Source organism: Coturnix japonica, chromosome 4 (assembly GCF_001577835.2).
Source record: "Coturnix japonica isolate 7356 chromosome 4, Coturnix japonica 2.1, whole genome shotgun sequence".
In the NCBI taxonomy this organism is placed as follows: domain Eukaryota; kingdom Metazoa; phylum Chordata; class Aves; order Galliformes; family Phasianidae; genus Coturnix; species Coturnix japonica.
Window position 1 is genome coordinate 17,914,199 of NC_029519.1, and position 72,089 is coordinate 17,986,287.

General features: G+C 41.0%; 2 long non-coding RNA genes across 5 annotated transcripts; both read left to right on the forward strand.

The window, feature by feature from the left end:
• The first annotated feature begins 1,176 nt into the window (after positions 1 to 1,176).
• LOC107313078 lies at positions 1,177 to 23,190 on the forward strand. Of its 4 annotated transcripts, none has more exons than XR_004307139.1 (8): positions 1,177 to 2,413; positions 4,155 to 4,226; positions 7,490 to 7,560; positions 10,022 to 10,086; positions 12,029 to 12,135; positions 13,074 to 13,217; positions 16,895 to 17,267; positions 17,969 to 23,190. It is a non-coding gene; the product is annotated as an uncharacterized LOC107313078 (long non-coding RNA). The 4 variants fall into 4 exon arrangements; XR_004307140.1 differs by having other exon boundaries at positions 12,033 to 12,135; XR_004307141.1 differs by lacking the exon at positions 7,490 to 7,560.
• A 20,321-nt stretch (positions 23,191 to 43,511) lies between these two features.
• On the forward strand, positions 43,512 to 44,818 carry LOC107312985. The gene is made up of 3 exons (XR_004307168.1): positions 43,512 to 43,949; positions 44,200 to 44,388; positions 44,480 to 44,818. It is a non-coding gene; the product is annotated as an uncharacterized LOC107312985 (long non-coding RNA).
• The last annotated feature ends 27,271 nt before the right edge of the window (positions 44,819 to 72,089 follow it).

A 72,089-nucleotide genomic window follows, 5' to 3' on the forward strand; every position in this document is an offset into this window, starting at 1 on the left:
TCCTGGAGGGAATGCTTTGCTTTTCATTTGGCTGAATTTCTGGGTGGTAGAGAGGAGAAAGAGAGTGCTTCAGGATGCACTGATGTTTGCCTTGTGTGAAGCTGCCATTTGGTGACCTTATGCCTCCTGAGCTAGGTGTTCTTACCACAGGAATAGTCTCTTCCTCCCCCCTTATTATAGACAAGTAGAGGTTTAGGTAATTGAGGGAAATGTAACATTTGCCCACTCTTTATTTGTAGATCTAAGAGGGACCTTGGTTTTTGAAAATGCTTTTTAAGTAATGGCATATGAAGAGTGAGAGAAAATGCACAAGCAAGAATGCAGTTTTGTATCAACTCTGATGATTTTGTCTTCCAAAATCAGATGTGCCAGTTCCTAGATTATTTCACTGTCTTGTAGGATGTAATACAAGAAAAACATGTACTCAGTGTAGAGGAAGGACCTGCTCCATGCACTTCCCAGGCACTGAGGTGAGGCTTACCAGCCTGTAGTTCCCCAACTCTTTCTTTTTCCCTTTCTTAAAAATGGGAATGGTCTTTTCCTTTTTCCAGTCACTGGGGGCTTCAAATGACAGCCATGACTTTCCAGATATGATGGAGAGCAGCTTGGCAACCACATCAGCCAGTTCCTTCAGGACCCTGGGATGCATGTCATCCAGCCCCATAGACTTGTACACATTCAGCCTCATGAGGTGGTCTCAGACTTGCTCATCTCTTGCAGGAGTTGCTCTGCTCCCCAACTCCCACCCAAGGGTTTAGGGTTTGTATGGGAAATTAGTAATCACAGCCTGAACCTCTGATTAATCAGCTGAGGCAAGTGTCGGTCAGCTGTGGGAGCACAGGTGGGAGTAATTTAGCTATGCTCCCGGAAGGGGTGGAACTTGACTCCACCTCTTCTAGACCTTATTTAAGGGCTGACCAGAACTAAGGCAGCATCTCTTGGAGATTGCTCCTTGGTGGAGATTGCCTCAGCGTTTCTCAGCAAAGGCATCCCTATCAGTGAGTCTTTCCTTATAAATAACCTTTTGAATATCTGTTACCATCTTTGTATTGTTCCACCTTACAGGGTTCACAGTATCACAGTCTCACGTGGGTTGGAAGGGACCTTAGAGATCATTGAGTCCAACCCTTGGGATTCGAGCCTCCTGTGTAGCAGAGCGGCACTTCTACCACTTGCACCACAAGGGGATTCAAACCCGGGCCTCCGGTGTTACAACGCGGCATTTCTACCACTGCGCCACCGGGGCACACCTGGTGTTGTAAGAGAAGTGGGAAGCCTAAGAGACCTTGAAGACTGAAGCAAAGAACTTGAGGACCTCAGCCTTCTCCATGTCTGTTGTAGCCAGTTCTCCCTTTCGTTTACTGGAGGGTGTGCACTAAAGATTTGCTGTTCCATGAAGGCTGCTTTTCAGCACTGGGGTGTAGCAGGAGTCCTGGAATCTGAGATGCTTATTTTGTTCCAAACACCTCAAGTTTCTGGAAAAGAACTTCAAGGAAACATCAACCCTGAACACTGAAGAACATTTGAAATAGCAGGGGATCTGTCATTGATTTAGTTTCACTTCTAGCACCACTTCTTCAATCAGAAACATCAGATAACTGTATGCAGTAATTACCACCTTCCTCTGTGTAATAGCTGGGGTTCTAGCAAACTGCACAAGCTGCTTTAAATACAGTCATGTTTCCCTGAACTTCACTATGGTTATTGGCAATTTGGATTAAAATCACAGTTCCCTCTGAACCAGGTGGGTCCTCCCAGTGTGCTAATGCTTCATCAAAAAAAAAAAAAACCAAAAACAAAAAAAACCAAAACAAAACAGAAAAAATAGAAAAGTAGGAAGAGATTAAATGACACCCAAGAAAGGTGTGAAGGTGCATCGTGCACCCTGTAAAACTGACTTAGGGAAAAGACAAGCCACCTTAATAGTGTAAAGAGAAGTCAAGTCACTAAAAGGGGTTGCAAGTTGGGTGGTATAAATGCCTATAATCAGGCTTTAAAAGTGTGTTTAACACAACTCTCCTGACAGAAAGGAAACTATGGACATGTTTCCAAATAGGTTGTGGTTTGCTTAAGTCTTCCCATGAATATGTGTCTAGGAAGTGTGTTAGATGTCTCCATACCACTGTAATTAACTCTTTTCTTCTCTTGCCATGCTACTTTGGTCAGATCTTCTGGGGGTAATGTATCTTGGTAAAGCTGGGATTCCCAGTTTGGACACACGTGAGCAACAAGTAAGCTGTGGTGCTGTAGACTGATATCCCCCTGCCAAGCAGTGAGAAATGGCCTTATCTGGTCAAGGCTTATCTCCCAAGGGCATTTTTAATTGGTCTAATTATCTGTGATCTTTCCCAGCTGAGGATGGTAACCTGTGACATGTTCCAGTACTCCAGTATTCATCTCAATTCAAATTCAGGTAATTGCACTTTCCCTTTTTTGCAATCTCACTTGGTAGAAGTGTATTCCTCTTCAGGAGCATATTAGCTACTTCAAATCTTAAATTGATGCCTCATGTACTAAGGCAGCTGCAGAATTTCATCTTGTTGGAAAAAGAATGATTTCTGTGCATAAAATCCACCATAACAATTCCAATCCGCAAAGGGAATGAGTGTTACTCATTCCAACAGCAGCATTTGTGCACAGCATCTATTATCCAGAAACCTCATGAAGTTCAACAAGAAGAGCAAAGTTCCTGCAGAGGAACAACCCTCTGTGTAGCAGTACAGGCTGGATGCCAACCAGCTGGAAAGCAGCTTGCCAGAAAAGGACCTGTGGTCCTGATGGACTGTAAGCTGAGCAGGAGCCAGTAATGAGCCCTGGGAGCAAAGAAGGCTAAAAGTGTCCTAGGCTGTATTAGGAGGAGTGTTGCTAACATGTCAAAAGGGAAGATCCTTCTCTTCTACTCAGTGCTGGTGAGGCCACAGCTTGTCTGCCATGTCTACTTCTGGCTCCACAGAATGAAAGAGGCATGGACATATTGGAAAGAGTTCAGTGATGGTGGCAACAGAGATGCCAATGTGACTGGAGTATCTCTTCTATGTGGAGAGGCAGAGAGAGATGGGGCTATTCAGCCTGCAGAAGAGAAGGCTTTTCATCAATGTGTACAAAATACCTGAAGAGTGCAAAGAAAATAGTCAGGCTGTTTTTAGTGACTCTTTTTTTTTTTCTAGTGAGCATGATGGAACACTAACACAGGCTGTCCAAGGAAGCCGGAGATCTCCCTGGAGATCTCCCAAAGCCGCTTGGACATGGGCCTGGGCAGCTGCTGTGGGTGGCCCTGCTGCAGCCAGAGCTGGGCCTGACTGACCCTGAACACTGTGCCAGCCTCAGTAGCTCTGTGATTCAGGATAAATTCCGCTTTTTAATAATTTCCTGATGTACTTTGAAACAAAACCATGTGAAGAATGTGTGTGAACCTATCTAGAAGTACAGTCTGACACGGAATCTTTTTGTTTTCTCAGGTGAGATTTGCCACATATACTGTTCAGTCTTGACTCAGAGGTTTTCAATAGCATCAGACCAACAAGAATACAAGCCAAACACCTAAACCTTTGATAGAAGAATGAGTCTTGTGGCCTGTCTGCTATATTCATATTCACCTCCTCTTCTTGAGCCTTTCTGATTGTTCTCGGTGGCTGTGATGCTATAATGGGATGGAGAGTATTGTAATAATTGCAGGATGGTAAATTCTTTGGCTACAGAGAATGAGAATGAGCAGCAAGTACAGCAGCTTCAGTAATGAAGGAAAAGAGCTGCTTACCTTTGGAAAGCCTCAGATAGGCAGGGATCTCTGACAAGAGATATCATTGTCTCCATGTCAACCCTTAAATGAGGTCTGGGAAGGGCTGGATCCTGGCTTCACCCCTTCACTGCTTGCACCTGAGCTCCCCTGGGTTGGCCCTGCCTTCCTACCAGGTGCTCAACCACTGTCTCAGGCCGTAACTTAGTATTTCTACTACAGTGGCTTATTTGGTCAGTGTTTATTAATACTGTACAGGTCTGCTGGGTTTGTTGGATCTGTGCTGGCCTTTCATAGCCCCTCTTGGCTGTGCATGGGTCCTTGTCCATATGAACACCAACTCTGATCTCAAGAGCAGAAGTTCTGTGGGATGTTCCATATAGACCCAATGCATCTTGTAGTCTCTGTCATTTTGCAGGGAAAAACAAGGAGGCAGCTGAACCACAGACCCTGCTTTGAAGACCACCAGAGCTGTTCCAGCCCTCTTTGGGTAAGGCTTGAAGGGAGTCTGGGACTTTACTACCTGTTTGTATACCAGTGAAGTAAGGAAAATACCTTTCTTCTCAACTTGGATGTAGTGAAGGCAAATGCTTTCTGGTTATGTCATTCTTTCCTAAAGTAAAATACTTTCAGAACTCCACTGGACAGATGGAGCTCTGCACACATGGTTTTCCATGAATATTGCATTAATCCATATTCTGTGTTATAAATTACAATCAATCCATTCTTGTGCTAACCAAGCTGCAGCTGCTCCCAGCTGAAAAGCCTTTTGAACTCTGCCAGACAAAATATTCCAAGTCTCATTCCAAGGTGCATGTCATTGTGGTTCTCAGGCTCTCATATGTGCTTAATTTAGAATATTTATCAAAGTGTGCATTCTGCTGATGGTCAAGTGGGTGCCAGTGCTTACAGTGATGTTGTCTGCAGACTAACAAAAAGCTGAAGTTCTTTCAATAAGTGGTAATACACTGATTTCAGCTTCAGTACAGCTAATCTGTAATCTAATTTGCAGTAAATCTTTCAAAAACCAGTGAATTAAAGGAAAAGTGTCGGCTGCGAAGTTTAAGGGTGGATCTGGACTTCCTCTGGGTTTGTGGTCTCCAGATCTAGGACGTCTTTTTTTTCTGTTCTGAAGACAAGAACTATTTGTAAGTGTGGGCACAAGAACTGAGATGCAAGTTTTCTTTTGGTTCTCATGTAGTCTGGTTGTGCCTTGGCTTGTTAGAAGAAAAGAATGGCCTTGCCCTTTAGGTGTAGATTTCACAGAACAGAGGGAGTTTAAAACAGTTATTTCAGTTAGATGTCTACCTTTTATTTTTTACTTTCTTTTTCTATCTTAAAATTGGTATAATGGGTTATGTTCAAATTCTGTGAACTAATAAAAAATGAACTTACTGATGACATAATGTGAGTATTCACTTCAGTGAATGTGAAGTGTTATGTGATTCATACTGAATCCACTTTCATGTTGACTGGGACAGAAAGATGTGAATTGTTTGCTCTGTGAGCTAAAGACCTTTACGTTTAGGGCTAAGGGCTGAGTACCCTGATCACCCTACCTTTTCCAGTTTCAGGCCAATTCCTGGGATTGTCTGAGCTCCAAATAATTCTGTAAAGTTATTAATACGTTATAGTTGGTTGCTAGTGAAGTTCAGATTGTACCAGATTTGAAAACTATTAAGCTTCAGTTATGTCTTGCCAGTAGCTCTTATTTCTCAGAAAATGGGACTGTAAAATAGTTTTCTTCTTTGTGTGTATTTTAAAAGGAGTAAATTGGGGATTTATAGGGATCCAAACCCAAATATTTTCTCTCCCTTTCCTCCTTGTCTTAAAATCGCCGTGTAGGCAGAATTTTTGGGATACATGCATGAATACGTAAAATTCATCCAAAAATTTGCAAATTGGAAATTTCCTGACCAAATCCTTATGTGGTGTTTTTTTCAGGGAGGTATCATTGCCCATTATTAGACTATGAAATACGGGGGGGGGGGAGGAGGAGAGGGGGGAGGCGAATGCAGAGCAGTTCCCATGGCTGCACCTTGTTGGTCATCCTCCTCTTCCTTGAGTGGAGGGAAACTGGGAGATGAGGGGGGAGGACTGTGGTGACAGAGGAGACCTAGTCCTTATCAAAAACAAAAAGTGGCAAGGTTATTGCTGCCCTGTTTCACTCCTTAAATTCCTGCAGCTGTTCTCAAGAAGGACACAGTCTGTTTGATCTGAAATGCTGAGGCAACAAGCATTTTATATTCACACATCAATTAGGCCATTGTTTTTATTAGTCACAAGAGATAATTGCATCCAGAAATTTCCAAATAAAATGTTACTTTGGGCAAAACAACGTCACACTGACATTTCAATTATATGAGTTATTTTCTAGCATAGATCAGCAATAAACTTTCCTGAAGAGTGAATTAAATAGGAAACAAGAAAGCAGAGATGGGGCAGGTGCCAAATGTCAGTGTGTCTAGCGCCAGCATTTCTGTTCGTGTCCTCACTCCTTTTGTCTTTATGCCTGTTGCAGTCAGCCAGTGAAATCCAGTGATGTCCATAGGCAGCAGACATGCACAGAGGAGAGGGCTCTTTATGGAGGTGTACGCTACCTATAGCTGGGGTTTGGAAAGGGGGAGTCTCTGCTTTCTGCCTTTGTCTACCAGGCAAAGCTGATGATGTCTCCTTGGAATGGAAACTTGGATATCCTGGCTTTCAAAGGATTTTTGTAAGCAATTGGGAGAACACACAAATGGTTGGTGAAGCACCACTCCGGTGGTAGGCTCTGGGCAACAGGTGCCCATGCCCCTGCAAACCCAAAACCATGCCACCAGAGGGAGTGGGCCGGAGCTGCCTCACACAGATGTAGCAAATGCTGTTTTTCCATTGTAGACTTTTTTTTTTTTTTTTTTAGCCAATGTGCCAAACAAGTGAAAACCCTAGCATAAATTTCCCTTATCCTACCATAAAAATGCTTTTATTGGTAATAGCTTATTTCATGCACTGAGCTGTTATATTTTATTCTGGGAAAACAAACAACCCACTAAGAGAATTTTGTGAGAGAGTCATTTTGGAAAAAAATAGGCTTCCAAGCACTTCCTAATGCGCAGTCAGGCTGAAATAAAGGTCCCCACTTGCCCATTCCCCATGAAGTTCTTGTTGGGGTTTTCACATCTTGGTAAGCGGAGTTCTGTCTCTACTCTTTGGTGAAGATCAGGAACAAACTCTTCTAATGGGTTTCATCATCATCATAGTCATCATAGTCTTGTGCGGGTTGGAAGGGACCTTAGAGATCATCGAGTCCAACCCCCGGGATTCGAGCCTCTGTGTAGCACGTTTTATATTTTATATGTTGTTGAACACGTTTGTTCAATAGCAGGCAAGAGAGCCAGGGCTGTATTAAGTACAGGCAAACTCTGATTAACTTCTATCTCCATTTCCACTTTCCTTTTGGTTCCTCTCAAATTAGCCTCTGATTATCTCAGTGTGAGATTAATCCAGTGTGATGAAGATCAAGTAGTAATGATTCTTTCTGATAGTATGTTTTCTCTATGATTGTTGTAGACAATAAAGAAAGAATGCCAGGCTTCTTATTGGAAACAGATTTTTCGGGTTCCTAAATAAATGCCATACTCATGCCCGAGAGGGAAAGAACAAATTAACTGCTCTAAGGAAAATTAATGTTTTTTAAATCAAGATGTATCTATATGCTTTTAATCCAAAATATTATATTAGAGGCCCAAAACTTAATGTCTGTGCTTGCAGCTGAAGGCTGGAGATGGCCACTCAGTACTGCCAACCTGGTTGGGATACTGCTGCATCCCTGCAGTGCCCAGGTAAGGCGTTCCCTTGTGGCACTTGATCCTGCAGGTGATTTTGGGCATTTGGCTGGGTTTCATCCTGTATGGCTATAAATTCCTGCCTGAAGCAGAAGCTAGTGTTGCACATGCCTTAGGCACACTAACTTAGAGAGGCGCTTGGGATGCTTGTGCGTAGTAGACTCTCCTCCTGGATCACACTGTGCACTAACCACTTCATCCCAGCTGCGTGTTTGCAGCCCTATGTAGACAGGGGCTGGTGAAGTTTATGTTAACGGTTGTTGATTGCTGCATGATCAGCAACGTATCTTCTTCTTGTAACCACACCAGTATATTGCTGGAAGTCTTTGGACAGATCTGTTACTAGCATTAGTAACTGTGCTTAGTAACTCTGGAGCTTTGGGCTAAGCAAGAGCTTTGTGTGTGTTATGTACTGTGCAGCTGCCCTCTGTGACTGCAGGGAACTGTGAGGAGATGGATCTGCAGAAATTGACATTTCCTTACAAGCAGCAAATGCTCACATATCACAGTTTAAAAGAGAAAGCAAGCCATCCCTAGATCCCTTGCTAGATTTTTTTCAGCTACGGTCTTGATGGTATAAATAACACACCAAGAAATGTATAGAAGAGGGACCTTGAACACTGGGTCTGTACCATGGAATTACTCCTATAATTAACACTTATCATCACTTGAGCATTATTGTCTGGTGTTTTTCCCCCTAGGCCCATTAATTTCTTTAAAATAATGAGCACATTTGTGTCTTGTTCAATGTTCTTGGCTCTATGAGCAACTATGTTGTGGCTAACTGAAGTACAGTCACTGCTGCTCTGATATTACAGCATCAGTGATTAGAAAGGATTTGTTCCCGAGCACCTTCGTAACTTGAAGAATGAATACACCTGATGTCTTTTATTCTAAACAAGAAAAAGTCATTCTAGCTTAACATCTCATCAGAAAAATAAGCAACTTAAACAGACCAAGATTTATCAAGGGCAGGGAAAATGGGAAAAAAATCCCACATTTTTTTGGGTTTTTTTTTTTTTTTTTTGGTATACAATGCTATCAAGCCTCTGAGCTTTAGATAAGACAAGAAACAGCCATTATAACAAATGTGCTATTAGTTCTGCACTAATGTAACTAATTAGTCTGTCAGTTCAATGTGAAAAAAAGGAATAAGCACTGCAGTGTGCAGCTTTGTATTAGTCAGTCTTTTTCTGCTCTTGAGCAAACTTGTTCTGTGTGCCAGAGGCAAAAGCATTAGTTGAATACAGAACCTGTTTATAAACCTAGCACAGCTTGCAGCTTGACGGGTGCCACTGCTGTTCATTCTCACCTTTCTGCTGTCCACAATTAACCTTGCATAGCTTGAAATTCTGCATGAAATGAAAGATGGGCTCTGGTTTCAGCTGGGCTGCTCTGTCCTGAATTAAAGCTGCTGAACTTTTGCTGTACATCAGGGTCCTTACCTGGCCATCCAGGCAACTGGGAATCAAGCTAAATGGTTCTGCTCATTAAATGACATCGTGAAGGGAGATAGGAAGCTTTTGGGGGCTTTCAGTAGGTTATTAAGTGATGCTTTTCCTTACAACTAATTGTGGTGAAGCAGTGGGGCAAGGCTGTGGCTGGGGCATCAGTGGAGAATTCTGGGGGGAGGAGAGCAGCATTCTTGCCGTGGTCTTCGAGCTTCTAGACAGCCTCAGCTGCCTGGGAAACCACAGCTGAATTCCTCATGTCAATGTCTTCATTTTGGTTATTGTTTGAAGGAATCTCCTTACATCCAGTTTCCAATCAAAACATCATGTACTCACTAAAATCTGAGCTTCAGTATGAACATGTTACACTACAGGGACTGAAGTCTACCAATCATGTAACATAGATGGATGCCTTTGAAAAACAAATCTTTAATCAAAGTTACACTCCATTTGTTTTTCAAATTTCCATTTTCCCTTCAAGTGGCTGTTTCATTGCTATAAGAGGCATTAAGAGCTATTCGTGTTTTTCTTCTTGTAGCTGTTTTAAAACGGAGCTTCCTTTGTTATTAATATCCTGGCAGTGGATATTCTCACTTATCTGCTCTACACTCACAGGCTTGATCCAAGATTACCTGGTTTAGTTTCTTCATAAAGAAATATATATATCATTATTTTAACTATTCAAATGTTTTCATTGGAAAGTGCCATTTCTTTTTCATTCTGTTGTTGTAATTATATATTAATTTAAGGCAGATAAATTCTTCTTCCTTCATGTCTTTTTGTCAGCCTGAAGTTAATTCAATATTAACACATAAAAATAACATGGAGGTTAAATGAAATAATAGATGCAGCTATGTTGTAACTCTTTTATATCCAGCTGCTGATAGAAAGCATAATAAGGGTGCAAAATGCAGGCAGGCCAATTTCAGCCTGAGGAGGTATGAGAAACAACTACTTGTTATAAGAAGATGCACTATGCATACATCATGCCATTGATTTCTACACAGGTGCTGCCTTTGGTTAAAAGAGCTGAAAGAGAGGACTTTCTCTGAACATTTAACTAAGGTTTCAGGTAGGAAAATCACTGCTGCAAATTACCTCTAAGGTGCATGGTTTTGTTTTGTTTTTGTTTGTGCAGTAGCTTTTCTGTGTGAGTGTTTCTTTCTTGCACTAAGGTATGATCATCTCAGGTAGGAGAACCTCCAGAATGATCAGGTAACTGGAAGCTTGGTAAGAAAAATGCTTTCATTGCAGCACGGACTTCTTCCAAAGCAAAAAAAACCCAAAAACAAAACACTTGTGGAAAAGCTGGACTTCTCCAACACTGAAACTCCTGAACGTGTCAGTGATAGTTTGTGCTGAAGTGATAATTGAAACATACTCAAAGCATGCTATCAAAATGTTTTGACTAAAAAGAAATAGTAATAATCTATAGCCAGTTCTGATAAAAAGACTGTTTCAAGGCAGGACTTCATGGACACACAAACTTTAGACTTCAGAAAACGGCAAGAATTTAATATTCTCATTTTTCCCCAATAAAGACTTTTAAAGGAATTTACCATTGCTACCTATCAGCATGTTAATCTAGTCAACACGGCAGGACGAGGGCTATCTGCAGAAAGAATTCCACCTCAACTATTTCTCTGGATTTGCCAATCCCTTCTCAATATTATGTTTTTGCAGGCAGCTCTGCCTGCTTCTAATCTCCTTCAGCATTCTCGACTCCAGTAACCTCTGTGCTGTAACTTGGTCTCAGTGTCTTAGGCCTGCAGATACAGATGTGTTCAGTTCATTATCATCTTCATGCTCTTTTCAGCAACCCAAATACCAGTCATCCCAGGTGACTTTATACACTGCTAGGCAAGTTTCTTATGCAAGATGGTGCCAAATTCCCATGACTAATCACTCTAGAAGTATGGTGGGTTTTTTTGTCTTTCCCCTCCCTTTTTTTTATATAACATTTTCCCTCTAGTGTTCTGCCAATGCAAAGAAGAACTCATTTGAAGTTTAGCATGGTGTTTCTTACAAGTTGTTTAAGAAACAGAACTTGTTTTAAAAAAAAGGATTTGTAGTTTTTAATCCAATCCCCTGGGAGTCAAAACCTGCTGATTGTATGGCCACATGCAAGAGTATATCATTGTGTCCTCTCAGACAGACATTAGTGGCATCCTGTGAAGTAATACAGAGGTTTGATGTCTTAAAGAGCATAAGAAAGTAAGTAGGTGTTCATATATTAGGATAGCACAGATCTTGTTTGTTTGTTTGTTTGTTTTCTTTTTGTAAGTAAAGTGTTCATGTATGTTTAAGCACTTCGAAGTCGTCACCCAGATGACTATTACCTCATGCATGATGTGCATTTTCTGGTCTGTATCATTTGTTCTTCTTGGTGTAAGAAAGCCAGCTATGCTAGATGAATGCTATGTGTACACAAAGACTGTACCTCCATGTCTTGTAGCTTTGTGCCTGCTTTCTTGTCTATCATTTATCATCATTAGTGTGTGTCTGCTAACAAGGAACTATTCAGCTGGATCACAGGAGGTGCTGCCCAATGTTTTGCTACCAGATTCATGAGGAGGAAAAAGATGGAACAGAGATGAATAATCTTAAGGACTGAGGAATAAACAGAGACTTCTAATTGTAATTCCTGGCTGTCATCATCCTAATTAGCAGTGGGTCTATTTGATGCCTCAGTTCAGAGACTGTGAATAGTGCTGCTTTGTGTCTGTCGTGGTGATTAATATATTTCTTGGTAATAACCTGGTATAATGTACAAAGCTGTATGGTAAATCTGTAGAGTGCACTGCCCTAGAACAATTCAGTGATACTTAACCCGGTTGCATGAATGGTAGCGTCTTCTGTTTGGACCACTGAAAAGTTAGACATGTAAGAGGTGTCTAATGAACCAGAATATTCAAGGGACTAGATAGAAACAATAGCCTTATGAATATACATTGAATTCAATAACAATTGTTTTGCTTTTTTCTCTGCTCATTTTGAATTGCTCCTCATGGAAGCCAGCTTTAGCTACACAAGGAATGGAGAGACAATGGAATTGTGGCTAAGTGAAGCGTATTCTTCCTGCAGTTTCTCTGATGCTTTCCTGGAACTGGTAAGAGAAAAGGTATATATCCCACAGAATGCAAGGTGTGCTTGTGCTCATGTTGCATGCACAGTGGTTATGAAGGGCAGTTCTTAAAGCCACTCAGTAAACTTATATTAATTTCAGTGGTCTAAGGTACCAGCCCTTAGCTGAAGCCCATGCCTCTGAGGAATGTGCTAGATATATTTTAATTTCACTTTTAAGTAATTCCAAAACTCCCAGCATTCATTTCTTATATTACAACATCCTTTCTCAGAAGTAATTTTGCATGCCGTATAACCTGACTGGAGTTGCAAAAGCAAACGAAAGAAAGCACTATCCACTGTCTTTCTTCCTAAGAACGTATCTCTTCGATTGACCTAGCCTTGAGGAATAGTTCAAATCTAGATTACAGTGTTGGTGGAACAGTGCAATCTTAATTTATGTGACAGGTCATTCTAAGATACTATGCAATATCTTATTTTTTTTTTACTTATTCATTAAGTGGTTGGAAGTTAAGTTAAATAAATAATCAGATAGTATTACAAGGTCAGATAGCTAATTCTCTCTCAGACAATACAAGGTACTTGGCACTGATGAACTGCACCTCATCAGACTTTTGTGGGATAAGCTTCATTTTGAGAAATTTATTGCTCTGAAATGTCTGGCAAGTGATGCTGAATATTAGTTGCAGTAAGAACTATTGAAAAATGATAATTGAGAAGGGATCGCCAACAAATTCTTCTCTTTTGGCGTGGCCTATAAGTTACAGAAATGTAAGGTTCTAATGGGACTTTCACACCCAGACACTGACTGTAATTCCAAGCTTTATTAATGAAAGTCAGCATTTTCAGAGAAGCGAGGTTAGAGCCATGGAACTCATGGTGTTTAAGATTTGTATCCTGCACAACAAACAGCTGTTAATACTCAACTCCTATATGTTTCAGTGTATGGTTGGTATCTATATCCTCTGTTTCCAGAAACCAGAAAATTTGGGTACTGCTTTTAGTGTTGGACCTGCTGGAGGCTGGAAATGATGGTGCTGGTGGAAGAGCACATTTGGGGAGCAGAGTTAAGCTTGTTGTGACTGTTTCCCTACGAACCATAGGCATGCTGACTGTGAGGTATGCATCTCTGGTGGAAGTAGAAGAAAAGCCATTTTTGTTTCCTTGTTTGGAGGGAGGGATGCTGTGTGCAACTGTGGGTAGTGTCACTGATACACACTCCAGTGTGCAGTCTGTATTTGGGTGCATTAAAGCAGAAATAAGTTCCTGAATTTAGGTGCTGCTAACTCCAAGACCCTGTTTTATCAGTTACTGTTCAGCAAAGCTGAGTTAGTAGACTTGACTCACATTATTTAAGACAAGTAATATTTGGTCTCTCTTTTCAAATTATTTGGAACACACACTCCCTTCCTCCACTTTAAGCTCCAAAGCTGCAAAATAATTGCTCCTTAACTGGGCTTTGGTCTTTGCTGAATTCAGTTACTCTGACTTATTCTTGCTGTCCCTTTTCAGAGGGATGGTGCAAAGTGTGATTTGTCTATACATCCTATGCAGAAGGAAAGGAGCTTATATGGTTTTGCTTCTCATCTCTTTACTCCTATTAAATCAATTAGCTAAGATCGAGAATTCAGCTATAAGGCATGCTGAAAATCTTGTTCTCTAGTAAATTCATCACTTTCTGTGTCACTTGATATTATTTTGTCCTCCCTTATCAACTAGTTTTTTTTACATAGTGGGAATGCTGTAGTATAAGAGACCTATTTTGTGTGTACTACAGCACAAATCAGTTTAAGATGGAGGGAATAAAAAAAAAAAAAAAAGTTCAGAAGACTTTCCATGTTAAATATCAAAGTTTTCATTTGTAGAAGTCTAATAAGAAAACAATTTATTCTGTGAATTTGGTGAATGACTTTATAGCTTCCAGGCAGCACTCTCAACTTTCATTGTGCATGTTTCTGACTTTCTCTTTGTGTACTCAGAGTTTTTTATGCAAAAATCACTTCAAAAGACTCGGGTTCAGAACAATAATAATAATTTAACAAATCTTAGCATGCAATAAAACAGCATATTTATTTGAAATACCTCAGTGTCAACACATTTTACAAGGAGTACTTGCGCAAAGTATTCCCTGCACAAGAAGTAGAGGCAATATTTAGAGGTGGAAATCCTGGTGTTTTTTAAGGCAGGATATGAAAGCAGGAGATTATTAAAAACTTTACCAGAAATCTCATTTCAAGGGTTGTGTTTTCCCTGTGAGCTGCACTTAAGGACAAAACAGTGTATAGCCCTTCTTTCTCTTGCTGCTCTTTCACTGTGACTTTGACTCGTTATGGATATCAGTGTTCTTCCCTCATTCATTTAGATTCTATTTATGGAACAAAATGGACAAACTGGATCTTCTGCTGTCTGCTGGTGGCCACTGGAAGATTTAAACTCATGGAGGGAAAGTTTGGATCAGATGTCAGGGAGAAGTTCTTTACAGAGGGAGTGGTGAGGTACTGGAACAGGCTGCCCAGAGAGGCTGTGAATGCCCCATCCCTGGAGCTGTTCCAGACCAGGTTGGATGGGGTTCTGGGCAACCTGGTCTGATACCAGATCCGGAGGCTGATGGCCCTGCCAGTGACAGGGAGGTTCTAGCTTGAAACAGTCCTTGGGGTCCCTTCCAACCCAAGCTATTCTATGATTCTAAGATATATGCAAGCTGATGATACCATTGCTGTTGTACTGATGAGTACAGCTACCCACAGATTTTTATAGCTTGGATGAGAACAGTTTAAAAACTGTTTTGGCAGATCTCTAGGTGCCATTATGAACTTTCCTAACTCCTTTTCCTGCTTCCAGACCATTTAGTTTGAAGTCTCTCATGGGATATTTTCTCATTAGCATGTAAAGAATCAGGAGCAATTGGAAATCAGAATAATATTGAAAAAAAAAAAAAAAGTAAGCAAAAAAGAAAAAGAAAGAAAATGAACGATCGTTTCCTAGAAGTTTTGACGCACTTAAGAGAAAAAAATAATCCAAAAAAACAACCCTATAGGGAGACTTTATACAGGACAAGGTATGAGCCATGCTGTTATTTCCCCAATATTTCCAAAATCTGTGATTTTTTGTTCAGAGAATTTCATTTTTATTAAGATTTATCATATCCCCTATCATGTGTCAGCCTCTGGTAAGATTGAATGCTACAACGGGTTGTTAAAAACCATATTGAAAGCAATGGGAGGCGGAATATTTAAGCACTGGGAGAAGCATTTGGCAGAAGCCACCTGGCTGGTCAACACCAGAGGATCTGTCAATCGAGATGGTCCTACACAATCCAGCTCCCTACATACTGTAGAGGGAGATAAGGTCCATGTAGTACATGTAAAAAGAATGTTAGGGAAAGTGGTTTGGGTCCTTCCAGTTTCTGGAAAGAGCAAACCTCTCCATGGAACTGTTTTTGCCCAGGGACCTGGGTGCACTTGGTGGGTGATGGAGAAAAATGAGGATATTCAATGTGTACCACAGGGAATTTGATGCTGGGGGAGTGCAGTCAGTGATTCCGTGTGTGTATATATATATATATATATATATATATATATATATGTACATAGGTATGTGTGTATATATAACATGTTAATTATTGTTTCTCAGATATATGCATATGTAACACGTGTTACTTATTGTGTGTTCCTATGCAGATATATGTTCTGCATGATGAGGTGCTGTGGAATAAGGGGTGGAATGTTGTGGTTTTGTGATTTCTGTTGTCAGTATTCCACATCAGAACATCATGCAGAGCAGTGGCAGTTAAAGAGTTCATGTTCTCTTTCCATGTTACTGCCATTTGGGGCATTTTTGGGTACCTGGAGAGGAGGGGTGGCATCCCTGGAGGACTTGGGGGGTGAAGAGGAAGGGGGGTGGGACTCCATAATGGACCCCAGCCACTGCATCTGGCTGTCTCAGCTCACTGTGGAGAAAAGCACATGCTTCCATCACACTGTCGTGGTTTGACTTGTATTTTGAGTACTCTCGTCTCTCTCATTTTGTTTGATTTGGTTACATTTAGTAAATTACCGTTCCTTCTCAGATCATTGGCATTGTGTTTTCTTTCTGTTAAAACTATCATCTGCTCGCTCTCTGCCCTTCCCCATGTCCCAGAGTGCGTGGCCTGGGCCGGCTGGGTTACATAGCGAACCTCTTCCTATTTTTTTTTTCTTTGCTCCCTTGTCACAGACTTACATTTAGGGATAACCTCGTGACACAGTGTCATCTAAGTGCAACTAAAGTAACACAACTAATGGAATATCAGCTCATGGGAATAAATAAAATGCTGTTCGACAGGTGTAGAAATGCTTTAAGTATAAACTCTGTGTATAGTTCAGATATTGTTAATGTTCTGTCTCAGTCACACAAAAGTGTGGAAAGTGAGAGTTAGGTCTGCCTCTCTATACTTAATATGGCCTGGTACCTTTCCAACAAATATTTTATTATGGGAACTCTCCCAGCGATTTTGGAATGTGAGCAACATTTTGGTCCTCCTTATGGATTTGAAAGTGTTTTTTTTTTTTCCTTTGCACAGAGACAAATGTACAGAGAAGTGGAAGAAAGAAAAAGTTCAGTCCCATTTTTTAAGCTGCTGAAGGCAAATACAGACATTTCTGTGCAGACCCTCCCCTCCCACCTCATATTAATACGCAGCTAAAATGCCTTGTTAGAAACTGTACTTTGGTTAGAGCTCTGGCAGAAGATTTTTATTTTATTTCTCTTGCAACTGTTTTGTTACAGAGAACGTTTCTTCTATCTCTTCTGCACAGGTGGCTGGGCAAACCTGCAGTAAGAGCTCTGCTTGGCCTGACTTAAATAAAAAAGCTGGGAGGATGAACTCAAGTCTTCTGCACTGTACCCCAATACTGAGCTACTGTGAAATGATGCCATGCAAAACTTTGTTTCCTTCTCCTATGGGAGAAAAGTATCATTCCAAGCCTTGAGAGCTGGCATAGAATAAAACAGCTGGTGGATGCTTTGCTGGTGATGGAAACAGATGAGGATTTCAGTTCTTGGTTCCTTACTGCAGTATTTGACCTTCCTGCACATCTCCCTAAACTAGCATTGTAGATGCCTGTTTCACATATGGGAGTATGAATGGAAGGAAATCTGTTGAAGAGCTGGGATTTGATTCCTCTCCATGTAAGCACCTCATCCAATGCAATACTCCCAGGACCTCTGTTCTGATGGCTATGTATTTTCTGTATACAGCCAAAATGGTTACTGATTCATCTGACATTTCCTTAGGTTGCCATTTATCTCTGCAAGTTTTGTGCACAGTTTCTCCATTGATCTGGATAGGAATAAGAATAAAAACCCAACTCAATTGTCTGAATTCAGAGTCAATTGTAAAAGACTTGCAGGCTTTTCTTTTTTTTCTTTCTTTCTTTTTTTTTTTTTTCTCTTTTTTGCTGTTTTTCTTTCTTTGTTACTTTTGTAATCCAGCTATTAGTTGCATTCTGAAAACAAAGCCTTTTGTTTCTAATTTTCTTTTTCTTCTTAGCTTGAAACAAAACGGCTTTATAGTTACCATCAATAGCTCCTAAAACTGATGGAAAATTAGTAAGGTTATAAAACCTACAGAGTGTGTGTGTGGTTTGCTGTTACAGCTGCACTTTTAAGGAAAAGAAATATACGCACTTGTCCTCCTTATAAAAGCATCTATAAATTAGCACTCTTTGAAACATTCCTGATGTGTAGCATGATTTTTATGTATTACAGCCAAAACATGGCTCCTCCATTTGTAACATTTCAGTCCACTTAAGCTGTCATGCTAAGATCCATGGGGTCTCCATTATGGTCCTTTCCTTGGCAATTTCTGACTATGTCTCTTTCTTTCACAGGGCTGAGGTATGGGATGGCTGTGAGGTGTGGAGGCCTGGGATTTCCTGTGTGTGGCAAGTGGCCATATGAAGCTATCTTCCAGAGGAGTTGCTGCAAGACATCATCCTGGCTCTCATCCATCCATGCCGCCACAAAGGTTGTTCCTGAGAAGACCCACAAGGCCGTGTCTCCACGTGGCAACAGTGAGTGTGACTGTGGCTGGAGTACCACATCCTGCCCACCTCCCCATGGGTTGCATTAGGCAGCAGTGGTGTCATGTCCTGCTGCGTGCACTGGGAGGGCTTGTGCCTGCATTGTGAGGGCCTGCCAACATCTGTGCTCCTGTCTGCTTCAAGTATTGGTACAGCAATTTTGTCTGTTGTCCTACAGCTTTGAGGAGTTTAAGGGTGTGCTTCAGGAACATGGGGCATAGTGCTTTCTTGCAGGGATTAAAGTGAAGAGGAGAACCTTAAAGCAAATGAGAAGGATTGGAATTAGCTCTGATTCCAGAGAGTCATTCTTAAACTCTCTCTTTTCATAATCCAAGTCAAAATACTACCAATTCTACTAAATCTTCAATTTTCTTGCCTTTTATGTATCAACACCAGGACAAAGCAATTACAGCCCCTGGAGACACACAGGAGTGAAGTGAGTGAGGCAGAGATATTAGCATTGCTGTTGTCCTTTCTGGCCTTGTCCTCTGCCTTTATTAATCTGCATGCGTAAATTAAACTGAAATTAAACTCTTCATTTATCATCATGTTGTGGTGACAGCATGCAAGACCATAATGCTTTACAAACATGTAGCACTACATTAACATCAAAAACAGATTCTTCCCCTGAGAGGGGGGAAGATTTCAAAGAATGCAGAAAGATATCACAGGGCTGTAATCCCTCTTGAGGCACAGAAAACAACCGATTGTTGAAATCCTCAGAGCGGGAGGTGGGCCCAGGGATCTGCACAACACATGTAGGCTGTATAGCTTTTCCACTATTGAGAATGAAGATGAGAAATTGTGAAGGAAACAAGCTTAGGGGAGAAAACAAACAACAACAGAAAACCCCACCCAACAAAACAAAAAAAACAACCCAAAAAGTAACAAAAACAAAACACAACCAACCCCAAAACCCACATGGTAAAAGGGAAAAGATACTGTATGGTAATAATTCAGTGTGACAGCCTAGAGAAGGGCATTGCTCCTAGTACCAGCCCTCTTGATGCAGACTGTCTCTGCTACAGCAGGCTGAGCCTCTGCTCACATCCATGTGCTGTCTTCACCTGCTGCCATCTGTGCTTGTAGGGCACTGGGCTGCCCCACTTACCTCCATGGGATGCTAGCAGATAACCCGAGATCCACCGGGGCCGTCTGTGTGGACTTCTTGTGGTCCTGATTTGGTTAAGTACTTAAATACACGCTTAAGGGATTTTCTGAATTTGATGTTTTTTGTTCTGCTGGCTCCCTCCATGTTTCCGGGCTCCCTGAGCACTTGACTTCACCCCTGCTTTACCATTTAGGTAAAGGTATTTAGGATGCTCCTGCTGTCCAAGGCTCAGCCCTTCTCCTTCCCTTCAGCACTCAGGAAATGCCTCACAAGGTAGGTCATTTTGGAGTTATTTTGTGTAGAAGCTGTGCTTGTTCTGCCCATACCCACCCCTGTAGGTAGGAGCACATTCTGTCCAGCCAAGAGCTGCACAGTGCATGGTCCTCAGTCCCAGTGGTGTGTCTGGCAGCTGCCACTCCTTGCTGCACAGCCTGCAGAGATTTAGGTGATTTAAGACCCTACCTCTGAGGAGCTCCAGAGCTCCTAGGCCACATCAACTGTTAAATAAAGTTCCCTCCCTCAGACAGCTAGGATCTCTTCAAAATGTTGTCCTCAGTCCTGTATTCAACTTCAGATTACAAATCCCTCAAAAGTGTTGTGATTCCCACATAGGCAAGTTTATTTACTCAGTCCTGCTATGCTCCATCAAAGATACCTCATTGGGAGAAGTCAGAGGGCCCCATTCGTCAGCTTGAGAGGAAATCCTGCCTGCAGTAGCAATGCTATGCGTGGAAGTGCAAACCTGCCAAGCTTTACTTACTTTAGCCTAGCGTGTGGTGAGGCGTGCTGATAGATGCATGATTCCAACGTGTTTTGGAGGCTGGAAGGGGAAACTCATCACCTGGCAGGAGCAGGACATGCATGCCCCTGCAACCATGTGGTTCATGGGTCCCGAGCCCCTTGGAGTGGCATGAGAATGGGAGCAAAGAAAGTGTGCAGCACAGCCATGGGTGAAGTACATGCAGCTGGAAGCATCTCTCAGGGGAAGAGGAACAGGGGAGAGCTGTGAGCAGTGATTAACTGTAACCATTAAATTCAGAAAACAGTGACATAATTTTGGGAGTGTGAGTGTACCATCTGAACTATCCTAGAGGAATGTCAAGTGCCGTGAAAATAATACCATATGTTCAGAGAGCCTGATCTGGAGGTTTCCAAACCACAGAGCTGGATTTTACTGGGATACTTTGCAGATGCAGTTCATGAGGTGCCAGACCCTGAGAATCTGTCCTTTGCACCCCTTCTTGGGGCAGCCATGTCAAAGCCTCTCTGGAGCCATGTGAGTTGGCAGACAGATGGATACCAGCATGGAACTATGTGTTTTCTGCTGAAGCCCACACAGCTTGTGAATCAATGGCCAGGCTGTTGTGCTACTGTGCCACCATGCCTCTGGATAGGATCCCATGACTTCCCCCAGCAGAACCTGGATTCAGGTTCTGGAGAAGCTGAGCCAGCAAGTTACACTGCCCACTGCCTTGCAAACAAAAAAAAAAACCCACCCCAATATCCCTTTACAAATTGCATTTCAGACCCCCATAAAGAAGCCTATAAGGAAGTCTGAATTAACAGGATTGTTTTGTTTGGAGATTTTCCTCCGGGACTGAGGCTGTATGTATGGAACAGACTCGGAGCTTTGGCATCTCTGCTAAGATCAATTCACAGTTTGATGTTTTTGATCAAGTAGTGCTGGGGGGTAGATTTGTAGATCTGGGTGCCACAGCTTGGAACCCAGCTGTGCAATGCTGCCATTGGGAAGTGGGGGAGCAGAGGGAAAAGCGTGCCTGCTGCCACTGTGAAAATTAATATTTCTGCAGTTCACCTGCAAGAAGCATGCCGTGTCAAGTGCTGCATTTGAGAGAGAAGTATTTCTCCCTTCGAGGCTTTGAAAGAAAGGGCCTCATTGAAAGGAAAGAAATCCTGGTGATTCAGCTGAGTGGAGTGCAGTGTACTCAGAGAAAATAAGAAAGAAATGAAAGTGTTAGCTGAGGCTTGGTTATGGCAATGGAGGGGTATTAGCCAAGTCAAAATGGATTGTCAGACTCGGCTCTTGTTTGTATAACCTCCCATGTTCCTTGCACTGAGTCAACATCTAGCCATCTGGGATGGGGGAAGGGAATAACTTTTTTGTTTAGAAAAAATAAAATCATGTAAAAATCAGTTAAATTTATGTTTCTCTTTTAACCGAAGAAGTGTTTAAAAGGAAAACATACCTTTTGGAGTAAAGCATTTGTTTTTGTTCTTTATAAGTACTTGTTTGAGTTCATGTTCGTTAAATGGCTTGTAGTTATTCAATCATGGAGATTTCCCTTGCTAACATAAAAATAGGTGTGATTGAAAAATTCATAGCAGGAAAACAAAACTGCCTTTCACCCACTTGGACTTGCTTGACTTGATGAGATATTTGTAAACCTTTATAAGCACATGTGGTTTGTAAGCATATTTCTACAGAAAGGAATACAACTCAGACATAACTTTCTCAAGAAGACACATGAAGATGGAAGGAATAAATAATGCTACAAACCATGAGGCCACAAAAGCCAAGTTGCCAAGTGCTGGTGCTTCCTGACAATGGAAACTCAGAACTCTTGAATAAGAAAGGCAGAACTACTTGGCTAGCAGAGGTGGATATTGAACAGCAAATGTAATTTCATTTTCTGACCTGCCTCCTCATGTATACAAATTCAGTATCATATAGTTAAGACCCCTTAGCTTTGCTTGGCACAGGACACATGCCTTTAAAACTGTAGGAACCTCTTGTCAGTGCAATTTTTTGTGAAAATACTGGTGCTGTGTTTTGTGCTTGATCCTGGTCAAATGCCATGGGGAGAGGGATATTAGTTGGCTTGGGCTGACTTTGAATCAGGTCTGGCTTATGCCTTTTGCTATGTGGTGACATGTCTGAAAGAAACTTCCATGGCTGCTCCATAAAGGAGCATAAAACACAGCACAGCTAGTTCATGTGTGGTTATGCTGAAGAGTACAGAGGCAGGAGGAGGAAGGTGCAAAAGCCAGGATGGAGAGATGACTTCAGCCCTCCAGTGTCACCATGGCTTTCTGGGAGTCAGGGGTTACCATGGAGTCCTCTGCAGCACAGCTGGCAGAAATCTTCCACAGAAAAAGCATTTGTTGGTGTCTGCAAATAGCATCTTTACATGCCTGCTGATGTCATCCAATTACTCACCAGAAGTTTTCCCTAGAAATTACTCTGCCATTGGAGCTGAGTAATTTTGAACAATAAATCCTGTTGGTGACAGAGTCCTAACATTTTGTTTTGCTATTATGCATGTGGACAGATTTACTAACTTGCAGAACTCAGTACATCATAATCAGTTTCTGGGTCATTAAAGAGACTTGGCCAACTTTTACTGCACTTCATAATGTGGGTTTTTTGAGGGGGTTTGTTGTTTCAAGTGAAGCCAGTGAGAGAGCCTTGTTTTTGTGTGTTTTGAAATAAGATTTATTTCTTCTGTTTTCAGAAGTTATCTTTGTTTTTGCTACCCACGTGGAAAAGAAGAACTGGTAGGACTCTGATCATGAAACAAAAAAAGAGAAAAACAGTTATGGAAAAGAAACGTTCAAAGACACCATATGCCATTCATTTTGTTTTAATTCTAATTGCACTGTGTTGTAAGCAATGCATCCTAATTCTGACCTACTAATAAAAAATGTTTACGCAGTAAGGGTTAACTTTCTCTTGTGCACAAGGATCTAATTTAATTAAATCCCTGTTGAGCTTTTAGCTAATAAATGAAGTGTTATACAGTATTGCTGGAGCTCTTGGCATTGGGTGACTTTTTCCCATCATCATGCTAACTTATGAGACACATGCAAAATCTGTCCACCTTGCTGTGCCTGTGACTGAGAGGCAGAAGGCAGTGCCTCTGCAGTGAGCCTCTTGCAAGAGGTCATGTCTGGAGGAACTAATCTCACCCATGGGGGAAGCTGGTGCGCTTTGCTGGGTAGAAGTCCTGCTCCAGGGCACTCTGTGCTTTCTGAACTTCAAGAGGAGTTTGCATATTTTGCTGAAAATGAGTACCAAATTTAAACAAAATGTAAGCTTATTTATGCCCTCTCAGTGGTGTGTGCATATTGCTATATGAAGCTATGGGGATGTTATACAGTGAAGTGTTTTAGAGTGATGATGTAATGATTGTAGAGATGCAGGGGTATTACTGTGCCCAGTACTGTTTTTAACATACAGTGCTGTACCTGAACATGCAAAGTTGGTGTTTGCACATAGACATTGACTCCTACCCCTACATATGTAAAAATAATAGAAAAGCAAAAAACTATTTAAAGACAAATGTACATGTGGGCTTCGTGTCATGAAAATTCATGTCTGAAGGTATTATTCATAAGCTTCATCCTATTGATAAGAAGAAGGGAGACAGTTATACTTCATGTTCAAATGCTTGGCTGGTTTTCATTTACCAGGTTCTCTTTGTACTCTTCTGGCAAGTTAAAGCAGTCTTCGTATGGGGAGAAATATTTTTTGCACATCAGATTGATTTTTTTTTTTTTTTTTTTTTTTTCATTTAAATACTGGCCAAAACTTTGTTTTCAGATGTTTTGTCTTCGGTAATGACTTGAGAGAGTGTGAATCAGCAGAGGCCAAGGAGCAAGGCTGTTGTCCTGACATGGAATATTTTACTGTAGAACTCACAAGCCACTTCAGTGGCGTGAAAATCTTCTCATAGCTCTCAAGCTGTTGTGTTGTGCCGTATTGTGTATTGTTGTGTATGTGTAACGTGTGTGTAATTTCCTGATTTCTCCTTACACTGGACCACCTAAAAAGTTGTTGGAAATTTAGAATCCTTTATTTGTCAGTCTACTTTGGAATCACAAGCCTTCTGTCTCCTTGGTGAATTCATACTCTTATCCCCCTGTTGATAAATTATTAATGTTTGGCATGAAAGGACATCTTAACTCTAACCTGGTGCTTTAGTATTAGGCTAGAAGAAAGAAAAGGAGTGATGCAATGGAGTAAGGGAAAAACTACAGAAGAGAAGATGATTTGACTTTAGATATTACTTATATTAAATGACAATGCTTATATATTTCAACTGCTGACTGCAATGAAAGCAGTTGTTGGTTAACTCAAGAGGACAATTGTTCATAAACTTATCAGAGAATTATTCCTGCTTTCAATTCAAGCTCTACAATCTTCTGAAATAACTTTTATACTTAGGTAAGTCTCATTGACTGGAGGCACACATGCATCCAGATCCATCAGAGTCCTTCAGTGTTCAGCACCTCTGCTCTTGGCTTGCAAGCTCGTAGCTCTGAAAATGGAATAAAGAAAGCCATCTTAGAGACTAAGTTCCTTACCCAGTGAATAGACAGAAATCAGAATATGAAACTGGACTAAACTAGAGATTAGACAGAATCTATGAAAAACATGCTGGGCACACTGGAGCTTAATTCAGAATGAGGCAGCACATACTTAATGGGATGAAATCATAGAGTTGCAGTGCTGGAAAAGATTTCAGAAGATTGACTACATTAGTCCTGTTGTGGACATGTTGGCAACACATTTACAGTACAAATTGGATTGAGCCAGTTTTTGAAAACACCAATATTAGAAAATCTTGATTGATTCAAAATTATTGTCATGTATATGAAACCACACTTTTGCCTTTGGCTTTCTTCAAAGCTAAAAGGCTCATACAGTATTTGTACGCACCTTCTAGGGTTGGTAGATACTTCATTCTGCTGCCCAGCAGTGTGATTTCCAGTGTCACTAAATTAAGGAGGAGAATGCTGTCTGACTGAACAATTATATAAACAAGAAATATTAATATGCATTACAAATTTACTGAACTTCTGTCTATGAAATTATAATTGCAGGCTAGACTGTCCTCTGCTAGTTGATTATGGACCAAATGTGTCATTGCATCACTTTCAAAATTAGTGTATTTATTTTGGGGCTCTGTGTTTCAGATGAGTTCCACATGTACTCCAGATTTGACAAATTCATCATTGGTGTTTTATTATGACTTGAAATAACTTCACTAGGTCATATCCAGGATTCTCATTTGTTTTTCATACCACGGATCACATTTTAATACCAAGTCTTGTGTATATCTTCTCTTTCCATTTTGCAATTGTGAAACTCACTTGTGGCGTGGATAGTTATGAAATACATGGAAAAGTTTGGAAACTATTTCATGTAGTTTTAGCTTCAAAACAGCTTAACAACTGGGACTAAGGAGAGCCAGCTCTGTATGACTTGTCAGTTCACCATAGGCCATTTCTGAGGACATCTGTCAGCATCACTTTATAGCAATTCACTTCTAAGTTGCCTGTGTGTATCCATTATTTATTTATTTAAGTTTTTTAAAGGATTCTACCTTCCCTAAGCACTTGCTCTCTTTCCGTCTCTCCTTTCCTCTCTACGGATGAGACCAAAGCTAGAAGGCCAGTTTAGCCCATGGTTTCTGTATGCTCATTTATGACTTCTCTCTCTTTTTCCTAACAATGAGGTTCTGCCTGCTCACTGTTTGTAATGGGGAAGATTCTGTGGAGCACTCAAGGAGGGCATAACTGACTCAGTTCTGTAGTCAATATGATTGTACAGCTTATGATTTGAAAATGTACCTTACCTATCCAAAACAAGTGTTCTCTTACAATGGTTGGAATAGCATGATTTATTAGTGAATTTCATTTACAGCCATTTAGAACTACTCTACTTCACCTGTCTGTTAGACCAGCTCCTTTTTTAACTCTGTAGCAGAAATGCTAAGTCAGGGCTTGAACCAGTGACTAAGCACTTGGTGGGAAGGCGGGGCCAACCCAAGGGAGCTCAGGTGCAAGCAGTGTACCTGGGGGACTGGAAGGGGTGGGGCCAGGATCCAGCCTTTCCCAGACCTCATTTAAGGGTTGGCAGTGGAGGCAAGGGTATCTCCTATTGGAGATCCCTGCCTATCTGAGGTTTCCCAAAGGTAAGCAGCTTCTTTCTGTTATTTCTGTGCCCATGACTGTTGCTTTTGAGCAAACTTAATTGCTGCAGCCTAGGACTTTTCCACTCTGCTTTCATTGTTGCACTTTCCATAGGGTTACATGCTCTTACCAAAGTTTCACTTGATGCAACATCTAAAGTACACTGTATAGCTCCGTTTAAGAAGGACATTGTGAAGTTAGAAAAGAGACAAAGATGGACAGGAGTAGCTACATACAAGTGCAAATGAGAATGTTTCTGGTGGAATAGTGACTGGATGATGTTTATCTCTTAACAGGTACAGGAAATTTCAAGTCTGCTGGAAAGGATTTTCAGTAGTCAGTGAAGTCAAAGGTAGCATTTCATGGCAGGGAGATAATGCCTGTAAACACCTTCTACTGTAGGAACGTAAGAAGTAATCTGGGTAGTCCATTACTGTAAACTCAGTAGTGTGAAAGGATTTGACATGATAGAGAAAGAACATAGGTAGAAATACAGGGGAGAAGATGGGAAAAACAAAACAGAGAAAAGAAAACAGTGAGGAAAAAGCAAATGGAGTTTATAAAAGGTGTATTGTCCAAAGTTAACTTGTCATTGACAAGATTATTCCTTATCAAAGGAAGTGAAATGTAAAGATTTAATCTGATCTTGGGGGTCCTGGTGGATGAGAAGTTAGACGTGAACTGGCAATGTGCACTCACAGCCCGGTAGGCCAACTGTGCTCTGGGCTGCATTAAATGAGGGGTGGCCAGCAGGGAGAGGGAGGTGATTGTCCCCCTGTTCTTGGCTCTTGTGAGGACCCATCTGGAGTAATGCATCTGGGCCTGGGGCCACCAGTACAATAAAGATGCAGAGCTTTTGGAGCAGGTCCAGAGGAGAGCCACTAACATAATTAGAGGGCTGGAGCACCTTTCCTGTGAAGAAAGGTTGAGGGAGCTGTACTTGTCTAGCTTGGAAAAAGGAAGACTCCAGAGAGACTTCATTATGACATTCCAGTATTTGAAGGGAGCATATAAACAAGAGTGGGAACAACTGTTTATGAGGGTGGATGGTGACAGGAGAAGAGGGAATAGTTTTAAACTGAGATGAAGAGATTTAGGTTAGATACTAGGAGCAAGTTTTTCACACAGAAGGTGGTGATGCACTGGATCAGGTTGCCCAAGGAGACTGTGGATTCCCCATCCCTGGAGGCATTCAAAGCCAGGCTGGGTGTGGCTCTAGGCAGCCTGGTCTAGTGGTTGGCGAACCTGCCCATAGCAGAGGGGTTGAAACTATATGATCATTGTAGTCCCTTTCAACTCAGGCCATTCTATGATTCTATGACTTCAGTGCCACTGAGCTGTGTGGCTGACTGAAATAACCTGAGGGATATAGATATTTCTAGGCAAACTGTCAAGTGGTAAGGAAAAAGTTAAAGAAAAGACAACAGATCTACTGCCTTAAAGGGCAAGGTCTGAGCTGGAGGAAGAGTTGTGGCAATCCCCCTGTACCATCTGGAAAGCGTTGCCACTTAGTCATCCCATTGATAACTTTGTCCTCTGAATTTACAGTGTGCTAAAAGCACAGGCTGGTGAAACAAGCTGGGAGGTACTGTCTTGCAGAGCCTTGCAGAACTGAAATATCATCCTTGGGAAATGTAGTGGGGGAAACAGATGGCTCTAGCAGATGGAAGGGCAGAAATTGGACTAAATATAGCAACAAATGGCCTGATGAAGAAAGGAGGCAAATGTTTTTGATAAGCCATCCTAGTATAACCTCCTGCATTGGGTAAAGGTTGCTTGCATGGTTATGCAGTCTTCAATTAGGTTAATTTTTTCCATAGCGTGTCAACCAGGTTATGGCATGTATAGACTGTATGTCACATAAAGCTGATCCAGAGGTGCTCCAGACAAAATGTTCTGAGCTGCTTTTTGTGCTGTGGAATTCAAACACACAAAGGGCAATGCAGAAAGTGATGGTTAATGCGTAGAAACACAGTTGAGTATATCCCTCACGAACAGGATTTTCTTTGTCTGTAATGGCAGTGTTGCTTAAACCAAACTTTTCCATTTGAGGGAGAAAAAAAAGTAGAAAGATGAAGAGGATTTTTCAAAAATATTTATGAAATTTTGGAAAATATTGAATAAGTATTTGAGAATGTTTTGATTGGCAAAAGAGCTTTGGCTCTTCTACTGCTTGCTAAAAAGATGGATTTTTTTTTTTTAATGAAAATTTCCAGATGTTTGAAGTGGAGTTGAATAAAAATGGTAAAAACGTTCAAATATAATACAAATTTACAGCAATCCAACTGATGTCCATTGTGTTGTATTCTTAATATTTTTAAAACCTAAAGAAAAAAATAATTACAAAATACAGTATTTGTTCTCAGCCCTAGCAGAGGATGCTTTTAGAAGGTACTTGACATCACTGGTTGCTTTGGAAGTATGTTTGAATCAGCATCTTTCTATTACTCTGCTCTAGCTTGGCATTTTAGGAGGATGGTAAGTACTGTGAGCTACTTTGAAGTCACCACCACCACAAGTGAGCACAGGGCTGAGAAATGCATTTTTAGAAGTGCTGCAATTGGCTGAAGCTTTGGAAGGGTTTTATGTTTGGCTGTTGTGTTCAACACACAGGAACTGGGGGAGATAGGAGAATTAGGACTCTTTCCCCACCCCCCCCCCCTTCCAAACTCACCAGTGAGTTGTTTAACAAAAGCCTTTTAGCTTAAGTCAATAACTTAAGTTTAATTAACTCATGATTCTAAATTAATGTGTCAGACTGGCATGTTTCAGAGGCTCCAATCAACCAGTTCATTCTGACACTGGGAGTATACACACGCATTTCAATAAAGCATACTTAGGTGCTTAACATCAGGCATGTGACTTTGAAAAGGAATATTTTACATTTAATCTGTCTTGCTTTAGTTTCTTGTTCATGTGAGATCCCAAGATGCAAACAGATTATCTTGACATTTTCCTCTGCATTTATTAAGGAACAATTCCTGCTGGCTCCTACACAGTGGAGGTTTGGATGGAACAAGGCCTGAGAATAGAATGATTGAGCCTTTGTCAAAACCTTTCTTGCTTCTTCATGACTTCCAGAGCTCTTCTAAGTCACTCAAATGTACCTCCAGCACCAGGAATTAATCATCCACTGACAGAGAGAGAGTGAAAAGCTATTAGTTTTGTAGGAGACTTTCCCCTGTGAAATTCCATTGCTGGTTGACTCTTTCTGAGAGATGATGTTGAAACTGAGAATAAATCCAGTTTCAACATTTTCATATTCTTTGCAGTCACTGCCAGGAAAACGCTTGATTCTTACGCAATAACAGCCTGGACTCCTTTCACTGTAGGAATGACACTATAATGATCTCAGCTCCATACTTCCTGGGTTCTGGATACAGTCTGCTTGGATGGGCTTCTTTTTCCCCATAGAAGCTTCAAAAGCAGACTTCAGGTTGTGTTCTCAGAAATCCTTTTTCACCGTGGCATATACCAGGTGGATGGACACACATGTCCTTCAGTACAGCTACAGCCATACCGGCTGGCCTGGTAGCAGCGGCAGCCCTGTGAGCAGTGAAACTAAATCAGCAAATGGACAAATCTTGTTGCTGATCTCTCCTTCCAGAAGGAGGTGATGTTGTCTAGAGACTGGAATGCTGCAGCCTTATCAGCCTCAGGGCCTCTCCCTGTTGCTGCCCATGTGACTTATGGCACTGTTGCTGAGCTGTTTCTTCATCATTTTTGTGGAAGGTTAAAAATACCAACAACATGAGATGTTGCAAAGTTTAATAGCTTGAAAGTACCTTGAAATGATCGGGTAGAAGACAGAAAACTGGCATTTATCCAGTTTGTTAGTTCCCCTCTCATGCAAGATGGCCAGCTACTGAGTTGTCCCATCTACCTTTTTCTTAGCATCTAAAACATGTTAGTGTGGAGAAATGGGTGGTTCGTGCAAACACCAAAACCCTGACAATGGAAAGAAAGAGTACTTACATGACACGGGAACAGGATGACTCAGTAATTAGTTCTTGGAAAAGAATGTTTTACAGCAAAAGTGGATAAATTTCAAGAGCTGTCTCAATTACAAAATAATCCCCAAATTACTTAATGTCATACCAATTTCTCTGTTCTTTCAGACCTCTGAGGCAAAATGCTCCAAAATTATTCATGCAGAAGGATCTTCTTTTAAGAAACCAAAGCAATATAAACCAAAATCACTTCTTCTCCACTGGAGGCTTATCTCCATAGGCCACCTCTCTCTCTGACCTTGGGGTTACTACACATTGTAATGAGAACAAGAATGAAACTTGATCTTTTCTTTGTCTTCAGACTTACAGAACTGTGTTACCCAAAGGATTCAGTATTTTGTGATTTATGACTTCTCTGCTTTATTGTGAAGAAACATTAAACATCTTTATTTAGTGTGTTACGTATTGCATTATCCAAGTTTGGCTGCTGATAGCAACAGGCTCGCTCTTTATTCCCTAGAAGTGCAATGCCTATCTGTAACCTCCTATACTGTTATCAGCTCTTCAGTGCTAATCCTTAATTGTACAAAGGAAAGTTTTTCCAGTTGTCTGGGTAATTGTACCATCTGAGGGTTATTACTCTGCTTTGTAGCCTGCAGATTCTTCTGAATCATTTCCTATGTTAATAAAATCTTTTAGTTTATTTTTTATCCAAAAAATCTACACCCAAGCCCTGATTTAGACTAACCTCTCCATGGTTCTCTCCATGTTTCTTTTCTCCTGTGCAGCCCTTGACTGCACTTCCATTAACACCAAGAAAAATTCCACTTCTGGTTGAAAGGGATTAAGTGATAAAGTGCTAAAGTGCTGTTGGGGTGTGGGTGATAGCATCAAGCTGCACAATATTTTTAACAGATAATACTGAAACAGGAGGCAAAGTTACACTCTCCCCCAAAAATCCAACAGCAAAAATACCCAGATAATTTAAACTGAAGCTCTGTTTAAGCCAAAAGCAAGATACCAAGCCAAGCCAAGAGTCAAACAGATCTGTGTTCTGTTCTGCTGTTTGCCTGGAAGTCATGTTCCACCCAGTCAACATCTTAGCCAAGGAGAAAAACATTAATAGGAGAGAGTGAGTGAAGCTGTAAGTGCAGCATGTGACTGAGTGTGGGGACTCAGCCTTTCTTGATTACCTGAAGGTGCAAAATTCTTGAGTGTTATCCTGACTTTATCAGCTTTAATTATTAAGGCAAAGTTCACTCATAAAAAGACTTGCTGCTCTGTCCTGTCACTTCCTTTTCGTTCCTTCTCAATTTGCTTTTGGTTACTAGAGCAAACATAGCTCTTTTTGGAAGCTTGGGGTGAAAACAAAAATTCACCAGCACAGTGTTATACTATCAAATTAGAACTTTGCTCTTTCAGGACGGCTCATTCGACTTTCAGAAGGAAGAGCAGTGACCGGTAGCGTGGAAATCTGGACCATCATCTCTGCAGCTCTCATGGCCTCTACCAGCTCCTTCATCTCATGGAAGCATGATTCTGTGTGCATGGTAGGCATCACTTCCTACACGAGGGTGAAAATCCACCTAAGTACAGAAATAAGGCAATACTTAATCTGGGAGCATATGGGCTCTGAGCAGTCTCTCTGTCCACACAAAATCTTACAGATAAGTAAATTTGTGCCTTCACTGTTAATTCTTCCACAAATGCAAACACTATCAGTAACCTTTGTTTTGCATACTGTGTATAGAAGCTTGCTTTGCGAGAGTGTAAGAGCTTATCATGCCAGTATGGTAAAACATGCAGTTACTTTCTAGAGAATGTAAAACAACTTGGTGATTGAAAAAGCCTGAAGGTAACAAGCACCATGAAAATGAAAGGATGAAAGCAAATATGTATTGCAAAACCATCTTTTGTTTAATTGAGAAAAAAATGTTTAGGAATCAGAGGGTGATGCAGTAGGACTGGAGGAACAGATTAAAAGAATGGACATTATTACAAATTGACTGAAACTTTCAGCATGTCCCTTTGTCCCATTGGAGCAGCAGTTAAAACATGTTTTTTGTTGAAATGGGATAGGATTATGTGCCTTTTTTTTTTTTTTGGAGGAAGAAGGCCTGTGGAGTCTACAGGAGATGTTAGTAGGAAAGCCAGCACCCAACCCCAAAGGCAGTGAGACTTTACCCAGAATGTAGCTTACAGGAGTGAGTAAAATAAGGCTCAGCAGCTCAGATGTCCAGAAGATATTCTGTAGTTGTCATTAGAATTGCAAAGGCAACAGTGGCTCAGAGGAGATGGTGGAAACCCAGCTATATGAAATATAGATACTCAACACGTATTCTTAAAGCATCAGATATTGGAGGTGTTCATCAAAGTATTTCTAGCTTAGTCAGTTATTTGATCATCACTCAGAACACCACCAGTCCAATGTTATTCTCTTTGTTTACTGTTATCCATCACTTTCTCTCTCCCTTTGATCCTTCCATGTCACTTCTCTGGGTGTGACCTCTACATCATCCCTGTTTTAGTGGTCTGTCTGCACTCATCCCATCCTCTTCACACAAAGTGGGCCTTCTTCCAATATAGAAGTGGACACTGAGCAGACCTCTGCATTTTACTGGCTCTGCCCTTGCCACCGGGAAACAAAAGAAGGGACAATGTTTGTACTGTGGTCAATGGCTAAAGTTATTTAATTCCTAAAATATGTTTTGCTGTGAAGCAGTTTCATTCTCTTGCTTTGCAGCAGCCCCGGGAGGCTTATAGAGCCTTTCAAGAATGCTCCTCTGACTACCACAGCTAGGTAATGAGTCATAAGCCACTGTGGAGAAATCCTTATTGGTGAACAACTTACATTAGTTTTTATGGTGTTCACAGCTGAACTCAGAAATCCTTCCAGAGTGTCCCTGAGATCCCACACTGAATTTCTATAGGGTTACCTGTCTTCTTTCATGTGAACATCAATGAGAGAGTGTTTCCCAGATGAAAAAATTATATACGCATAGGGACCGTCCGGAAGAGTAATACTTGGAACATATATCCCAGCAAAGTGCAGTCTCTGTATATCTCATATATTCATCACTTTGATAGAAATATTTCTGATATTTCTTCTCTCTTCTGTAAGAAATAATCAGTCATGGCTGCACGCAGACAGAGATCTAAGTACCACCAGCATGGGTGAGTGCTGCAACCTCTTATGCAGGGATATGAATCTGAGACAGTTGAGAACAGGAACATGTGGACAGGGAAACTGGAGGAAGAGGAGGCTGGATGAGGGAGAAGCCTTGAGGATAGATCAGGTGTCCAGCCTCAACTGGTCTGGGAACCATCTCCCCCACATAGGACCCTGAGGTCTTTACCTGGAGGTAGGCACTGCTTGCTTGGATGAGGGGCAAGGCCTGAGAGATGGAAAAGGCAGACCAGTATGCAAATGAGCTGAAGATCAGCAAGTTGAGTCAGGACTGGGAGGAAAACTCATAACCTTTCTAAAGAACTGAAAAACAGTGAGATTTCTGAGCCTGGTGCTATGCCAGTAGATGCCTGGAGAAATGACTGGCAATCATCCTGTCCCTGTCCCTGAGGACTTGTGCCTGGGAGGATGACAGCAGCCCTGGTGCTGGGGGCTGAGGGCTGTCAGCCTGCAAGAACTCTGCCTTCATCTTCTTGTGCGGGGGCAGAAATCCAGTGAGGATGCAGACAGCAAAGATCAGAACATTTTGCTGTCATTGCTCATTAAGGAGTGCCAGCCACTCTGCTCACTGAGACAAAGAAAAATGTACTGTGTGGTAATGGCATTCAGTGCCATCCCTCTCTGGAAGATTTACCTGCAAGGGCTAAACTGAAAAAGCACAGATGATTTGAATTTCTCCTTCTTGCCAGCACAAGCAGCTCAGTGCAGATCCAGCACAGTCACATTGCATCCATGGGCTAGCTGATAGTGAACCTGCCAGACACTTGCCACTTGTATTTGTTTCGTGAGTGAAATAGTGGCTTCTCTACTGCTTCACAATGAACAACACTGGGAACTTTCTGAAGTGGTGAGTAAACAAGTTGCTAGCTTCAGCTTCAGTTTTTTCTCTCCATTAAAACAGGAGAATCACTCATACAGGTGAAATGTTGGCAAATTCCATCTCCACACTGCAGCATATCCTTTGTGGCCCTGCTGGCAGTGATTTGCTGACATGTGGAAAGGTCTCCCTCTCTCTCTCTCACATATATATGCATGCTGCCTTTTTTTTCCTCCTCAATTTAGAGTGATGTCTCATGGCATGAGATTAATTTTGATGTGCAAAAGTGGTGCATTCTAGGTATTGCTAAATAATTGAGTTCTTTCAAAAATAGACACAGGACAGAGCGCTTACTGTGCCTGATTCACATGGGCAAAAGTGAAGTACCATATGGTAGCCATATTTATTTATAGCATACCTGCTGCTATGCTCTTATGAGTTGAGGCACTGGAGATGATAGTTTGTTTACAGATACGTCCGAAATGTTACAAAGCTGGGAAAGATCAATAATCATTTAACATAGCTTTTCTGTCTCTTCACACAGGGTAAATATTTTAGCTGTGGATACACTGACTCAAGTAAAGAAGGTTCCCTTGTAAAATGTCAGTAAAAGAGTGTATGTCACGTCAAGCCTGATGTTCACAGTGTGCAGGTTAATAATAGAGAAAGGAGGTGTATGGATAACTGGACTAGCTATATAAATTTGGGTGTGTTGCTTCTCTGAGCTGTTGTTTCAGCATCACTGCTGGGTCGCTGTGAGGGCATAGTGACAGAACTGTTCACTGTCACTCTCCGCACCAGGAGACTGGGCATTCAGTTCATGTCCCATAACCATGCAGTGAATAGCCTCTGTTCCCCTGCTGTATCACTTGGTCATCTGCTTGAAATACGCTCCCTGAAATCCTTCAACTACAAATTCAGTTTTCACATAAATTGCTGAGAGGTTTGTGAGGTCATCTGTCTGGAACCAGTGTGTTGGTACAAAATGCTTGCTACAAAATTAGGCTGTATTTCCATATGTATAACTTCTGTTATGGCATCCTGAGTTTTACTATTTATCTGTTCCAGTGTTTGATGGAAATATATAATTTCATATCTCATAAATGGCCGTAATGAAAAGCAACATTAATTAGGAGTGATTCTGAGTCTGATTCAATATGCACAGTGTTAGCTAAGTTTTACAAACTATGGATTGTAATTTGGGGCTTTTAATTGTGTTTACATTATATCTATCTGTTTATTTATCTCTATGTACTTTTGACATCATATCTGAAAGACTTCAGAAGTCTGATGTAGAACCTCTATTAATTCCTGAGAGGCAGAGAAGTACAGTTTTCCAAATTATGATTGAGAAACTGAGACATTTATGAGTAAATAAGTGAGATTCAAGTGCTAAGTAGTTTGTGAAGTTGGTCTGAGAGGCTTTAGCCCACTGGGACTGGCTGCCAGGCATTTTGAAAAGCATTGAAGGAAACCTACACGAGTCCATAGGCGCCAGTGTGTTTCCATAGGCGTCAGCGTGTTTTGAAATGCAATAGCAAGAATCCCATCCAAGAGCCAAAATTCAACACTACAAACATTGTTTCATTCTTATTTTAGCTGGCATTGTGATTGTATTTGATTTTCTAGTTCCTTGTCTTTTGGTTGGTTTTATCTTGCTCTGTCTAAAAATTATCAGCTTAGTAAGTAATTAATACACTCAGCATAAGTGGATTTTTTGTGCTGTAAGTATCAAGGAAGCCTTTTTTTTTTGTCAGGACTGTGCTGGTGACTGTGTAACCTTCAGAGTAAACATGTCGTGTCTAGAGGTAAACTTTTAGAATCCTATGGAGGCAATTATGAAGTCATTTTTTTTTCAGATGATGGGTGTCAAATACTGTCATAATTTTATGATTTATTGGTTATCAGTATTCCACATCGTAATATCATGTAGTGCACTGGGAGTTAAAGAGCTAATGCTCCAGTTCCGGGCACCTGTCTGGAAAAAGAAGAACTACATTCCCCAGAAGACTGTTCTCTGTTCTGTTATCATTCCTGCTCAGGGGGAACACATATAAGGCCTTGGTAGGTCGCCTTATGTCCCTTTTTTCAATCATCAAGCTCTCTCGATGCTGCTTGTCTTGACCTCACGCCATTAATGTAAGGCCTTCAGCATTTTTGGACACTCTTTCTCTCACTGTACTTGATTTATTAGATTCAGTTCTAATTATATTGTATGATAATGTGTTATCTTGTACTGCGATGCCATATTTAGTAAATTAGTTTGTTTCTCTTCAGATTTTTGCTGCTGTTTTTAATTATTATTCAGGGTCCCTTGTTTACTCTTTCTGGAGGCACAGATTCACAAATAAAACTTTTCTCCTGTAATTCATTTTTAGTGAGGAATTGTATTCCTCTGGAAAAAAAAGTATACATAGATTTTGGCATCGCTATGGTCAATTTATTTTATTGATCTGGTTGCAGGTGCAGTATTAAGCTAAGGTAAAAAGTCATAGCTGAAATAACGCACAGATACCTTTTCAGAAATTTTGCTGTTTGCTAGAGATAATGAGATACAAGCCCAAGCTCATCTTCCTGGATTTTTGCAAAGGTTGAGGGAAGTACTGAACCAGTGACCCAAACCCAAATCATCTTATTGCAACTCTTCTCTCCACCTCTTCCCCATAGGAAAGCACCCTGATGTACTGTGTGGTTTGTTTGCTCATTCCATGCACTGGTCTTTAAGAGTCTGGGAGCAGCCTGGTGAGATCTGCATGGCAGCTACTTTGGGGTTTGCTGGAGCTGACTTACAGAAAATGCATGGCTGGACCCTTGAAAGGCTCCCTCTCTGCCTGAACAGGACCCTTGCAGCTCAGAGGGATATAAATACACAGCACAGATTGCCTAAAGGTTACAGAATTCTTGACAGCTGTCCAGCTTCCAGCAATCTGGATATTTGTACATGTAATCCAAAACCCTTGGGCTTGCAAAGCTACTTTTTAAATTAGTCTCAGCAAGTCTTTTTATTTGCACATCTCAACAAATAGTATTTTACATGAAGAAGATGTTAACAAAGGTTCTCTGCTTTGCTGATTACAGATTCATGATTCTGAGTGTCTATTGCAATATTTTCTGGTTTCCTGTTTATCACTTTTTGGCTTAATCTGGGCCAGTCAAATAGCCCATCGAGTTAGCAGGGAAACTACAGAATATTGCTAAACATCAAACAAAAGCAGCCCTATAGGATAGCATTATGGGTGATTTTTAGCAAGTTCTGGGTTTTGAGTCCATCATCCTTCTTGGAATGAAAACAACTTAGTACTGAAAATAAAAGAAATGTGTCCACCAAGGGCACCAAATCTTCCTAATATGAACATTCAATTTCATTTTTATATTTTTTAATAAATGTTTACAGAGAAACAGTGTGAGTTTTTGGATGCTCTGACCTATAAACTTCTCAGTCAGTCACTTCCTGGAAGTGTTACAGAAAGGTTTATGTTAATTGAAAGCCATGCTGGGAAGCATGGAGTGCTTACTTGCTCTGTTAGCTGTCCTGCCCACATGAAGCCACTGTATCCTCAGCATAACCTTTTGCCTTCCCATGGCCACTCTCTTCAGCTCTGCTCCTACTGCCTCCTGCTGTGCCCAGGCTGGTCCATTAATGCCACAAAGGTGTGCAAACACCACTTGCCCCATCCCTCTGGGGCAACATCACCTCTTTTGTCCTGATGACAACATGGGGGAGGAGTGGATCAGAATGGGACATGACCTGTGGTGTCTCCCTTGTCTAGAAAGCATTTGGGTTAGGAAAAATCAGTGCACAGGAAGGCAAAGCACTGGGGAGAAATCTAGGGGTGTGACCAAGATGTGATGAAGTGAAGTGAAGGAACTGGATCTCAGAGATCTGTGCCCAGGTGCAAACACTTGGTAGAGTATACAGTCCTGGCAGCTTGCTTGAGCTCAGAATGCCAGCACTGTGGAGTTTCAGAGGCAGTATGTTCTTGCATTTCTTACTCCTTTTTGTTAAGAAAGAGCCAACGGTGCTTGCAGAGAGCTATGAGAGATAAGTTAGTGGGTATAGTCAGGAAACCCTACTCATCATGCAGTGAGATACAGGTGGAGACAGCCAATCCAAATTGTAATGCATGCTGAATTTTCATTTCACAAAGGATTTTTATTTATGGAGCAATTTGGCAAAATCAAAGATAAAAAGCAGTACATGTTGATACAAGGGAAGACAGATGAATTTAAAGAAGGAGAGGAAATCTTAGAGGAAGCCATTGGCTGGATTTTGTGGAAATAAATGCTGAGTTACCAATCTGTCTGTATTGCCATCACAAATGTAGATTTAGATGGACCATTGCTTTTGGCTCTGACATACCTGGGCTTTGGTTAAAAAAAAAAAAAAAAGGCACTGCTTCCATAATACAGGAAAAAACAAGCGTGATAAAATCTAACTGTACAGAAAACAAGTTTTCTGTATGAAAATTGTGGTTTGTTCTCCATTTTGTTCAACTTGATCTTCTCTCCACAGCAGGGCTTTTTGGCAGCTCTGGTGATTTCACATCATGTTTGTGTATGTTCTGCCTGAGGGTAGAACCTCCTTTTGTTCATAGTTTCAACACAAAGGATGGAATAAGTAAATATGAGTGTATGCAAAGTACACACACACAGACACGCACATACACGTGCCTAGCAGTAGGTATTTGCAAGGTCAGGCAACAGCAGATGATTCTGTGGCACTGTGAGCATTCTCAGTGGGAACTTTTATAGACTGTAGCATATCTTTTTATGGTATATTGGTTTTCTGATAACATTCCTGTGGTGGTTTTTGTTTGTTTATTTTTCATGACGTGTTATAACTGGATGTTAAACTAACTCTTGGGGTCCACATGAGGTATCTACTCTGTATCTTGAGAATGGAGAGGATTCATGTCAACAGGTATAATTTCAGACAAAAGCTGTACTCCTGCACAACAACCTGGAACATTTTGTGGAGAACCAAGTGTGCCCATGAGTGTGTGCTCTGAATTGCTATGTAAAATACTTTGAAAATAGTGTTTCTTAGAGTGACTGTGCATTAGAGTTGTAGAATACTCTCCAAGAAGTTAAACCTTTGCTGCCGTAGTACCCTATTGGAGAAGAGATGCTTACTAATGCTCTTCAGGATATAAATTCAACACCATGCTATTTTTTTTTTTTTAATTATTTTCTGTTAACATTTTCTTTTTTTCCTAAGATAGAGATGATAAAATCACACTGACTGATTTCTTAATGATGCGATACACACATATTTTCCATCCAAGACAATAAAACATATTATAAGTGCCTTTTTAATGAAAGAGAAAGCAAGGCCTTCAATGTCCTGCAACATCTGCTGGGAACATAAGCTAAATTGAAAACGTATGCTGTTCTTGTGGAGAGAGAGAAGTCTTCCAGTGACAGGAAGTGTCCAAAAAAGTTAATGCCAAAATCAGTAAAAAAAATCATGCGTGACAGGAGGAAAATGAACACACAACCTTTTTTTCTTTTCTTCAGGGGGTGGAGATGGCCAAAGACAAGAGAGGAATGGGGAAAGCTGGGAAGTAGGATTATCTGTGTATTGACAGAGCTGTTTATTTGCTCCTGGCAAAAATAAACCTCAGCATATATTCCTTCTAGCATTTTTGTATTTACGAAGATGGAAAGCCTGATCTGTCTCCAAGTCCCATTATCCCTTGACTTCAGTCAGGCAGCATATCTTGCTTATTGAATCGGAGAACACTGTATGTTTTATGAGGACAGAAGGGAAAGGAGATGTTTACTATTATATCCTTCCTCTGTTTATTAGCACATATATCTACCGCCAACATCAAAATGAGAAATCTCATGTTTTAGCTGTAGCAAGGCTAGACAAATAACTCAATAATGTCTATTGGAAAACATTGGGATTGACCCTTTCACCACCACCTGTGAGGGGGGCTGGGAAGTTTTGTGATGCAGTGTGCAGTGCTTCCAAAATGCTCCTGGTTTAGATACACTGTGCTGTTTATCTTCATGTTCCCAGGTGGGAAGCAAGCCTATTAGCTTGATTGTACCTGCACTAAGTTCTGAAAACACTTCTTACATGCACTTTATGCCTTGACTGAGCTCAAGCATCCTTAAGTACTTCCATTCTTTTCAGAAATACACCTTTGTATTCTGCCTAATGTATAAATATCATGACCCATATCTGAGAATGTTGGGAATTTTATCAGGTTCATAAAGTTTTAGTTGTGGTCAAGGCCAGTGGGTCCAAAATAAATAAACACAGAGAGCAAAATTAGTAACAATTTCTTACCTATTTCTTTTCTTCCCCTCTGAGAGTTTCCCCAGGACCTGTGAAGTACTTGCTGCTGTAGTTTCTGTGTCTTGCTATCAAAGTATCTGCAAGCCATCAAGCAGGAGGCAGATGCAGAGGCAGGGATGAAAGCTGGGAAAAGTAACTGAAAGGAAGCTGTTGGGAAAATTCCACTGATCTCCTTTGTCTCTTCCTACCTTAAGGATGAGGAAGGAGTTATAAATAACTTTGAATGATTTGTGGCAGGTACATTCCCTTGTAATGCTGTTCTTAATGAAGTTGCTTGTTGGGAAATCTTCCCTAGCCCTCCAGATGGAGCGAATAAGTGACCAGCATAGCCAGATGGGGACATCTCTCTTAGAATGCAACAAAATCTAACTCTTGTGTTGAAGTATTCCACCTGAGGTTGCCTTTTCCATGACTCTGGATAGAGAATCAGAGGTGCTCCTTCTCTAGCTTAGTGCTTGATTTGCCTACAGGATTCACCACTGCTGGCTGATGTGGAAGCAAGAATATAGGAGAAAAAAAAGCCATCAACAGCATCAACAGCTTCAACAAAGCAACATGTGAATGCAGTCTAATCTTCAGGAGATGATGCTGAACAGGTATTTTGGGCACATATATTTCTCAGCAGAGCCACCATGCTGAGGACACAGGTACATAGGACAAAAGCTGTTTTTGCTCTCCTTATGGAAAGATGTTGAGTCATTGTGAGGTAAGTTCAAGTACCAAGATGCCACCATGCCCTTTAAAACAATTAAGTAAGCCTTGAGCCTATCACAAAAATACAGCTAAGCAATCTTCTTGTAACCGAGGGATAAGCAAGCCAAAGTTCACATGGGATTCAAAATAACAGCATAGAGCAGTTATAAAATTCAATATAGGATTATTATTATTATTTTTCTTTCAGATCTACTGCAGGAGAGTCAGAGCCAGAGATACCAATTCTGCAGGAAGAGCGGTGAAGTAGAGCCCTAAAGACCAAGTCCTGAAGAGCATCTTGTTTCTTTATGTGCATTGCGCTCATTCTCCTTCAAGGCTACAGCAAAATTGTTTCTGGAATGCAGCAAATGGTATAATACATGTTACAGATCCCATTCCTAGTTAGCTGCAAAGCTTCTGCTGCATTTGGGTTAAGGAGGTAAGAGGCAACATTTCATTGTTCAAGAATTTTTAGGACTGGCTAAAGAAAGACTCAGCTGCAATTACAAGCCAAGTAAGACCATGCTGACTTTTCTATGATTTTCTCAACACACAGCTGCACATCTGCCAGTTAGAGCTGGTTGGAATATTTCCAGCAAATCAAAATTTTTTTGGAAACCTTCCCATGGATTACAAGGTCCAAGATGCTGGGGCTCTTGGAAAACCTTGGACTTGACAGACGTCAACAAGTCAGAGGTGAATTCCTGAGAGCATACAAGCAGCTGCCCAGTCTTTAGCCCCTGGGTGATGTATCTGCATGGTTGCACAGGGATGCTTCAATTTGGGCTGAAGAATGGGGAACCCACTCAGTGGAAAACTTCTGGAAAAGAATGGGTTTTGCAGGATCTGCTACAGACCAGCTCCAAGAGGGGAATAGATGGCTGTGGATCCCAGATGGAGGTAGGAGCCCTCCTTCAATAGGATATTAGATGTTTCCTGGACCTCACAGCAGCACACTGGTTTCTTAGGCACCTCGCTCTCTGTGGGCACTGCAAGGGGAAGCCAAACTCCAATGTCAGAGCTGTGCGAGCAGCACCCTAAGCACTGCCAGATGTGATGCCTTTGGATTTGGAGACTGTGCTGCTCACAGTCTTCTGTATCTCCCATCCATTTTTACCCTTTCATTTTTCTTTTTTTTTCTTTTTTTTTTTTTTTCCAATGCAAGTGCAAAAGCCCTAAATGACTAACATTCCTTCCAAGGCAATGACCACAAAACAGAGAATCAAAGCCACAGAAATGCTTTCTTTTAAAAATTACTCACATTTCATCAAACTTTGCTTATACAAAGGTGACAAGTCCAAACCCACTGATAGTTCAGCTATGTGGCCTGAGAAATGCAACGGCACTAACAAGGCTGCTCTCAGATGTACAGCAATACTTTTCTTCTTTATTAAAATACCATTTTTTCTACTCCAGTCCTCAGCTGTCAGCATCCCTTCCCAACGGCCCTTCTACCCATCCTGCTGTAAATTAGATACACGTTGCCAAGCTCCTTCAGATATGTGAGCTAAATATTCACCCCAGAATGCCTCTGAAATGTGGTGAGCTCTTCCTTTTCTGCAAACCTAACTGAATCTATTGTGCATGTCACTTCTTCTTTCATTAGTAACACTGTATTTCATTTCATCTTTATTTCATTTCAGCAACAGTTGTAGGCAGCTTCCCAACACTTGTACTCTTGAAGAGGGATAACAATGTAAAGAAAGAATGTCCATAGAGGCAGATCATGTCCTGCCCGAGCTGCTCAAACATGCAGGACAGATTTTTTGAGTACAACAACCATCTGGGAACAGGACTGCCCCTCTTCATCTTGCAAGTATTTGGAAACTCAGATTCCACTGATGAGAAAGTATTACTGGTACTTAAGGAGTGTGTTTTTGCCTGCATGAATGTATCAACAGTCAGAAGCATGACACACTCAGAGGTGTGATGCATATATATATCCCCATGAGGTAATACAGTTTGTATAGCGGTATAGCCAATGGTTTCTTTCATCCTGTCCTGTTTGCAGCTGTGCAGTTTCTAACTGGTGAAGAGGGGCCTGAGCAGAAAGTGAGCAAGGTCTGGCCAGCAGTTTGCTGTTCTGCTTTTGACAGTTTAGCAAAGAATAATCTCAGCAGACCAGTATAAATCTCAGTAGTTAGGTTCCTACTCAACACCTGTATCTTCAGAGTATCTTCTTATTGAAATAGATGACATTTTAGAGCATACTACTTGTATGACAGCTAGCAAAGGCAGCGTTGTGGCTATTGGCAGTGACTGCAGGGCTCCAATAAGAACAACAGACAATAAACCCAGAAAGTGATCAAAATTCTCTGGAGCAGTGGAAGTCACCAGAATGTGTGTGATGCAGGATCTGTCCTGTGGGAATCAAGAATCAGGCTGGGAGAAGTGTGGGACAAGTTGCCCAGCACCCAGAAGCAGAGCCTTCCTGTCACTTGGGCACTTTAGCACAGTAATGGAAGTGTTGTGAGGGCTTGAATCAATATTCAAACACCTGGTGAGAATGCAAGAACCACCCCATGGAGCTCAGGTGCATGCAATGTGCCTGAGTGACTGGGAGGAGTGGATCTTGGCTCCACCCCTTCCCAGACCTCATTTAAGGGTTGTCAGCAGAGGGAAGCATATTTTGTTGGCGATCCACGTGCATCTGAGGTCTTCCAGAAGTAAACAGGTTCTTTCCTTTGTTTCCATGCTCACAGCTGTTGTATCTGAGCAAATCCTTGCTTGCAGGAGCTCAGAACAGTGCAACTTTTCTGTCACTGCAGTGCTTTACATCATATTACAGGTACTGACTTCACCATCGGCTAGCTGAGTTTGTTGCCTGATTCTTTTTCCCTTTTCTGGTTCTTTCAGAAGGTTCTGAAAGAAATGTTCTGCTTTGTGAAAGCGGTGTCTTTATGAAATGATGGCAAGAATAAATGCCTTGAGTGGCATTCTTTTCTAAAAGCTGTGAAACTCATAAGTTGAACTATGAATACAGAACAGTTTAGGTGAAAGTACATTTTTCCTATCTGATACTTTATTTTTGCTGTTAGAAGAAGCTCTAGTATACTGAAGAATGTTTCCCATACAGTATGTACAAGGAACTAAGGATGAATTCATGTTTAAAGCATCAGAGTAAGATGCAGGGTGAAAGATTTGGCTGCTCATCTCTCCATAGACTTCCTCTGTGCCTCAGTTCTCTACTCTTGCAAAGAGGAAGTGGTACCCATGGGGACATAGAGGTAAGCACATTCTTATAATTTAATACTTAATGTTCTTGCAAAACAAGCACTTGTTTAAATAGCACGTGTGCTAAAAAATGGATTTTTTTAGTGGTAGGAATCTTTTTCTGTAAGCAAAACATCAATGACTCACCTGGTGACTTCAAAATGGTCAAGTTTTGAGTATCTACTGGCATGGGGATTCTGCAGCCTCTCTGGACTGCAGACTCTCTGGTGCTCAGCAATCCCCATGAGAAGAATCCTTTCCCCTCCTTCTTTCAAAAAGCAGGTAAGATAAAACCTATTTCCTTACTGCCAACAAAGCCTAAATGTTAGCTGGAAACTTCATTCTTCAGGATTTTTAAATACTAGGTATGTGTGCACACTTATGGAGACAGGCTTTATCTTTCTAGAGCTTGGTATTTTCCCACACTGAGCAATTCCTGACAAAGGCTGGGACAGTGTCTGCTACTTTTTCTAAGTTTTGTGAGTTTTATCTCTGTGATTTTTTTCAGTGATGACACAATTACAATTAGCTGCTTGTAGTGTGAGACAGTATAGGAGGAAATAAGTAAGAAATATTACAAAGCAGACAGGGTAAGATTAAAAGTAGTATTAGTTTACCAGTTATGAGTAGTTGTTATTAGTGTCCTGTGTCTATCTAGCTTTAGTGGGATGAACAGAGACTCCAGAATTAGAAAATACCAGAGCCTTCTCTAAGTTAAACAAGCCCAGTTCTCTCAACCTTTCTTCATAGAAGAGGTGCTTCAGCCCTCTGATCATCTTAGTGGGCATCATTCATTAGCAAGTTTTTGAATGTTACTTTACAGGGCAATGTACAGTTTCTTGAGCCATTTTCATTGGCCTTCAAACACAAGTTGGAAGGACATTACTTTCTGGTCATTATTTTTGTTACATAAAAAGTTATTAGGTATTCTGGGACTTGATTTATGACCTTCTGAAAACAGCTGAGCTTTTGGACAGCTGGGTTGCTTGGGGCTGGAGGAGGTTGTGTAGCAGAGAAAATGATTTGGGGAAAAGGCTATGAGAGAAATGGTCTACATTAGATGAGGACAAGATACTGGCACAAAAAGTATAATATTATGGATAGCTATATAAAATAACAGATGTGGAGAAATGGAATGCCAAAAAAGCCCAACAGGAACTCAGGGGGATGCTTTTGGCATGTCAACCTTAATAAACAGGCAGGACACTATGAGAAAGATTTTTTTTTTTTTTTTTTTCCAGGAGTAGAAAAAGCAGGGATGTAGTAGCTATAAGCAAGAATTCCAGGAGAGGAAAGGGATGGGGGTGGAGAGGAGGTGGAGGTGATAAAGATGTGCAATGTGATTCTGGAAAGGTTAAATATTTGATTAAGGATGTTCCAGTTTAGAAGTTGTCATGACACACAGAATTCTGAATAAATAGGAAGTGGGTCTGCCAATGGTATTATTGTAATGGAGGACCTGATACGCCCAAGAGAGGGGTGAGGCAAGTATCTCAGGCATCAGCAGGAAACTGTGGTAGCTCTTGTATTTTACAGGCAACTATGTATAGACATAGAATAAGCAGGATGGTCTTCCTCCAGTAGCAAACCTTTAGAAGGACATCTTGTCTTATTCATAGTTCTCCCTAATGAAGTTCTGTAGAGGTATTTTTGTGGGATTAACATTGGCCTTGCTAAATTATGAAATGCTGCTACTTTTTTTTGGAAGAAGAGTCCAGTTATTACTGGGTATGTTTCTAAGGTATTTAAACCAGTCGCTCTTCCTACATTCTAATACTGCAGCTCGACATTTTTGGTAGTAGCCAGTCAGACGTGTTATAATTATCAATCTGACATTTGTTTTAAGACTTGCAGACCTTTCTCATGAAACATCCATTTTCCAAAGCATTTGCCAATGTTCGTGCAACTTCCATGTTTGCAAGGTATCTAAACAGGCTGCCATTAACTATCAGGGCTTTGCCAGTCATAATACTCTTTTATGTCTGCAAATTGTACCTAATTAAGCCCTAAGTAGTCACAAGTCACTGGCATATTATCCAAGTCTTCCCTATTTTTCAGGGGTACAAGTGGTTTGTGGTCAGTCAGAAGTCTGAATGACTCTCTGGAAGAGTTGTTTGGTTTTTTTAATGCACTTTTTTACATGCTTCTTTTACAAAGAGATACTCCTCAGACTGCAAAATGATTTATACCATCAGCAAATCACTGGGAGCAGTATGTTGCAGTAATTCAGCAATATACAGCACAGTTATCCATGTGGATATGAGTGGTTATGGGAAGAGAGCACGGGCGTGCTTCAGATAAGGCTTCTGTTCTGTTGAGAATATTTTCTTGTACTATGTTCAAATACCAGGTACTTTTATTTTCCAAGAGTTCATTCCAAGGATATATTACTGCCATCCATAACCCAGCATTGATTTCACTTTGACACAGATTCAAGAGTTTGCATTAATTACTTATGCCGATTTACCTTTTCTCACTGTGCCTCTATGCCTAGATTTTTATTCATATTGTCTCAAAACTTCATCTCCTTTTGATTTATCCTGATGCTTATTGCATTTTAGATCTGAGTACCAAGTGTCTCTAGAAATCTAGACAGGTTTTTATCATGTTTCTTTTCTTATTGGCAATATCCCAGGACTTTGTCTATACAAGCGACTATTCCTTTTCAGGTGCTGCAGTAGTCTTGTCATTTCCTTTGGAATATATTGGGTGTAGAAGTGATGCCAAAAGGAAGTCTGGGGAAAGATCACCATCCAAAAGTATAATAAAAGTAGTTAACCTGGCGCCATCTGGGTGTGGAAGAATCTGCTGAAAACCGTTTGTGGCATCTAAAAGGGGGAGAACTTGGGCATTCATCTTGGAAAGATATTGTCCACTGTGGATGGGAGTGCTTCTCTCAAGCACTTTGACCTAAAAACAACTGAACAAAGTATATGCTAACTCATCCATTTTTGCTGAGGCCTTATAACTGCTGGTAAACGCTGTTCAGTGGGTTTGGCTATTTCTTCTGCAATGCTGACAGCACTTGGACTGTCTGCTCCTGCTCTTTCCTTAGGATGTACAGAGCTGAACTTACTTTGACTTCCTAGTCACTCCCAGTAAATGCATTGCATTGTGTCTTTGGGAGCTGAGTTTAACGGTCATGTTTCCTCCAGTGCTCGTGTATATGTATTTTCTTTTGGCTGATACAGAAATGCCATTGCTGTATTTTACTGGTAGTTAATTTCTCAGTTTCTGGGATGAAACTCAGTGCCCCAAGTGTCCTCAGACATTGCAGGTTGCTACAGCTCTTACTAGCACTTATGCTCCTATGAGTTGAAGTGATTCAGTCCCTCATTTAACTTCAACTGGTTATTTCCCACGTCTAATTTCCAAATGCTATCACTGTGCCTTCTCTCAGGAACTTGCATCTTGTTATTCTTTGTCTTCAGGCACAGAAGGCTGCCTTCTACCTACTTGTCTTGCTTTGATCTCTAAAAGTCTGAGAGCTTTTACAGCACAACCTACTTTTCCTCATTGTTACTGTAACAGGTATCACCTGTGCTGGTCTGATGCCTCTTCTGAGTGTAGCTCTCACGTATCCTTGTGTATGTACTTCCAGTAGATGCCTATCCTACCGTAGCTTAAAGCAAAGGTGTGTATGCTCACAAGGATTTTATGTGGTGGAGGATGCTGTGCTAGATGCACAGTTTGGTCATGGGTGCAGCTGGGATTGTGGCTCATGGGCAGTTCAGCCTGATGAAGGGTCGTGATGGGCATAATGCAACTGTGACTTTTTAGTACTCTTAGATGATTGCTAACCAGGAGATGAGGTTTTTAAAAGCACACACATCTTATCGTTTTCTCTGGCAAGGAACTCATTGCAAAGAGGAAAAAAAAAAAACCTCAAAAAAAACCCTGTAAAATGTCTCCCACTTCCCTCTGCCTATTCCTGCCCCATCAACTCCCCTATCATCTTTCTGTGGCTGGCATGGGGCAACATCTGTAGCCAGATCAGTCCCTCTCTGTGCTGCCCATTCTTTGTCACAGATGATCAGGTGAGAACACTTGAACAACTGTAATAAGAGAAGGGCAGTGGTTGGGGAATTCATCCTGCACAAGAAAGTCATTAGTTGTCAGTGTGCACACTTCCAGCTGAAAACATCACAGCCAGGAGCTTTCACAGCCAAAGTGTGGGACTTTCAAAAGCGAGAGCTGATAGTGCTTTCCCTGAGCAAGCAATCTGGTTTTCAGAAATCATCACACTTCAGAAAGATCATTTTAAAGGCATCTAGAAACAAAAATTGTTTCTGAAAGTTTTAGCTCAAACTTCTGCTGTTATACAAACGGCGTAACAAACTCTTATGAACCTTGGAACTGAAATTTTCTTGTATCTCCAAGTCACGGATTCACATCCTGCATGCTTTCTTCATATACCTCTGTTAAGTACTTTCAGCTGGACTTGAAGAATAAGTAGAGCAGGACTTGATCATAGTTATGCATGTGCACATTCCTAGCCACGATCAAGAATTACATTGGCCAGTATATGCTAGTACTCTATTGTGAGTTCTGCCTGGGGAGTCTGCTAACTGAGATGCTTCTGTTTTTAGAATACAGTGGGAGAAAGATACATTTTTACTGTAGCCAAGTTGGAGTAATACACATAGGAATATGAAACAAAGGGAACCTAGGAAATTTTAGCTAATGAACAATATGAACAATGAGATCTTTTTGTTCTCCTTTGTTTTCCTTATTTTTTAAGTGTGAGAAAGAGGGAAAAGGAGAAGATCATAGTGTGACCCCATTCCATTTCTGGAACTCATCCCTCTCATAGTTCACAGGCTCTGTACACCGCAACAAGCAATTCTGAGGCAGTGTGCTGTAAGTAATTTATTATAAACGCTACCTTTAAAGTGCATACTTTAAATGTCTTATACCTTTATAAAAGCACTGATTATTCTTTTCCATTTGCCTGCACTTCACAATTAAAATTGCAATTGAATTGAGAGGAATACATTTCTCTACTTATTTTTACTTTCTTTCCCCCATCTTTTTTTCTCTCTGCTTTTTTTTCCCCATCTTCCTTCCATCTTTTTATTCTCCAGACTTTTGTCTTATCTGCACTCCCATTTATGGAGGTAAGTCACATCACTCTTATACCATCAGCTGAATCCATGCACATAGAGTGATAGCTCAGTGTTCAGACAATGTATGGTCACTTGATAAATGTTGACATGTAATCTACTGCCTGAATCCTCCACAACACATCGGTGTTAGACATGCAGACATATAGGATATCTTAGATTGTCCTTGAAGATTATTCCCCAGGAACTTCTATGTGGCTTGCCTTGGTGCTTTCCACAGGAAGAACTCAGGGGAAAGGCTTCCCTTTGTGGTAACTTGCTCCTCTAGGTAACTTTCCTGAGATAGTAGAGTAACTAAAAATCATTGCGCTCAGTACAATAGCTTTTAACTGAGCTCCTGAGGGTTAAAATCTCTAAATGTGTGGAAAATAAATTGTTGGTAGAGCTGTACTGTGAATTTTCATATTGCCAAGATGCAACACATTGCTCTCAGAATCTTTCTGGATATTAGTTTGCTTTCTGATCCCTTTTGACTGGTAGTTATAAAGGAAGGGACCTTGGGTCTCATTTTTTGTCACAGTGAGAGTTAATCTTAGTATTGAAAGTTATCTAGGCACTTGTTGCTATATGCTTTTTCCTTTAGCACCAATGTTAAAGTAAAGTTTTGAGGGATCTCCGAATTCAAACACACACAAATGTTTTCATTTGATTATGTCTCTGACTGTTACAGGTTAATAAACATCTCTAAATCCTAAAATAATTCGAGGAGGTAAATATAGGTTCAGATATTTATCTGAATTTATTTGAAACAAAAAGAGGAATAACAGCTAGTAATAACCAATAAGTCAATATGCTTTCCTAACTATCAACTGGCTTTGCTGGAAGCACTGTCTAGTAGTCCCTGTGCAGTTCGATGTCTTCGCCAACAGGTGGTGCTAACAATTACATTTAGAATAGGATTCTTGTGAAAGCCGTGTAATCTATTTGCAACCTAAATTAAAGGTTGTTTTTTTTTTTTTTGATGTGGGCATGTGTACTTATGTAGTGGTATGATGTCCCTGTATTTATGAGCTGTGTAAAGTGTACGTTTCATTCTTTTTAAGCACAGGAAAGCCACAGTGTAATGTGTAATTATAACCTTGGTAAGTATAACACCATTGAAGTCAGAATAAGTGGAGTGAACAGCAGAGCAGTGATAGGGTGATGACAGAGTGACATGTTATAACCACTATGATATAATAAGAAGAATCATGTTCTTCCTGCTATTAAATATGCTGTTCTCCTTACAAGCTAACCTCTAGCTCCCTAGGAGGCATGGGGTGGTGCTCAGCCTCAGCAAAGCTCTGGCCATGTCTGTACAGGTCATGTTTGATGGTCACTCACCTGGCAGTGGATTCCAGGCTCATTGCTGTCCTTGGGGACCTTCCACTGGCACCTGTGGGAAACTGCTGAGTGGGAAGTGAGTACCAACAAGAACTATTGAGAAAAGTAAAAGTCTCAGTGTGGTTATGTGGCATAAATGACACTGCAAATTGAAGGAAAACCTCTAAAAATCCCACCAGAGATTTCTAGACAGTCTTCTACTAATTAAATCATAACCTTGTAAGCACTTTTATATAGGATAGCAGAAGGCAGCACTTCTAATCGAGGCAAATCCCAGGGCCTTTTTCACTCCTTTTTGGGGGGGTAGCTGGTCTGGTGGCTTTATTGTTACTTCAGCAGGAGTACATTGCTAGTCTGAAAGCTGTTGACAGTCTTCTCAATTATGCTTTTCTTCCCCCCATGTTTGTGTTTTGTATTTTCTGGCTGAGTTATCCTGTATCTTGTAAACTTTCTTATTGTGCTTCATACTCAATGCAGTGACATCTACTGTGGAAGGGAGAAAGCTTATTAACCGCAGGCTTGCCTCCTGCAGCCAGAGATGGCCTGTGACAACACTTGAGCAGATGTTTCTGCTTTGCAGATCAATGGAAACTTTACAGAGATATTTCCCTCTTCAGTCCAAAAGCAAATGCCAGCAAGTCTGAGATTCAGTAACTTTGTGCTGGACACCAAGAATTTTATTGGCTTTATTATACTTTTTATACACATACAAACTAGCTACCAGAAAGTTGTCTTTAACTTTGTTTTTAATGGCACCTATTGTGGGAATAAAGCTGCTGTCCACGTGTGGACAGCCTGGTTGCCTCTGCCTGCACGTGGAGCATGAGCATAGACTAGAGCCTGGCACAGACAAGATGCAAACCATCAGCTTTGTCCTAGGCTGATATTTTCTAGGTCCAACTCTCCATAGGCTCTGTGGCATGAATCTATCCCAAAGAATAAAAATGTGCTATTCTATCTAAACAAAGATGGGGAAAATGCATCTTTCTTGCTGCAAATCATCTTTGTTTGTGGGGGTTGACTGGAGAAGAACTATAGAGACGAAGGGAGAAGAGAGGCATTTTGTAGCAAGAAATAACAAAACAGGCCTCCAATGACTGCCTCCCACAAAGCAGCTATAGTCTTCCTCTCACTAGGTAAGGCCAGATCTGGAGATAGAGGTGCTTAAATGTTTAGAGATCTGCATGTCTGGATAGATATCTGAATGATAAAAGAGCTGTGCTTTCTTTTGGGCATTGTCTCTTCTCAAAGGGCATCTCTCTCTCAAATGTATTGCCGCCTTCCCTCTTCGGGAGAATGAAGACAAGCAAGCAGATCCCAGAAGTGCGTGATCTGACTGGGCAATAAACAAGGTTTCCTACTATTCAGCTGGCATTCCTGTGTTGGTCAGAAAGCCCATGAGGCCATGAAGTTTGAGAGAGGCTTTCTTTCAGTGCCTGGCTTTTAAATGCCTGCTATTGTGTAAAAGCAGTAGGCAGTCCAACTAGGTCATGCCAGGGACTTGTAAAAGAACAGTTCCTTACCTTGTCTTTTCCATCTAAACTTCATAACACTAATGGCACTTATAGAAAGCACTGATATTAGAAAGGATATGAAATGTTTTTAGATCGCTTTTTAATCAAAGTGACCACAGACATCCAATTTACTTCCGAGGTGCTTGTCCTTAGCTGTCTATTGCTGTTTTCAGAGAGCAGCCCTGGGCAGCAGCAAGACCATTGTGCTTTCTACACTACTGTGATTGATGCTTGACTTCTCCCTAAATATCTCTTCATGCACCAGCAGCCCCCACCCCATGCCTCTGAAATCACTCTCTAACAGCACAAGCATTCTCAGTTTCTCATTTCCTTTCAATAAGATGCCTGCAGCTGCCAGTCCATATGCTCCTCTTAATATTCTGTAATTTAGGAATACTAAATGCAGATCTGCATGTACTTCTGGTGCTTTGGTTACCTACATCACGTCTCTTAGAGAGACCAGCATGGTCCACTTGTACATCTTCAGGTGGATTAAGAACAAATTTACTTCCTTTGTTGTATATTTTGAAGGAAATCTGCGCTTCTCATACCCATTTCTACTGGAGTAACTGGAGTGGTGATAAACTTTGTCATGGTATCTCTCTGCCCACTTTGCCATGTTTATTTTGATCCTAGTTATGTTATTTCTGTTAAACTGAATGTGTTTTTTTATTTGTTCAGCTTAAGGCTAGAGCTCTGGTGGGTGTGTTTTCAATCTTGTGCTGAGCAATGGTATTTTCCTTCTGATCAACACTTAATTTACACCATCAGAAATATAATGTATTCAAGCAAATCATCAAAGCCATTGCATTTCCAGTCCTCATAATAAGAGGCATCTTCCCCTTTGCTAGATAAGCATGCTTTTGCAGAGGTACCTGCCAAAAACCCATATCAAGCACAAGGAAGCATTTGGCATCTGCCACCTCCCCAGAGACTGCTCCCCTCAGTGAGGAGAATTCTGTTTTTCCCATGTTACATTCTTTCCATAATGTACATAAATGATAGTTTTTAAATTTTGGCTGCTTTTTTTCTCTCCTCCTTAAAGACTATGAACTCACAGTTTCTTTGTCTCTCCATGCTTCTCTGCTTCACCTTCCTTGATTTGCTAAGAGCCACATTTTAGCCATTAGCCCCTCCAGCCCCCCCATTTCCTGTGGTTTTCCTTGTAACTTAGTGTTACTTTTTCTGGCACTTGTGTAGTGCTTGAGCACTCCAAGGCAAGCTTATGATAGATCTGGTTTCTTTTTGCAAATGACTGCTGTCTGCTTGGTTTCTGCTACATGCCGCAGCAGGGATATCTGCATATGCAGCTTCTCCTGGATTCCAGCTCTGAACTGTATGGCTTTGAACAGGGAATGGGGCAGCCTGAGGTGGCTCAAGTGTCATCATTTTCAGTCCTGTTATCTGCTGGGATCCCCAGGAGTCTTCCTCTACGATGTTAGTCCCAGCCCCACAGCTTAGTGATAGCTCAGCCACCTGAAGATTGAGCAGTAGTCTTAAGATTTTGGTAAATAACACGAATAGCTGTTATTTCCCATTGTGTACCCTTTTAGCCAGCTAGGAAACAAGCAGTTCTGAATTACGAAATGGTGTAATGGCATCTCCTCTAGCCACCTATTTATTTATTTATTTATTTAATGTAGCGTGCACAAAACAGAGATGATGAAAGCTGCACTTAATAGCTCTTTTCAGCCACAGTCCATCACATCTTCTCATGCTATTCCTTTTTGGCATTGACCTTATGACCCCATTGAGCATCAAAGAAAAGAAAGGTGACCTTGCTACGTCACCCTATGTGGTGGCCTATAAATAAGTAAGCTTCTGCCTCTTGATGCCAAGCCATAGATCAGAGACGCCTGCTTGTGTGAAGGAGTCAGGTCGCCATGGACCAGAGGGGTGAGGCAAATACTAGGGAATGGATGGAGAGGCAAGGCTGACTCCAAAGAGGATGCTGGAACACCCTGCTGTTAAGATGGTTGTATCTAGAATGGAATAAGGGATAGGCTCACATCCTAAATAAAATACTGGATTTCAGTATAAGACTGAATGCTTTTGGTTGAGATTGTGGTCTTTGCTCTGTCCCAGGAGTCTGTTCATCTCTGGATAGGACACCACACTACCATGTCTCTTCTGCCTCGGTAGGATGAAGGTGACAATCCTAATCTTCTTCGTAAATCACTCTGGAACTCACTGGCAAAGGAGCTGTGGGACTGCAGAGCTAAGTCAACTGAAATGGCTGTGTTATTTTTGCTGAAGACTGAAACTTCTCAAAAGACTGAGTTAACTGAAGTAGACAACAGGAGAAACAGCTGGGTCAGGAGCTATATTTATGAACAATGGCAGTGTCACATTACTCACTGTGAATAATTTATCCAACTATATATATATATAAGATATATAGTTTGCATGATTTTCTTAAAACAATGTACTGTAAACATTGCAGTCTGCAGAAGAATTTGAGAGATGAGTCAATGGGATTTGGTTAAGATTCAGTTGCTTTTTGAATTATTGAGTCTTTCATTCCCAGATACTTATTTGAACAGCAGCAGCTGCAACACGAGTAGGTTCCCACTTACTCCAGCTGCAGGTTCCCTTCATGGTGTGGGCTTGAGAACATATTCAACACTGTGGGCAGAAGCTGGACTTTCGGGGTCATGGGATATTGAAGACAATACACCATCAAGTCTTGTCTGTTGTAGCAAAGCCTGTTATGAGGAATGGAGGCTTGTGGTAAGTCACTACCTTTAGCTCTATATAACTGAGTTGCTTATGGTCTGGACTTTTTTGATATCAAAGCTCAAGCATTGCACTGTAGCATTTGTCTACTTGAGCTTATCTGCTCACAGTAAGCCTTCATGAACAGTACAATTAGCCTTCATAGGGCACTATTCAGAGTGTAATGTAGCGCTCTTGAAAGCTTTCAAACCCTGTATTTGTTGTCTCCTGGACCCTCACTGCCTTCTATCTACATAAACCTTTGTGGCATGAGTAGTACTCAGTAGTATCTGTGAGAGTGAAAAGCCTTACTAATTTCTGAATGTGGTTCTTTCAGAGTCAGAAAGAAGATCCAACAGCCATTGCCCTTTGTCAGCTCCTCTCTTTCAACATCTAAATGCATAAGATGAAGTAGGCCAGTGCACTTGAATGGCCATCTGGTTTCTGTAGGATATGCTGAAAGTGGCTTCTTAAATGGAAGTAGAGAAGATAAAGACCTATTTATTCCCAACATGTCCCACTCTCTATGTGTATGCCCTGGAAAGAATTCCTTCGTGGTCGTGGGCTTCAGTTTTGCTGCTGTGAATTTACATTTTTTCTACCAGTTATTCCACCTCCAAAGTAAATAACAGGATATAGTGTATTGTCAGGCATTTCAAGTGGACAGGACAGGATCCATGGAACTGTAGGTTGCTTGCACGTATAACATTCTTTGCCCTCACTCACTCGCAGACTTACAGTGAAAATGTTGGTGCTCAGCTATTCCCTGGGCATGAAATACAGGCAGTTAATTCAGCACTGAATTTACTGCCCTTAAGTGAATGCTATCTATGCGCCTAGACTAAAGGAATGTATTTGCTTGGTCAGTAAACATCTTTTTATGGGCATTCAAAATAATTTAGTTTTCATTTTCTCTTCCCTGGGCCGACTATATTTCTTTAAGATGAGGCCAACACAGGTGGCCCCATTTCATTTGTTGCCATTCCCAATGCTCTGTGGTAGTGAACTGGAGCTCCAGTGCTCCAGGGTGGACCAGAATGCTGGGCATGAGACTCAGCTGTGCACGGCTGATGTTTTGTTGGCACTGGAGCACCCTCAGCAACCTATTCAGAAAGTTTAGAGCTGACTTTGCATTTTTTGGCCTTGATCTCTGGCTCTGAAGTTAATTGGGATAATTCAGAGTTCACACCCATCTCCCTCAGGGGTCGGTCTAAAAATAAATGTAATGTGGGTTTGAAAATTATTTCTTTTGATTGGAAGTATTTGGAAACGTTCTTCTCTGCTGGTTTTAAAAGGTGTCATTTTTTTATGAATGCTGAGACGTTGATTAATAAAATTCCGAAAGCATTAACTCAATTGAGCCAACTCCGATTTTTTTTATTATTATTACAATTCATGAAAATAAATGCAATAAAAAAGAATCCCAGCAGCTCTGTTAAACCGTATCCTCAACAGTCTCCCTCCTGATGGCCTTACCAGATGTTTTACAATGCTCGAGGCAGAGCTGCTGGCTCTTTTCTCAAAGGATAGACAAGCAAATCCTTGGCTCAGCACTGTGAGCCATCAGCTTGTGACCTTGCAACTCAAGCACATAGTAGGCCAGCTTTCAGTGCACTTAGGACTCAGGAGAGATGATGCTTAAGTCCATCCCATCAGGGTATACTGGTGAGGGTGGCTTGGGTCTGGTGGATGCGGGCCCTGGCTTTCCCCACACAGGAAGGGTAGAGTAGATAAGGACTATGGCCACTAGGCACCAGGACACCCACCTGCCCAGAGCATCTCCCCTGCTCATACTCTGCTGGTTACTATTTTCCCAGTGCTGCAATGATATGTGCCCCTGGAAGTGAGCAGGAGACAATGCAGCCCTTTGTGCTGGTGAGGTGGGACTGCTGGGCTCCCAGTGCACTGGCCAAGGAGGATTTATGTCTCTGGCTGTGTTTGGGATGCAGGCTACTCAGGATAACCATCCATCCTCCACGTCTGAGTAAGCTGCCACAGGAGATTTATTTGTAAGCTGGCCTACCTTCTTCCTGAGGTTTCTTTCTCCTTTATGCTGTGAAGGCTAATATATTGTTCAAATTAAAGCAGGCCTGGGGACTGAAGACAGAGCTGGTTATTGAGAGGAATGGACTGATGAGGAGTGGGTAATATACTTAAAGACTGTGTAAGAGCCACTAGGGACAATATAGTCTGATTTATTTGATTTAGTGTAATTTATAGCACACTAGACTATGTTGTGATTCTTCAGGATTTTATCAGGAAATTTGCATTCAATATTTAAGGATCTCTGGGCAGAAACACTCTTGTTCTTTTATTATTTTGGCCCTAACCATGGCACGTACCACAGAAGAATTTATAAGCGTATAAAAAGTTTTTAATAAGTTCAGATGGCAAAAAAAAAAAAAAAAAAAAAAAAAAAAGTTCTGGAAACTAAGTCGGCAAGGGAGGATTTCTGCTTCACCCTTTCCCAAGAGCATGGATGGACTTCTTTAAAAAATGCAGTGCTACATTTGTGGTAGTTCACCTCTTTTTGTTTCTGAGACAAGCCAAGCCTCACTAGAGCCTCCAATGTCCAGAGGCTTGGCTGGGGTCAGTCAGCAGTGAGCCTTTCTCCTTGTGCCTGCTGAAAACTGCAGATCTTGTCTGTTGTGTATCTCTATCCTCTCTGAGATGATCCCCACCTAGCTAGAAATCTGCTTAGTGGAACAAATGGTACAGTCCTCGCTTTTGTTTTCAGTACTGTGAGCATGGGTTACTTATTTAAAAAATCATGATTTTATGTTGTGAAAACTTTCTGTTACAAATTTAATCCTCTAATGATTTCATCCTCTCCACAAATCCTTCCTAAAGGGAAATACTTTAGGTGAAACCAAGGCTTTCATGGGAGCAGAAGCAGCACAAGACTGGGTCCCTCAGCACAGAAATGGGCAGTCTAAATCTTACGTCCTGTAAGAACACACAAAGCAGGAGGGGTGAGTTGTCACCAACCAGAGTGCTTCTTTTTGCACAACAGATTTCAGCTGTGTCCAAATCTTGCTAACTGTTTGTAGAGGGATCTCCATCTTAAATTAGTGAAACGTTGTGATTCCAACCACTCTCTGGACCTTCCCATTACATGGCTGATTTGTAGGCATGTTCCATCTGTATGGGAAATTGGTAATCACAGCCTGAACCTCTGATTAATCAGCTGAGGCAAGTATTGGGTCAGGTGTGGGAGCACAGGTGAGAGTAATTTAGCTGTGCTTCCAGAAGGGGTGGAGCTTGACTCCGCCTCCTCTAGAACTCATTTAAGGGCTGACCACCACTAAGGCAGCATCTCTCTTGGAGATTGCTCCTTGGTGGAGATTGCGTCAGCATTTCCCAGCCAAGGCATCCTTATAGGTGAGTTTTTTCTTAAAAATAACCTTTTGAATATCTTTTATCATCTTTGTATTATTCCACCTTACATCCATCACACAGTCTACTGGCTGAGGACTTTTGACTCCCTGGTGACCTGCAAACTGCAACACTAAAACCTTTGTTGACAGTCAAACATACAGAGTATTTAGTTTTAATAGGCTAATTAGTTTTAATAGGATAAATCTGGAGTCCACCATCTGTGTGCATCCATAATTTATGAGCACCTCTTTCTTGGTTGGTTTAGTAAATTGTAACTAAGAGTGTTTTGAAACTTTGGCAGCTCCACCTAGAATTTCATGATTCATCTGTGTTTTTGCCAACTACATTGGGTCTTTTCCTTTTGTTTATTTTTTTCTTTGTTTTCACCCCTTTTCCCTGTTGGATAAATGTTCTTAATTCATAGTTTTGGTTTGGAATGTATTTTGTCACACACTTTTTTCTGTGCCAGTACCCTTTACACACTCTATTAAGGGTAACTTTCCAAATGATAATATTTTTATCAAAGAGTCAAACATAGAATAGTTTGGGTTGGAAGCCACCTCAAGGTTCATCAAGCTCCAACCCACCTGCATTAGACCAAGTTGCTCAGGGCCCCATCCAACCTGGGCTTGAACATCACCTGGGACAGGGCATCCATAGCCTCTCTGGGCAGCCTGTTCCAGCACCTCAACACTCTCTTGGTTAAGAACTTCCCCCCAGTATCCAACCTAAATCTTCCCTCCTTCCACTTAAAGGCATTTCCCCATGCCCTGCCATTATCTACCCTTGTAAAGAGTTTATCTGTAAAATAGCTTTTAAAGACAGTGTAGATTTTGGAATGTGATGGGTCAAGCCTTGCCTTTGGCTGAAAGGAGTCTGCTCTGTGCAGAGAGAAATCATTCTCCTGCAATGTCTCATTCCACTCTCCTCTTCCTTTTCGCTCTCTCTGGCCCAACCTGTTGAAAGGCATCTGCTGAAAGATGAGTACTGCTGTTTTATGGTGGTTTCTGCAGCTGTTTCTCTCAAGGTCTAAGTACATCTAATGAACCTGATCACCTGAAAGAGTCCCAACCGTGTACCTCCAAACACAACTCAGTATATACATGTTCATTTAACTGTGTTCCTCATCTCCTGAGCACCAATCTCCCTGCTGAGCAAAAGGGATAACGTCCCCCCAGAGCAGGCACTGCACAGGCATAGGAAGGGACTGCCACTTTGAGAAGAAAAACTGGAAGGTGTGGGTAAAGAGGAAAGCCTGGATAGGTGAGTACCTTCAGTGGTGGGTTGTCAAGGTACTATCAGTTGCTGAACTTCTAGACAAGTAGATTCGCTACAGCAGTGAAGAGCTATCAAGAAAATAAAGGACAGCTGCCTGAAGGCAGAGAATATGGGGGCTTCCAAAAAACCTTTTTGTGCCTTTGCCTTGACTAGCCCCTAGGAGCTGAGCTGGGAAACAGAGAGCCAGTTTATTGTAAATAGAGGAGTCAGTATTCCTTGCATATGTGAACTTTTTAGTTTCTGGCAGCCCTTGTCAAAATAATCCTGTTTTCCTCAAAACGTGTGAGTGTTTCTGGGCTCTCAGGAAGGCTTAGTGCCTGACAAAATCAGCTCTTGTCTCTTCAGGCAGCTGGAGGTGGTGGGGGCACAACTGTGATGTGGGTTGTGTTAGCAGCTCTCATAATTTTCCTTGTTATTTTTATCGTCTCAGCCTCCAGAATGCTTTGATTAGGCTGGAATCCTAGCTTTCCTATTTATTTATTTTTTTTAGAGTGAGTTTCTAGCCCTTGTGACCATGGAAAAAAAAGTAGCTTGAAAACATGCAGTGTGCTTGGGATGTGCTAAAATCTGAAAGCAAACAAAGAGCCCAGCTGGGGCTGTGAACATGGGATGCTTGTTTAAAAAAAAACAAAAACAAAAACCAAACAAACAAAAAAAACCACTCTGGATTTTGTCTTTGCCTTTCAATACCTTATCTCTTATTCTAGCTCCTTTGAAAGCACTGAGATATAGCACAGCCCCAACCTTGTGATGCTACATTTCCAGTGTGAGGAACTACCAAATGTGGTATCTCCAGCCTTGCTGTCATTATCACACAGTTATTAGCCTGGGTGCAACACCACTATTTAAGTATTATTTTGTTAATGGACGAAACCTGCATCAAGCACTTAAAATGCACCAAGACATTCCTAGCTATGACAAATTAAGGTCTAGGAAGTATCCTGAGCAAAAATATTGGGCAGGAGCTGCAGAGCCATGAATTTTCAGTAGCTAGTGCTCTGCTGACATGTGGGTTTGTTTTACATTATTCCTATAGTAAAACAGAGTGGCTGTTGCTATTGTACTTAGGACGGCTGATTTGTCTCAGGCAGACAGCTCTTCTGGGGTCTGCAGAAGGAGGATTCAGCCTGAGGAGAGACAGAATAGGGAGCAAAAAATATGAAATAGAGCTGCTCCCATTTTAAAAGAAATTGCTAACTCACAGCATTGCTTTACTCAGATTTATATTTATCTGTCTGATACACGGGTGTTAGGAAGAACTGGTGTCAACTCTTGTCAGTAAAAATATTTTATTATTATTATTATTAATAACTATTTGTTAACTCTGGCATCATCTATAATATACCAGGAGCTGTGAAAAACCCAAGAAAAGCACACTGTTTCCCCAGAGAGCTTGGACTAGTCTAGTCTGTTGCAACAGTATTTTTTTTTATAATGCCATATACAAATAATTCTTCTATCAGTATTTCTTATAGAGTTTTACTCTTCCCTATTTGTGTTTACATGGCAAACAAATTTGCCACAGTGAAAACACTCTGTGGTTCAATCCAGCTGTGTTTAATGGAGTTTCTTCCTGACAAATCATTGGGAACCATCACTGCAGAGAGGCCCTTAGCATTGAAATCTGCCAAAGCATCATTAATTTTGATGGCCCTGAGTACACACCTTGCATCAAGCACTTGCTGAAGTGCTCTCCTAACTGTGGACAGATTTGGGATTGTGCAAAGAGCTTTGGTGAAATGCAGTGTAAACTTTCAGAGAGATGAATTTCCCCAGGAATCCACCATTGTAGCAGTAACCACTTCTGTCACCAGGGCAGTGCTGAGTTGGGCAGTGTGAGCTCTCTGAGGGCCACCCCATTGTACCAGTGTCCAGACCACATATGACAGAAGCATCCATATTTTGCTACCTTTTTTTTCTTTTTTTTTTCTTTTTGCATTTCCCACTGCAGTAGGAAACAGAAATAATAGTTACATTACTGTATGGTAGGGTTTCCTCTTAAGCATCTTGATGCATTAATTTAGGTCTCTTCCCTATACATTCTTCACAACATGTGTTTGGTTTGGTTGTTCCTTCCTGGGGGAAGGGGTTGTTTGATTTGCAGGTTGTGTTTTGTTTGCTTGTTTGTTTGGCAAAATGAAGGAAAGATTTTAGACCAGTTATCATGGAGGATAAATGACTTCTAAGAGAGCAGATAAAATCATGACAGGCCAATAGTATGAGACAAAGATCTTTAAAAAGTCCTTCATTAAGCCTGAGTAGAACAATATCTGTCATTAAATAAAGGTATACAATGAAATAAAAACAACAGCAACAACCAAAGCAAAATAATGAAAGGTAAAACAACAACAAATCACGTTTATATGAACAGTTATATCTGGTCTCCAGGGGAGGATAAGTGAAAAAAGGTAATATAGGAATAACTGAAAAAAAGATAATAACGATTAATGAAGTCCTTAGGGGGGTTACTTATGGAGACGGCACGAACAGCTGATTCAAAAGGGAGTGAGTTATGCTCACAGAAAATCTTCAGACTTGTGTCCAATTGCCCTTATTCTTTAATGCCTGCTGCTTTCTCAGGCCCACTGTTGAGGTGGTGTCAGGGAGTACTCAGTGGTGACTCCTGGCAGTGACTGGACTGCGTTTTCCTGACCACAAGTGATGGATGGCAAAGGCTGGGTGTTGCTCCACTGGATCATCCTTAGATCTGGGCCTTTTGTTAACTTCCATAGGTGCAGGAAGGCCTTGTTAGGCAGAGAAAATGTAAATTACCATTGTTTTGCCCTTTGTTAAGGTGTTGCTGGTTCAGAGATGGGACATGAGTAGAAAATCCCTCCCCACCACTCTTCCCTATTTTTCCTCTATCCAACCCTCTCTGCAAGGACTCTTCTATTCCCCAGAGGTACCAGGCCTTATATCCTCATTTTTCAGAATCAGTTTGCATGAGTTTTGGCTGTTCAGTGTAGGGAACACAGACAGATGTGCACTGATCCCTAGGAAACCAGCTATGCTGGGTTGGAAGTTACAGGGAAATAATGTACAAAAGACAAACCACAGACAAGAGTCTCTTTAGGGTTTTTGAATGACTATTTTTCTGTCTGATGCTTGTGAAATAAGTCAGGTTGGCACAAGAACTTTGCTGAGGACAGAAAAGGTGTTGCAGGGCTGTGTGTAGTGAATGTGGGTAAATTAGCATATTTTTTTCCTCCTCAAATCAGACTGGTTTTATGTAGGCATGTACAACCTTATAATAAAAGCTGAGACAGCTTAGAGAAAACAGACATACAAGGGCATTCAGTTCTTGTGAGTCTCTTTAGAGGTGGCAAGAATCAAAACTTGAAGCCACAGAATGCCAAACTGGTTTCACTCTGAGCTTCATACTGCAGCTTCTAAGAAAGCTCCATGAAAAAGAAAAGTGGCTTCATTTGTCTTTTTACAATGTATTATAAAATATAAATTATAAGATGCATTATAAGATATAATAGGAAAAGGACATATTCCAAACACTAGATAACCATAGCATGAAGAGATACTTTCCATGGGATCTTAATTTGTGTGACATGAAGAGTGTGGTACATGTCCTCAAACAGGGTTTTTTGTAAAAATTATTTAATAAATAAGTGAAAACCCTTTATTTAGGAGCACCAAATGAAAAGACTGAGAACTGGAAAGCAATTAGAAGAGCAAGAAAATATTAGGCATCCAAATGACTGTCACTTTTTATATCTTGTCTCAGCTTTTGTTTGATTCTTCCCAAAAATAGCTGGTAGTGACAATGAAAGGCTGTGAACAATGTAACAATATGATGTAATTGTGCCATTGTGTAAACACAGAAGTTCTCAAATACCATGTATCAAATTATCTGCAAGAAGCAGGAAAAAAAAAAAAAAAAAAAAAAAATAAAATTATATTTTCATTCTTTGGAATCAGAGAAAAATTATATGCAGAGCTAAGGGGTTTATCATTACATAGGTACAAATTCCTTATTAAAAAATTGATGATGATTAGGACCAAATGAATGCCTTGATGATGACGGTTGGCATGCATGAGTGATGTGCTTCATCATGATCCAATTAAGCAGAACAAAAGCAGAAAGCTCAAACCAAATCCAGCAACAACGACAGACACAGGATGTACCTCCCATATCTCTTTTTATCAACTAGCAGTGTGAGTGAGGATGTACTGACTTTTTAATGAATGTCATGTACCACAAATGGGAGCATTCTGGGACCAAGTTAGTGAGTAAGAGCTCAGTATGACATTTTTATATGGCTTTCAGGTATGAATTTTACTACAGTGAGTTCCAGCCCACTCACATAGACAACAACTCTTAGTTAATCTGGATTAATACAGGCACTGCAGACAACGTGTTGGGAGGAGAAAATATATATTCTTTCCTAAGGTAATTCAGGGGTTTTCAGAGGGTAAATGGAACAAAGATGAAGTAATGTAAAAGGAATACTGTAACACTGCTCTTTTCTATCTCTGGTCCTTAGTTGTTTTCAGGCTGACCTTAATTTTTCAGTGGCTTCATTTGCGTCAGCAATATGCTGTTGGTTCATAAGATTAATAAAACATTGCCTATATATATAATATATAATAAAATATATTATATAAATATATAAAAAATATATATACATATAATAAAACATAACCTAAAACCGTTACTTATTTTCCCTAGTTTTTCAGCTCAACAGAAATAATTCCATTTTATACAACATACTCCTGCAGCAAAAGGGGTACACAGTATGCTCTGACAGGCAAGAGTAGAAGGCTGTAAATTAAATAGATTTAGTGTGATCACCTAGTTTTACTTTACGAGAAGCCTTGTTGTCTCAAAACAACCTTTGCTACCCTTTCTTCTCTTAAGATCATATAGATGGGGCATCTGGCAGAGGATCACACCTACCCAACAAGTACACACCAAGACCAGGTCAGCTTGTGCTCTGTAACATATTCTATAGATACATATACTATATCTATATGCATGTCTATATGCATATTTGGTAAATATCAAGGCTAGGTTGATGGTAAAACCTTCACTCTGAAGACTTTTGTGCTGAGAGCACATAATTTTTGTAAAGTTAGTCACAATTTCATTGTGAACAAGGACATGGCAATCTGCCCCTAAGTGAGATTTGCAGACAAATCTCATTTGTTCTGTACCCCCTAGGGTCTCTAATTGACATTTTATGAATCCAAGAACACATATTAATTTCATTTACAGCATGTCCAGTTTTGTTACACGTCCAAGATGTTAATTTATCAGTGGTATCAGCAATAACTCTCAATCAGCTCAGGGTCACTTCTGCTACCAGCCCAGGATGGGCCCAGTGCTTCAGCAGCAGGCACAGGACCATGTCCGCTCATCTCTCTTTTAGGGAAAAGAATGTTCCTCATTTCTGAGAGCAAGTGTGTACCCCTCCACCAGCCACAAGGAGGGCCTGCCTTGTTTCAGACACAGCTTTATCGTATTTCCTTGTACGAACTTCACATGAGACAGCACTCCAATGAGACATAACTCAGCATTACTGGGGAAAATAGTGTCAAGATAGGAGGTGAGGTCTGGACAGCAAACTTTGCCCTGCAGTAATGTCTTGCAAGTGTCATGGTCGTGTGCCAGGACCAACAAAGATATATCTTGCTCTCTGCTTTCCTTTTACAGTGCATCAGCACATATCTGCACTCAGAAAGTGCCGACACTCAGTAACAAATGGCTGTGCATTGCAGACGTCCTCTGTTACGCCCAGGGACACTAGGTGCAGGAAATGTACTGTCAAAAACCAATGTCCCAGCTTACAGCTTGATTGGGCGTTTTATTATCTCTAAATGATGTCATAGCTGGTGTGAACTTTTGTATGATATCAGCATTCCCCTGTCCAAATTCTTACATGTGACTGGCTTTGGTTAGAGAAGGTGCTCTTGCTGAATTTAATTAGATAGAAATATAATTTAAGAGCAGATGATACCAGGCCCTTCTCATTACCAAGGAAGATCGCCTGGAGCATTGCTCAGTGCCCAGGAGTCTGCATAGCAGTTTTCTGGCTTAGAAAACAACGTGCTACATCCAGGAAAAATATGAAGCTCACATCTGTGCCTAGAAACTGTCAAACCGGTATCATTATAAACTGTACCAATATAAAAAGTGCCTTAATTTAATTATGGGTGTTTTCCTTGGTTAGTGTAAGATGAGTTCTGTGAGAGATGTGAGGGTCTTTTACCTATCAGACGGCTGCAAGGGCAGCGTGTCTTCCTATCACAGCCAGTAGCAGTCTCCCACATGAAGAAGGGACGGCTTTTTTTTTTTTTTTTTTATGCCAAAGAAAATCCCTGCTGAATCCCAATCCCTGTTGGTGCAGTACTGCTGTCTGTGTACCATTTCTGTGGCAATTGCTACTGGCTGCTTTTTTACTTGTAGCTACCCAACAACAGATGGATCTGGACAGGCCAGGCAAAACAGACAGATGCTTAATATTGTCTGTGTCTACAGCAGCTATTCCAAAAGTCCATCAATACCCCCTTGGGATCCTTGAAATGCCCTCTTCTGAGGTAATCTATTCCTATTATGCATGGAACCCCTGGGCCAGTCACAATAGGATGTTTTTGCCAGTCTTTACCAGCGAGGCTTATTTCTGCCTCCAACACAGACAGTTCTTGAGAGCTCCCAGCATCTCCAGAAATATGAATTGATTCTGTCCCTTCATGACTCAAGGGAGAGTAACCAGAGCAATTTCACAGGTAGTTGATCTGTTTTGTAACTCTCTCACCTGTGTTTGTAGTGCAGGAGTAGATTTGTCGTGCCACTTCTTCATGTCTTCTCCATGTTCACACAAATAACTTCACAAGGCAGCACATGCTTCCTAGTTAGCAAGCTTCATTACCATTTAGAAACATGCTACTGGTCCTGTTGTCCCAACACTGAAGCAATCAGGTGACAGTAGTTTTGTTTGGGTGCCATTTAAACTCTTTTCTTGAGCCTTGGATTTCAGTCATCTTCAGAGGTTGACAAACAGTGGTAACAGTGACTTCCATCTCCTCACTCTCCTCTCTGTGTCTCCTAGTTTTTCCTGTTCCCTTTGTTGATGACAGTGGTCTTGCAAAGGGCCCCACACTTGGATCTTCCTCTACTTCCTCCGCTTCTTTCTGTTCTAGATGTAATGACACCCGTTTCCAATTCTGCCCCTTCACAGGGTCAACTGACAGGGATACTGGTGCTTCCTGTGATTGATCAGGCTTGACTTGCCCCTTTGGTTCGAATCTCAGCTTGGAGACTCTTTCTCTCTCCAGAATAGTATTATACAGAGCTTGGTAAGCATGAGCCACACTCCAAATAAGCCATTCCTTCTCAGATCTACATAAGCTGCACCATTCCCGATTCAAATATTGGCTTAGTTTCTTGGGATCCCACAGGTGTTCAAGAGTGAAATCCCATGACACAGGGAGTCCCCATGCTTCTAAGTTTTTTCCTAAACCCCTCCATATTCTCTGTCACTCAACATTCTCTGGTTCTGGGGAAAGCTTCCTCCACATAATTTACATTATTTTTAGGAGGATGTATTCCTCCTTCAGCAAGATTGATAACACGGTCCCTGGGCTGGCATTCCAAAAAAGCATAAAGAGCTGAGTACAGAACTTGGAAACATAACACATCAGGTTTACCATGAAATCCAGAACCAGAACAAAATCTACTGGGATACTGAGGGTCTCTCCCTAACTGACATGTCAATGAGCTGATGGCAATATGGCGTTAGCAGTCGAAATGTGCAATTCAAGACCCATTTATGTGATTGAGAGTTCCCATCTCAAAGCAAGGCCTCTGTTTCAAGAAATGTTAAAGCCCTGGAAGGAGAAAGATCTTGTTTGGTTACACTTCAGAAAACACAAGAACTCTAGTCCTAAAGGCAAAGAATCTAAGTAGTAACATTCCATTCCCAGATCAGTCTTTCTCATTTTCTTTTTTTTTTTCCTTTTTCCCAGTGTTGGACCAGAAATATTATCAAGAAAGCATCCCTCAAAGTGATTTCAATGCTTCCTGCAGTCCTGGGATAAGACACATAAACCTGAAAAAAATGCTGGAGGCAAGAGACAAAGCAGCTTTGGAAGACAGTTCTCATTCATGGGCAGGTTGTACAACAGTGGCAATGGGTTTCATTCTCAAGACAAAATGTTTAAATAGACCTTTCTCCAAATATATTATCAGTATAGAAGACAAGATGTTGGATCTAATTCAGTTTTCATTCATTCTTCTCCCAGCTGAAATAGTTTTTGGACATTTAGTGTGAGAAGTTTCTAAAAATAGGCAAGAAATTACAGGATTGATGAGAGAGACAGACATGTCCATGGGAAAATGTTGGGTGGCCACAGTACAAGAGGCTCCTCTATGCCTCAGAATACTTTGTCTGGTTTTTGCTGAGTTTTAAGCAAAAATGGAATTCTCTTGAATTATTCATTATGTTTTCTTTGGGTCACCTTTCCCTATATATTACACCAGCAAAATAAACAAGCACTAGGAGTCAGAGCTTTGATTTTCATGTGGATATGTATGCAATGCACCAACTCATGAGTGCTATGATAACCATAAGTATTGCTATGATTAAGTCATACAGACAGATGACCATGAAACACGAGATGCAATCAATCATGCTGGTGCTTTCTTCCCAGCCCTCTTCTCATGTGCCCACATCAGAAATCCATTGAGAAAAAAGATATATTTCTAGTGCCTTTCTGCTGCTTTTTTTCTGATCTTTCTGTAGCATAAGGGATGCTTATGGAGGAGGAACAAAAGGAACACTTGGCTCTGTTTTAGTGGCAATAAAATAAAAAAAAAAAAAATCAACTACAAGACAAAAGATTTTAATTTAAAATCCCAACACAGAAAAGAGATTATTTCTGGATAAAAAACACACGCACACAAAAAAAAAAAAACCCCAAAAAAACCAAACTTCTGATATCCAATTATAGTAAGAAGGAGCATTTATTTAAAAAAAATTATTGGCTTGATAAAACAAGAGGCTACTAACTGGTCTTAAATCAAGTATAGTTCAGATGTCACCATGTAAGGCTAAATGATATGAAGATGGTAACAAAGATGATAGCAAATATTCAAAAGGTTATTTGTAAAGGAAAACTCACCAATATTGATGCCTTGGCTGGAAAAGCTGGGGCAATCTCCACCAGGGAGCAATCTCCAAGAGATGCTGCCTTGGTGGTGGTCAGCCCTTAAATGAGGTCTTAGAGGAGGTGGAGTCAAGCTCCATCCTTTCCGGGAGCACAGCTAAATTACTCTCACCTGTGCTCCCACAGCTGATCCAACACTTGCTTCAGCTGATTAATCAGAGGTTCACGCTGTGATTACCAACTTCTCATATGCACCATCACATGTCTTGGGACTTGAGGCTCCAGGTAAGGTCAGCAGCTCACCTTCTGTGATTGGCTTAGCACTATGAGATCCTGAAAAAAATTACCTGCCCAAGGAAACAAGGTTGAGACTTACAGCCACAGAATCATTAGCAAGGCCAGTGGTGGAATGTATTTGCGTATGTGTTGCTCACAGTCCTGTGCTGTTGTACATCTTGCTGTGAGCTCATCCTTTGTCTCATCCATGTGCACACCAAGCAGCACTATCACATGGATTGGTACAGCATCTTTGCTGAGGGATGCATATGCCCATGGTATGCCATGGTGCCTTTCCTGAATGAAGCCCTCTCCCCTTCACACGTGTAAGGTGGAATGATACAGAGATGGTAGCAAAGATGGTGATAGATATTCAAAAGATTATTTATCAGGAAAACTCACCGATATGGATGCCTTTACTGGGAAATGCTGAGGCAATCTCCAAGAGATGCTGCCTTAGTGGTGGTCAGCCCTTAAATGAGGTCTAGAGGAGGTGGAGTCAAGCTCCACCCTTTCCGGGAGCACAGCTAAATTACTCTCACCTGTGCTCCCACAGCTGACCCAACATTTGCCTCAGCTGATTAATCAGAGGTTCAGGCTATGATTACCAATTTCCCATACAACATGTAATAAGGTTTTAATAAATATGCTTTTCCTTAAAAGACAAGTGGACTTTTTTTTTGTAAAAACCTAGAGTGATGATTCTCCACCATCTAATGACTTCTAAACTGCAGCCATGTAGTGTGGCTAAAGTCCTCTGAGCTCGGAGATGACTAATAAGCTGCAGAGCTGTTTAAGAAGTAATATTAGCCCTCTGCTGTCTTCACTGGTTAAAACGATATGAGTAACATCTGATATGATTTGAAGCCCTTGCTGTCAGTATCCCAGGGTTACTGCTTCAGAGGAACTAGTTTTCCTAATGAATATGTTCTTTGTTTGAAAATGGCAGTAAAGTCCTGTTGTTCAGGTTTTTTTTTTTGGGTTTTTTTTTGGTTTTTTTTTGTTTTTTTTATAATATGGTTTCATGCACCATCTCCAGAAGAACACTTGTTCCAGGTGATGAGAAATACTTGAAGCTTGAATGAGATCAGTTCCATTAGCCTGAATTTCTACAGCCGCACCCTGACATCCCACACTGCAGGAATCCCTAAACCCTTCCTCTGTTGCCAGGAATTCACTTCATTGTGTATCTCAGCCCACTAAGAAATCCCTAAATCTGTTAATCTGTTCTGAAGCTAGAGTCAGCATTGCAGGTGTTTGTGAGCAAATTTAAGACAGACAATTCAAATGGAGGCACCATGAGTTAGGTTTCCATGCTGGACAGAGACACTTAAGAAAGGGATTTGCTTTTTAACCCTGCTCAGTGTATCTAAGCTCCCATGGATTTCTGTGAACATAAATATTCAGCATCTTTGTGAATCAGGCCACCAGTAAAGTACCAAGAGCGAAGGGTGCTACTTTATGGATATCAAGTTACTGAGCTACTTTATTTATGCTCTCTGCTGTGTGAGCTTATCTCCATGTAATAAAAGCCACTGAACACTGAAGTAGCAAATCTGGAAAGGTTCTCACCACATCCTCCTGCTGACTCCATGTGTCCATGTGCACATCTGTCATGTATTTCTGTTCTCTGTGGCCTCTGGGTTTTATTATCAAAACTAGCAGAAGGAAAAAGGAAATTCAGAGACATAATACAACTTCCAGTTGTATCTGCGTTGAAGAAGATGGATTGAATTTCATCTTGAATGAGCAAATTTTAAGCAAATTTCAATTTTTCTAGTAATATTCTCCAGTAACTTAATCCCTAATGTCATGTTTAGGAAGCTAAGAAATGGAAACATAGCACATACCCTAGCAATCCAGTCAGAGCAGCAAAGATTTTCAATGATAAATTTCTGCAACAAGCCATTTCCCAGGCAGCAAAAATTAGTAAAGATATATTTGTAAATAAAAAATGAATAGACTGCAGAATGAGGAATGTTGTTTATACTTTTTATACATAAAGTTTTCATTTCAAATTAATTTACACTCTTGGGGAGTACAATAGCAATAATAGCATTTATATATGTATGTATATATATGTGTGTACATCAGTAATAATGGCAGATCCATGGATTCTCACATTCTTTTCAAGGTGCTATGAAAACATCTGCTTGTACTCATCAGACGCGTCTGCGGTTACATGTTCCCATTTAACAGGCTGGACAAATTAGACAGGGAGGTTAAAGGACATTTCCCCGACCACACAGGGAATCAGATGACAGAGTGGGTATTAGAATCATAATTTCCTGGCTCTTCTTCCAAATACTTTGTGCCAAGGAACAAGCTATTTTTTTTCTAATGTAGCACCTTGGTTATTTGACTTTACTCTTTCTTCTTCTCTTTCTCTGTTTTATCTTGCTCCATCTCACATCAAATATAGCTAAACAAAAAAATCTCTCTTTTAATACACAGTTTTGTATATAATCTGTGGTGCCGAACAGATCAAATAAATATAACCACCACTCCAGAAAAAGCATGGAGAGTTTATTTAGCTGATGTCATGGCATAGATGGGTTATGAAAACCTCCCAGATTTTTGGCTGGGATTGACCCCTTAAGCTCCAATTCAACTCACTTGAGTTGGCTGCACAGCCTCCCAGGTAGGACAGGTGCAAAGCTGACAAAGCTAGCACTCTGCAACTGTAGTACCCAGCTGTGGATGTCACAAAAACACACACCTTGGCTCCTCATTTTTCTTTTCCCACTGTATTCCAGCTGAACACACCTCCATATTTGATTTTGCTGAGATTTAAATGCTGTGATGGAAAAGGAAAAATGTTCCATGCCTCCTCAAGTAGGTCTCCAAAGGTTGCTTTTTCCTTATAGTCCTTCTTTGTGTGAAGAAATATTCTTAAAGACTGTTATATTTTTTTCTTTAAAGGTTGAAGGGATTTGATATAGTCCTGCTGGTGTTGCCCTGTTCTCCATCAGGGCACACTGTCAAAGAGTA